The 72089-nt window shown below is 47.3% G+C and overlaps 3 protein-coding genes and 2 pseudogenes across 3 annotated transcripts; 3 read left to right on the top strand and 2 right to left on the bottom strand.

Moving 5' to 3' along the window:
• Nucleotides 1-14130: 14130 nt before the first annotated feature.
• On the bottom strand, nt 14131-19911 carry LOC146200908 (uncharacterized). Its single transcript, XM_084592472.1, has 2 exons — nt 19094-19911; nt 14131-14152 (listed from the first exon to the last, which is right to left on the bottom strand). Exons 1-2 carry the CDS (start codon nt 19909-19911, stop codon nt 14131-14133), a joined length of 840 nt encoding a protein of 279 aa, XP_084448598.1.
• Nucleotides 19912-24102: 4191 nt separating this feature from the next.
• On the bottom strand, nt 24103-29834 carry LOC146200907 (cuticle protein 10.9 pseudogene; annotated as a pseudogene).
• A 9618-nt stretch (nt 29835-39452) lies between these two features.
• On the top strand, nt 39453-44752 carry LOC146200906 (uncharacterized). The gene is given in 2 exon segments (XM_084592471.1): nt 39453-41690; nt 41693-44752. Coding segments are annotated over 2 exon segments (4338 nt in total). The 5' UTR covers nt 39453-40412.
• A 1236-nt stretch (nt 44753-45988) lies between these two features.
• LOC146200905 (uncharacterized) lies at nt 45989-58986 on the top strand. Its single transcript, XM_084592470.1, has 2 exons — nt 45989-50136; nt 58926-58986. The coding sequence occupies exons 1-2, from the start codon at nt 46094-46096 to the stop codon at nt 58984-58986; spliced, it is 4104 nt and encodes a 1367-aa protein (XP_084448596.1). The 5' UTR covers nt 45989-46093.
• Nucleotides 58987-71950: 12964 nt separating this feature from the next.
• The window catches only part of LOC146200904 (uncharacterized), a 9394-nt pseudogene continuing 9255 nt past the window's right edge, over nt 71951-72089 (top strand).

Genomic DNA, 72089 nt, shown 5'->3' with positions numbered 1-72089 from the left:
TACCCATAATATTCCGCACAAGATTACTGTGCAGTTAAAATGGCTAACATGGTGTTATACGTTTCAGTAACGTGCAAATAAAGCCACAGAGGTGTAACATAGATGCAAAAATGGTGCAGATGGAAATGCCAACATATGCACCAAAACAGTTAAATACAATAAACTAAACATCTCATACCGTAAACAGTTTATTAGCGTAACCTGACAATTCTGTACTATGTATTTAAAGTAACTAGCCAAAAAGAAGGCACATAATGCCCCGCAAAGGATTGAGCGCTAATAGTTCATTGTTATAGCAGAGCGGGGAACTAGGCCGCGCGGCCGGTTCCCAGTGGACGACGTAGGCCCCGTCCGGAGCGCGCGTTCTACTGCAGGCCCCGAATAAACGTTTTACCAATTCAACCCAATATAGCAGAAGAAAAAACAAGAAATAAGAGATTTTTTTAATGATATAATTTATGCTTGCATTTCAACAATAAAAGAAAAATTTTAAGTCAGAAAATGAAAGGATTTACGCATCATTAACATTGCAAAGGCCAATAAAAGCTGGTTTAGACAGAGCACAGTGCCCACATTGTCACCTCCTATTTAAAAATCTTAACATCCTTTTAGTACATCACAAGCTCAACCAAATAAAAAAAAAACTGCCAATGAAGGTTTAGTAAAAGCATGCACTCCCTGCTCTGTATGTGCTACTTTGAACTAACATTTAGTTTCCAGCTGGCACAAGTAGCTTTCATAATTTAACCCCTCAAGCGCTTTGGACAAGCAGCTCGTCCTCGTAAAGCTGCCCTCAAGCCATTTTGGACGAGTGTAGCTCATCCTTGCAGGATAGTTCCTCACCCTGAGGGTTTTAGGCGGCTCATGCGCCATTTGACAGATGGCACCACTGACCCGTTAAATGCTTTTTGTTCTACAGCTTGAAAGATTTTTAAGCAGCCTTAACAAGAAAAATGGTGCCTGGTAGAGGCAACGCATGCACTGTTGGCCCGTCATCACGGAAAAGCAGCTTTTCTTCGTTGCCGTCCTCGCCATCCGCAAAGATGGCTCAAACACCAATTTTTGCATTGTTATGGGAAGCGAAAAAGACACTGATGACATATGAGTAATTCTTCTGACGAAAATGATGACGGCTCATAAGATACTATTGCGAGTTCTGCTTCAGTGGATGAAAATTGACAACATTCCGATGAAACCCCAGGCTTCCATTCTTGGTCGTCCTTTGTAAGACATTTCAAGTTACCTCGCTATATGACTTACTCGACTAGATTGCTGCTTATTGGCGAGCAGTTGATTTTTCGCGTAATGAGCAATAAACGTCACTGTGATCATTTGACTTAGTTTCTGGTTCAAATATTTTTCGTCTCGGATACCTCCTTTTTATTACACTACCAATAGAAACCAGCAGTAAAAATAAAAACTAGAGGGACACTTAAGCTCCGCCTTTAAGGGTATGACGCGACAGTGTACGCTACCACCCAACATATAAAGTCCTGCTTTAACCAAGCTGTATCAACATTCCTGCGTAGCCTAGGTGTAGCATGCCTGACTCAGCATTGAAGAGCACTGGAAGGTTGATTCGTATTTCACCTTCCCACTTCAAATGAACGACCGGAGTTAGCAGCTCCTCCCAACCTTTGGATATCATGCGGTCTCGTTAAGCCACATAAATCATCGACGAATCTGTGTTCGGCCGTGCCACTTGCCAGCGCCATGCTCATGATGTTTCGCTCACAACACACACAAATATTCGTGTAATGGGGCTTTAACTATATCGTAATTTTGCGCAATTTTAGCAATCTCGAAATAATAGTGCTCAAGAGATTAAAGTGAAATGGAAGTATTGTTCGATCAGCTTAAGAAGCCACAACACCTTCTCAAAGGAGACCCTCCTGGCAATGCCATGGTGGTTAATTGCCTTAGACTTGTCAGAGTGACATTGCAGGTGGCTGTCAGGTGCAAGTGGATTATCTGCACATTAGCTTGAATACCATGATGACTGGCCCAAGTCGCTTGCTAAAATGCCTCATTATAGGAGCACCAGCCGCGTCATTCGAGTTGTAGTGCAAAAAGATGGCCTTGTGAGATCGATAACCTAACAAATTGCTGAATATTAAACAGGCTAATGGATATCTCTTCCTGATGAAAAGAGCTTTGCTATAGACCAAGCGAAGTATGCTCAACAGGAAGCGTAAACAAAAGTAACCTTGCACCTCCGATCACTACAGCTTTCACAAAAACTCTTCCAAATCAAAGTATACACGAATAAGTAAGAGTCAATAAAATGGAAGGAAGCAGTTGGGATTTTTTTTTCATGGTTGTTTTGACGAACCTAAGAAAATAGTACTGTCTGTCGTTTGTCCTTTATATTAAATTGACATTTATTTAAAATATCATTATACTACTAATTATGCAGTCTGTGAGCCCAGTCTCATATAGAGCATCCCGTCCACGGCAGCCGCTTTTCAATGGAGGCGAAACGCGAGGTGCTCGTGTGCTGTGTGTTGTCGGTGCACGTTAAAGAGCCACAGTTGGTCGAAATTTCCAGAGCCCTCCACTACAGTATCTCTCAGCCTGAGTCGTTTTGACATTAAACCCTAAGAGCCGACAAATCATAAAGAGCATTGCGTGTTGCCTATCTCTGAATTCAGTGACTGCTAAATTCATTCACACGTATAATGAGCTCCTCGTTTCCCTATCCCTGCACGCTTCTCAATGGAAGTGCATGACTGTGGCAGTGCTATCATAAAGCTAGAACCAAGTTCCTGTGTGACCCTTAAAAAATTTTCATTGAGAAGGGCAGTAATGACGACAACCATGCAGACACTAGACTAAAGGAACTAGCCTGAGCCTCGGTTGGCGGCACAACTGCTTGTTTTGAACACGCAGCATTATTAACGGATTCCGTCTGCCGACTGACCAGCTCAGCAACATCTGAAAAAAAAGGAATGCTTAAACGAAACATACTATTTCATCACTAGCAACAGCAGCCCATGTAACATTCACCACGAGAGAAAAGCCTTTTCTTTGCCCTTGACTGCATGACCATCCCCTTTCTGCCACCAAATGCGTCATTCAAAATTTAGCTGCTAGACACTGGCATCATTTACGCACTCAAGGCGCCCTATCGGTGGTACATAATCTAGGGGATGCTGGTAGCAATTGATGAAGCCAATGCTAACATCCCACTGCTGATCTCTCTGTTCACTAAGGAAATGCCTAGTTTGAAATAACTGCGGAGGACGTCGTAGCTACAGTGCAACTGACGGGAGCTGCTGTTGCTTAGAATGAATTCATGGGTGCGGATGATGATTTAGAGATAGCTGTGAGCGCTTCAACAGAAGTTAGATCACATCCCTGAAACATTTTGTCGGTAGCGAGGGCCTTGAAGAGGTCAGCATGCAGTATATGCATGTATGGCGGCTGCAATACGTCATACATTTGGACAAAGGTTGACACTCGTGTGTGTAGCTGATACTCGGTAGCCCATGCTTCACCTATCTCATGTCTGTCTTTCGTGTTGGCATTTGCTAACATGGTGTAGCGACCGAGTTAAGTTAGGCAGATTGCCGAGCCAGATATCGAGCTTGCACTATCACCCTGACACAAGCATAAATTTCCTGTTGTGAAAGCAAAAAACACCACCTGAGTGACCAAGATGGCGCAGGAAAATGAAGCGCATGCCGTAAGGACTCCAAGGTCCAAGACAGGACGAGGCCACATATGATAATTTCATACAAATTTAGATTTTTTGGTGTCCCTCCTGCGCTCATTTTAGATGCACCTCATCATTTGCAGGAGACTCCGAGGTTAAAATCTGAAGCACCATGTCTAGGTCACATATGTAGTAGAGCTGGGAATCAAGGGTTCTATTCCGATACGCCGTCCATAGTTATGCAAGAGCACCACAGACCTGTCGCAGCCATCTGGCCACGACTTATACCCCGTGAATGTGTTTGAACCTAATGCAGCTCTCCGGGTTCACTGGAGCGTTGTTGTCACCGACCACACCAGAACAGAAAGGAACCCAATCCCGCACCTGATTTTCGGCCTTGGCTTGAGCAGCACAAACCAGCATAGGTGCTCACCTTGAGTGGCATTTGTTTAGCTATCACATACGACAACAGGCTCAATCTCAGATGCATGCAGATCCCAAGCGACGACATGTGACACGCAAGCCACTGTAAGACGAACAAAGCATGCTTGCAGAACAGGAGTGGCAGCAGTTCCTCTGCTACGTGCACTGCAAGCATGGTGGTTGGTGGCGTCATGCAGCAGCGCCATGGTGTAGCTGAGCACTACTGCACACCACCTATAATGTGTTGCAAAGACAACTACAGGCAGAACACCGATCCTAATCCTCAGTGTAGGGGGAAATTTATTGCAGCAACATAATCTTACTGGTGCTTTTACTAGGACGTGCTCCAGACCAAGAGGTCTTATTCATTTAAGAGTTGGCCCTTGAATTTGTTGTGCTTTACGTAGCATCTGGTGACACAGCAAATAATTTCAATCTCATAGCAATGGAGATCAGCATTCCAATGGCTTCAGAAAAAAGCGATCACATACCAAGCATCTGACGTGCTTCATCTCTTGCGGCCTTTTATTTTTTCATTCTTTTTTTTTTGCAAACTCCAGTTAATCCTCAAGCTCCAGGACTCTCTTTTTTGCATCTGTTGGCTTAGACATTTTGTCACAGCTGTAGTTTTACTGCAAAACGACATGTGGCAAGGTCTACCCACTAAATTGTATTTGCACTCAAATGCAACAAGCAAAAATGACTCTGTATAATGCATTGTGCAGATATCTGGTTCCACGCATGAGATTAGCAAAATGGTGACCAAATGAAGACTACTCACAAGAGAAACGTAGCATGGACAGTATTTAGCGTTCAAAGCAACACTTCTTAAGGAGGAACATTAGCCCTGGAAACCTTGGCACATAAAAGGACACGGTAATGTTTAACTGCGAGCTGACACCATCGAGCATCACTACTGCTCAAGTGGGCAGAATGCCCACTTGAGCTGTAGTGCAACTGCAATTACTGTGGACAAAACAAAGGATGCATTTCCACAAAAATAGTTTGAGCTCCCACGCATATCGTAAAACATAGCCACTCTTTGCTTTATGGTAGGTACATTGTGTTTTATGTCCCAAAGTGACTTAAGCTATGAGGGATGCCGTAGTGGTGGGCTCAAATGGGGGTTTTTAATGTGCAAATTACATCATACAGTACACAGGCAACTTGCATTTCACCTCCACTGAAATGTGGCCATGAATGCTGGGATTGTACCCATGTACAGTCGTGAGCTTTATGAAAGGGAGAACGCGATCCCGTGGCAGATAACCTTATCCAGAACTAGTGGCAAAGCGCAACGGCAGCATTGAAAATGAAGTGGAGAGAGCGGCATGCTCTTCCACCTGTTGGCCGTACCCCATGCACTGGGAGCAACTTTTAGATCGGCAGCTAAAAATCATTGCAGCATTACGCTTTGAAGTAGGATGGACAGTTGGGCGAATTGGTACAATTTCATAGTGGGTAGAACAGTGCGAAAAGACGAAACACACTCTCTTCGTTCCACCCACTCAGCATTATGCTGTTGGTAACTGATATCACTGCTTGCTTTGCTCCGCTCTGACCTAGCGTAGTCTGGTAACTCAGGCAAAAGCGGCAGCCCAGGCCACTGCGGTCTTGGAATGGAGACTCCATGCACTGCCGCCCTTACACACACACACACACACACACACACACACACACACACACACACACACACACACACACACACACACACACACACACACACACACACACACACACACACACACACACACACACACACACACACACACACACACACACACACACACACACACACACACACACACACACACACACACACACACACACACACACACACACACACACACACACACACACACACACACACACACACACACACACACACACACACACACACACACACACACACACACACACACACACACACACACACACACACACACACACACACACACACACACACACACACACACACACACACACACACACACACACACACACACACACACACACACACACACACACACACACACACACACACACACACACACACACACACACACACACACACACACACACACACACACACACACACACACACACACACACACACACACACACACACACACACACACACACACACACACACACACACACACACACACACACACACACACACACACACACACACACACACACACACACACACACACACACACACACACACACACGCACACGCACACGCGCACGCACACACACACACGCGCGCGCGCGCGCACACACACACACGCGCGCGCGCGCGCGTTTTTTGTTTTCCTTTCTTTTTTCTTTTTCAAATAAAGTTTTCTCTCTCTGCGCGAAATCTGGAGAATGGCTGGTAGCGAAGGAAGGAAGCATGTTTGATGACTGAATAAAAAGAAACAAAAAATGAACATGAAATAAATGAATGCAAAAAAATGTTGGACGCTTTTATCTGCTTAAACTTCAGTCGCCTGCCGAAGAAGCAATATAGCTGCGAACGTATGGTAAAAGCGGTTGCTAAGTTATTTACCCTGCGAGGCTGCCAATGTAATCGCCCGGCTTAGCGTTCAGGATACAGGAAACTATGAAAAGTTGAAATCAGCTCTCCTACAGAAACATCGCCTTCCGGAGGAGAGTTATCGGCAGCGCTTTAGAACTCCAACGAAGCAGAGCACTGAGGATTATGCGGAGCTTGCGTACGCATTGAATAGCAACCTAATTGAGTGGGGCAAACATGTACGAAAGCGGAGACAAGGTGGTCAAGTGCATCTGCTTGGAACAATTTTTCCGTAGCATCCCGACCGCAGTAAAACTGTGGGTGCTGGATAAGGAAGAGGTTGAGTCTGTCGAGCGAACGGCTCAGCTGGCAGACGAGTTCGCGAAGCGAAGGAGGTACAGGCGGAGGAAGGACAGTAAGAAAAAGGGAATGCTTCCCGAAACTATTTTTTCCCAAAAAGGCCGCAATCAAATGCAAACGGAGTGCAGGGAGTAACGCAGAAAAAGTCCCTGAAAAAGCCACGGCGAGAGAAGGCGGTCATTCGAAGGATGAGGGGATGGAAAAGGCGCGGAAAAAGGAGTTCGAGACAAGGCAGCCTTTGAGCTGTTACACCTGTCAAGAACCAGGGCACATCGCGGCAAGGTGTACAAAACCGCGGGTTGTTTACTCGTGCATAAATAGCAGCAATGAAAACTAGGAAATTATTCGCACCTACCTTCATGAGCTTAAGTTTAACGGTAAACATTGTAGGGTGCACCGGGACCGTGCTTCTACGATGGATATAGGGCACTTATCCTGTGTTGCTGCACAGGACTTCACAGGAGAAGTAACTTGATTAAACAGGTACTTGAGGAGCAAAGTGTTTGTGTATCCATAGCAAGGATCAAGATTTCAGGCCCGTTCGGTTAACTGCTGACCGAAGCAGCAGTCTCAAAAATGTTTCCACTGGAATATCCCTATCTGTTCTCAAATCGGTCTGACAGACTGTGGCGTGAGCGAGGACAGAAGTTTGGAGAAGGAAGAGTGCAGGCACTAACGCACGCGAAAACTCGCCAGCTCGCCGTTCAGATAACAAAGGGCCTGGGGCAGGGCGAAGCGGGAAGTGACCGCTAACTTTCAGAAGTAGCTGAGGAGGAAACCCGTGACGCAGGTGTTTTGGCTGAACCATTGGTTGAGGTTGCCCCAGACTCGATGACATAAAAGAGACTGCGGCACAAGAGAAGTTTGCGGAAGGGTCGGTATTATCTTCTACTTCGCGAAGCTTTGTGCGACTTTTGCAGGTAGAAAGGGAGACGCCAAATGAGAACCCAAGTTTAAAGCATACGCAAACCACATCGAAAGAGGGCATGGCTAGGCGAAACATTGCAATTATCGCAAAGGGTGGTCTGTTGTACAGGCACTACCAATATAGAAAAGGCAAAACTTTTGTTCAGCTCGTGATTCTGGGAAAGCATGGGGCGGATCTTTTGAGCTTGTCTCATGAAAATAGTTGGCCTGGACATTTAGGGGCGAACAAAACCAAAGAAAGCCTTTTGATGAAATGCTACTGGCCAGGATGCTTCAAAGATGTTGAATCGTTAAATCGTGCGACGCATGTCCACGAGTCGAGAAGCCGGGGGACAAATGCAAAGCTCCCCTGAAATTTGTTCTAGGGATCACCCAACCTTTCCGTCGGCTAGTGATCGACACGGTAGGGCCTCTACCGCAGACAAAATTCCGATATAGGTATCTGCTCACCATGCTGTGGCTAGCAACAAAGATCCTGGAGGTCGTTCCACTAAAAGAACAAAGCTCATCATAGATAGTGCATGCTTTGCTCACCACTTTTGCACGAATCGGGCTTCCCGCAGAAATTCAGGCACACCGGAGAACCGTTTTCACCAGCGTTTTCCCAGGTTTCTTAAAAACCAGGTTTCTAAAAAATGCGGTGTTAGGCTAGTGCGCAGTTCAGTATACCACCCACAGTCTAACAGTGTTAAAAAAAATGCATTCTGTGTTGAAAAGAGTTCAAAGCGGACTGTGCTCTGAACGCAAAAGGGACTGGGGAAGTTGTTTGCCAGAGACATTGTTCGCGCTCAGAACGGTTCCTCATGAAGCGACCAGTTTCACACCGGCCGAACTTGTGTACGGTAGACCCCTACGTTCTCTTTTCCGAATCCTAAAGGAATTTCGGAAGGGGACAGGAGAAAGCCACATGGTTGAGAGTTACGTTCTAGAGTTGCTAGACCGGCTGAGTTTTACGCGTGCTCTGGTACAGAAAAACTTGAAAACGGCTCAGCAAAGTACGAAAGTCTATTATGACAGAAACGCACGCAAGCGAACATTCCTAGTGGGCGATAAGGTCATGATTTTGCGGCCATCTAGGAAGAATAAAATGGAAGTGCAATGGGGCGGCCCAGTGGGAATATACGACAGACTGTCTGAAGCCAACTATGCCTTAAAAAAGCCAGGCAAGAGGAATGAGATCGTTCTCTAACATTGCAACATGATGAAGCCTTATGTTGGTGGAGAGGAGGTTGTCAATACGTTGGTAAACGTACCGGAAGAAGTACCTGCTAATCTACCAGCCTTAGATCAAGACAACCGCAAAGAATTAAGTATTGAGGCGATCCTGTCGCACTCATCGAGAAGCCAAGTACTGACATAGAGGCAGCTAGATGAGTTTAGGGAACGTCTGAGCAAAACAGATGTGATCACTCACGAGATCGAGCTGACTTACTCCGCGTCAATCAGGTCGAAAGCATACCCTACTGAAAAATCCTGTATAAAATTCGTATAGGAAATCATATACAGGTTTACTGTACAGGATCTGGGATACAGGATTGGGGGCTATTTCAGCAAATTCCTGTACTGCCCTGGAAAGTCCGGAATGAAACCGCGCGGAGCTCTGATACCGGAATGGCTTGTATGGTTGATGGCCCTCGTTTCCGGAAAGAAACGCGTCGCCAGGGTGGAAAAAGCATGCAACAATATAAAAAAACGACTACATTTAAAATAAAAAATAAAATAAAAAAATAAAAAAATTTTACCACCGAATGTGGAATCCAACCTCGGTCCTTATGGTCTTTAGACAGGCACCTTAACCACTACTCTACGGCGGATTATGGTTACGGTGGTTATTATTCTGTATATGTAGCTACTTTTTCTCTTTCGTACTTGTATATTTTCCTTGGCAGTAGAATGTGTGGCCGTAATTCAGCGACCGCCCTTTAAAGACACTGAATATCTTTGCAGGCTATCACGAGGGTTCACAAATGTGCCGTATCTTTATAATGCGTCGCTTTATTGAAGGCAAACCTCAAGATATCATAATTTACTAGTGCTGATGTGTTTTTCTTCGTCTACGAACGCTTGTAAGTTTCCCTACATACAGAGATATCCGGTGCACTAATACTTGTAATACTGGGCGTTTTATCTTCACGTGCTACCAGCGGAGCATCGATGTCAATGAATACACTTCCGACTGAGGGGTTTCAATATGTAAACATTCGAGAACGCGTCGCCCAGTGTGCGGCTATCTGCGCATCTTTCGATGGTCAGCGATGTTTGTTTATTTTTTCTCGAACAGTTTTTTGTCATCGCTAGCGAAACGATACGTTCGTGCTTCTACTTTCATGTTGTAGGCGGCAAATCTTCAGTCGCAGATATAGAAGACGCACCGCAAGATCGTACGAGCTGCAGCGACTGTTGTACGCGCAAAAGCGACGCGACGCGCGTATATGCTTGCTAGCGCACACTTCAACGGCTTCGTATTTTCGAGGTATCTGGGAAACGAAGCGTGCCCTTTATATACAGAACAGTTGTATAACATGTTTGGTATCATGCTTATTTAGTACGCTGGCGTGTCCGGCATGGCCATTCTGGTTGAGCTTCGTCGATCGGCCCGGCTTCTGTTCAGAAGCGGAATACTCTGCCCGGTATCAGTTCCAGAAATGACGCGTTCGTCCGGTTTCTGGTTAATTGATACAGGCTGAACAGTACATAACACCACTACATTTGAAAAAAGAAAAAGAAACAAAAAGAAAATAGAAAAGGAAAAAAATTTTACATGAGATTCGAACTTCGGTCTTTTCAGCCAGCACGCACTTTAACCACTACACCACGGCAGAAGACGGCGATGGTGGTTATATATCTGCTTATGTAGTCGAGATTGCTCTTTTGTAGTTAGTCTATTTTTGTAGGGTGTAGAATTTGTGGTCGTAATTGAACGATCGCCCTTTAAACACGCTGAACCTTTTTCCTGGCTATCACGAAGGGTTATCCGTGTCCCGCATCTTTACAATGTATCGCTTTCTTGCAGACAAACCTCCTAATGCCACAATTTACTAGTGCTGATGTGTTTTGTCATCGTCTTCGAACGCATGCAATTTTTGCTACATATAGATATATGCGGTGCACCAACACTTGTAATACTGCTTGTTTTAGCTTCACCTGCTGCCAGCGGAGCCGCGACGTCAATGAATTTACTTCTGACCAAGTGTTTTGCATGCGTAAACACTCGAGGAAGCGACTCCCGATGTCCGGCTGAACTGTGCGTATTTCGATGGTCAGCGATGTTTCATTTATTCTCGAGCGTATTTTATCCGCGCTAACGAAACGCTACGTTCTTGCTAGCACTTTCGCGTTGAAGGTGGCAGATCTTCAGTCGCAGATTATGAAGATGCACCGCAAGATCGTACAAACTGCAGCGACTGTTGCACACGCAAAAACAAAACGCGATGCATGTATGTACTTGCTAGCGCACACATCCACGGCTTCATATCTTCTAGGTATGTACGAAACAATGCGTACTCCACATATACAGAAAAGTTTTAACGTATATTATGTATGGTTTCATGCTTATTTAGCGTGAAGGCATGTTCCGACGTGGTCATCCCGGCTGAGCTTCACGATCCGCCCGAGTTTTACTGAGAAGCGGAAATACTCTGTCCCGTATCAGTTTCATTAATATCGGATTTGTCCGGTTTCTGTTAAACCTGACATGACCTGTCCTGTATATGAGCTCAATACAGGACTGGTCCGCCCTGTTTCATATCCATACCGGATTGGGATGTCATGTATAAGATGCATACTGGAAATTGTCTGCCCTGTATTAACTCGATACCGGATTGGATCGTCCGGATTGAGATTCATACCGGGCATGACCTGTCCGATATAAGCCCCTGTATTCATGGCATGGATATGCTTAGGACAGTTATGTGAAACCTCCAGAAGAGGCAGTTAGCGGCCGGTATAACATGAAATACATAAATAAAATGGTGCCTTAAAGATAGCGTGGAGATGTTCCAGAGCGGTAAGCCCAACTACAGCCAATTTGGGGCCCACTGCGGCCTTTCATGAGCAGCCCCAATTGGGCTGATCTTATTTTTACCGCATGAAATACGAACATTCGTTGCATTTGCCCGCAAGTACACCAAGAAATACCCGTGTGGGCAGCGTGGGGGCATGCCTGTTTTTCAGCCCGGCCGCAAACCATGCGGTACCTATTCGATTTTTGAGTGGGCTTCCCCATTCGGACTAGCCCGTTTTCTATTTGCTTTAGGCTCCCCTTTTGCATCGGATCTGCCCTAAAGTGCCCCGCAAGAGATCGATGCGGGAAGGAGCCCTTTCCTGCCCCGCTACAGGCTATGCGGAAATTATCTAGGTTTTTGGTGGGCAGCCCCGTTCGGCTTAGCCCAGGAATTTTCTGCATGAAGCCCACATTTCCATCTGACCCTCCCTCGAGTGCCCCTCAAGGGTCCCATGTAGGCAATGAGCGGGCATACCCGTATTTAGCCCTGCCGCGGCCCATGCGGGTCCTATTGGGCTTTTGAGTGGGCAGCCCCAATTAGATTAGCCCAGGCGTTTTCTACACTAAGCCCAAATTTTATTTGCATCGGCCTTAAAATTCCCTAAACGGGACCTTTGAGGGCCAGATGTGGGAATATGTACTTAGCCCTTTCCACGTCTATATGATGCCCAGATGGAAAAAGCAGGGGAAAGCCCAAATTGGGCTTGTCCGCTTGATCCCTAAAAGTGGCCCTCATGGGTTTTATTCTCTTTGCCTAAGCCCAACTTGCCCGGGCGCCAGGTGGGCCACGTAATGTGTGCTACTTGGGTGTCCTCGGACGCGCGCGTCCGTGAAAGTGCGGGGTTCTAGTTGCTTCCCCTTCGACTGGTCGGCCTTCTTCTGGACAAAGAGTGGGACCGGAGACTACCTTAGCGGACACGGCCTCTTCAGGGGACACCAAGGAGGTGTGACCTCTTTCGAAGCATCTGTGGGCGGCGGACGAGCTATTGGGATCGAGCGCCTAGCCGCGATTCGAGCGGCTCCTCGAGCCGTTTCGCGGCCGAGCGAGTAAGGGTCTGACCACCCGCGAGGTGGCGTAGCGATGTGCGCTTCCATTTCACCTCACAAGCAGACAGCTTATCACACATACGCCGGATTGCACCTAAGCTTTCCCTTTCCTTGCCCTTTCCATATAAACGTTGATGTTGCGCCGGTCATCTGCCGCCGGGTACGCCCACCTCATTGAGCTTTTCAACCGTCGCATCGTTTTGCCGGTAACTTGTTTCCTTTTGCGTACAAAATAATTTTGGTGTTTCTTGATCAAAGAATTCTTAAAGCAGGTCTTTTGTTGCGCTGCTTGACCGTATTTTCCACATGTAACATTGAATATGAGCCATGACGCCCGTTATTGTGTAGTTACTGTCTGTTTTTAGATCGTGTTTTTCTGAACAACATGTGCTTCCTTCCATTGCGTAATTTTCCAAAGTTACCCGTAACAACTGCGGTTTAAAACACTGAATATATCGGCGCTCACATGTATCATAACATAAATGTTTAGTTGGCACTACGATAACACTGTATTCAGCATTTGATATCGTCTTGTAAATCGCCATTTGCACCATGCATGCGATTTTACCGATTCGTAAGCACAATTTTTACATGGCGAGGCTACAGCATTATCGTTGTGATCTGAAAAGCGCAGCTGCCGGTCCGTGGCCTGCATTTTTGAGGACATCTACTGCTCTCATGTCGCGCTCAGTGAGCTCCCTGTAATGCCTTTCTCATACGGGCAGAGTGCAGTTTTGAGTGCGATCAGGAGTATATGCATAGTATTGTTAAACTATTATGTACTCAGTGTGTTGTTTTTACATGTTTGAACAGCATATATTACTCAAGGCTGAAGTATAGAAATTCCGCTGTACCTGCAATTTTTCCTCCTTTGTGTCTAGCCGTTCACAACTCCTTTTGTGTTGCTCTCGCGGGTGGTGTTTTGGAGGAAAACCACGCAGTGGGTATGCTCTTTTTTATTGTCTTCGTGACACGGTGGCACTCCCGGCTGCTCCCTCGACTAAAGCGAGTGTAGAGGAAGTCACATGGCATAAAGCGTCATCTCCGCGCCATCGTTTTCTTTTTCTTTTGAGTCGGCGATGCTCAAAAGGGCGACTGCAAAACGTCGGCCCTCGGCGAGCGGAAAGCATTGCTCAGGTGCTGTATGCATGTTTGATTGGCATCGAAAGGGTCAAAGGAGGCGCCTCGAAAGGGTCAAAGGAGGCAGATCGCCGCTCTGCGAGAGCAAAGGCATACAAAACAAGCGCTTCTACACGGAGCGTTGGACTCTCCTCGGATTGCAACTGCCGCCACTGCGGGCAGGCGGAGAATTCTGGGGAGAGAAGTGCGGTCACATGGTCGTGGTCCACTGCTCTCGACACGCAGAGAGCGTTCCCATAGGAGGACAGTTACACCCTCGCTCGGCGTGGTCCTGCACTGCTCGGCGCCTCTGCTATCGTCCCCCCAACCGAATGCGCCATAAGTAACGCTATTTCTGATTTCTGCAACTTCGAAATATCAGCAGGTAAATGACCAGTATCTTAGTACTTAATTCCTTCTCATCTGTCTCTCACTTTGTTTTCTGCGTACGTAATGTGACCACCTCATTTTCCGCAGTTTGGCCACGTGCCTTGGTATGCTTACTAATTCGATGAATGGTGATGCACCTTTGCGCACGCGTTGGATCCAAGGAGTATATATTATTATATATCCTCCTTGGTTGTATCCGTAGAATTCTCGATAATGTTGCTCCACCACTTGTTATTTTCTTGTTTTTTTTAAACCAGTTCTAATCTGCATCATGATGCATGTGTGACTGCATAGTGACTGCATCCTCCTCGCATGCAAGAGGATCATGTTTTGAATACGGGAACCGCGCATATCTTCACCGAAAAAAAAAAAAACAATACGCATTTCGATGAGCCATTGTGTCATTGTGTCTGCAGCAGTTGTGAGTAATTGAGAAGTGATAGAGATTGAGTGGTGTGCATCGATAGAGCCTGATGCAAAGTTGTGTTCGAAAAAACTGAAAGGGGGTGTTTACTGTCTTTTAACAGGGATAATAGCCCTCTCTAAGCTGCACAGAGAACCACACAAGAACACAGCCAGCCTAGGCCTCCACAAGCGAGCTCGAGCAGCGCAGCGGCACTTCGTCGTTCTTCTCCTCGTCTTTGCGATATCCTCGCCTAGTTCATCCTCTTCATAGTATCTTCTCAGAGTTCACTACAATTTCCCCCAGAGCGAAGAGGAGCCATCCTGGAGACTTATGGTGAGGGCAAGAGGAGCGGATCGTAGTACGTTTTGAGGCGGCTCACGTGCACAGTTTCGCGGCCGCGATGACGCATGTTCGAAGAGGGAGTGAGTGGCCCAACGATGTAATTTACAGTGGAGGTTTGGCGGACAATGCGGTAGGGGCCGTGGTACCCGGTTCGAAATTTTGATGACAATCCCGGTGGGGTGCCAGGAACAGAGAGCCAAACAAGGGATCCTGTAGTTAAAACGTGTGGCGTCTGATCTTTGTCTTGACGATACTTTTGGCGGCCTTGCGATTCCGATGCTAAACTGCGGGCTAACTGGCGGCATTCTTCCGCATGTTTGGCAACGTCTGAAAGGAGAGTCCACTTGAAGAAGTCGGGACGATATGGTAAAATAGTCTCCATCGTGGACGATGCCTCACGCCCATAAAGCAGGAAGAAAGGGCTAAATCCAGTGGTTGACTGCGTGGCGGTATTGTATGCGTACGTCACGAAAGGGAGAACAGCGTCCCAGTTGTTCTGATCAGCGGCAACGTACATTGTGAACATATCTCCAAGAGTACGATTGAAGCGCTCAGTCAGCCCGTTAGTTTGAGGGTGGTAGGCTGTTGTGGTCCGATGTATGATGCGACATTCGGCCAGTAGAGCTTCAACGACGTTGGAAAGGAAGACGCGTTCTCGGTCACTCAGCAGCTCTCGCGGTGCGCCGTGGCGAAGAACAAAATGATGTAGCAAGAACAGGGCAACTTCACGGGCAGTAGCGGCGGGTAAAGCGGCGGTCTCGGCATACCTGGTGAGGTGGTCGATGCCGACGATAATCCACCGGTTCCCAGAGACCGTGCAGTGAAGTGGCCCGTAAAGGTCAACGCCAACGCGGTCAAAAGGGCGGGCCGGGCATGGAAGTGGTTGTAAGGGGCCAGACGCACGAGGTGTGGATGGCTTGCGGCGCTGACAGGCGATGCAGGAGCGGATGTATTTGCGAATATAACCGTACATGCGCCAATAGTAGTGTTGAGAAATTCTCTGAAACGTCTTGACTACACCAGGATGGGCACACTGAGGGTCGGCATGGAAAGAGGCGCAAATGTCTTGTCGTAAATGGCGTGGAATGACGAGAAGCCACCTTCGACCATCAGGCATATAATTGCGGCGGTAGAGAAGACCGTCGTGTAGGGCAAAGTGTGGTGCTTGACGGCGTAAAGTCCGAAAAGGCCCAGCGTTTGGAGAAGTGGACACGATGTCGATAAGAGATGCGAGCCACGGGTCTTTTCGCTGCTCCGCAGGCATATCAGCTATTGTTAGAGACTAGAAGACGGGATCAGCCGCCGAGGAGCAAGGAGGTTCGATGGATAGGGGAGAACACGACAGAGCGTCGGCGTCCATTCGTTTACGGCCAGAACGATATATAACGCGGATGTCAAATTCCTGAAGGCGGAGAGCCCATCGTGCGAGGCGGCCGGACGGGTCTTTAAGAGAGGACAGCCAACATAACGCGTGGTGGTCCGTGACGACGTCAAACTGGCGACCGTACAGGTAGGGTCAGAATTTCGTTAGTGCCCACACAATCGCCAAACACTCCTTTTCCGTAACTGAGTAGTTGCATTCAGCTTTGGAGAGGACGCGACGACGTATTCTTGAAAACCATTTTTCCGTTGAGCCAAAACCGCTCCGAGGCCAATGCCACTCGCATCAGTATGGACCTCGATAGGTGCTGTGGGGTCGTAGTGGCGAAGGATTGGTCGCGAAGTCAAAAGACGGCGCAATGCGGTGAACGCTTCGTCGCACTCGACCGACCACTCACTTAAGTCCCTGTTTCCCCCGAGTAGCTTCGTAAGAGGTGCAATTATAGAAGCGAAATTCCGCACGAAGCGCCGAAAATAGGTGCATAGACCAATGAAGCTTCGAAGTTGCTTGAGCGAGACCGGCTTAGGAAACTCCGCCACTGCGCGCAGCTTGGCCGGATCAGGGCGAACACCTTCCTTAGAGACGATGTGCCCCGAAATGGTCAACTCCCGGGCACCGAAGTGACACTTCTCGAGATTCAGTTGTAGGCCGGCGTCAGTAAGACAAATCAAAACTTGCCGCAAGCGCTCTATGTGCGTGCCGAAGTCGGTGGAAAAGACAACAATGTCGTCCAGGTAGCAGAGGCAGATGGGCCACTTGAACTTCCACAAAATGTTATCCATCATCCTCTCGAATGTGGCGGGCGCGTTGCACAAACCGAAGGGCATTACATTAAATTCATAGAGGCCATCCGGGGTCAAAAATGCGGTCTTCTTTCTGTCACAGGCGGCCATTGGTACTTGCCAGTAACCGGAACGTAAATCAAGAGACGAGAAGTACTCGGCACCTTGGAGGCAATCAAGAGCGTCGTCTATACGCGGCAGGGGTAATTGTCCTTGTGGGTAATTTTGTTCAGGCGCCGGTAATCGACACAAAAGCGAACTGAGCCATCTTTCTTCTTTACTAGCACCACTGGTGAAGACCAGGGGCTTTGAGACGGGCGGATTGCACCACGTTGTAGCATCTCCTCAACTTGTTTACTGATGACGCGACGCTCTGCCGCTGACACACGATAGGGTCGCTGTCGAAAAGGCGAGTTAGAGCCGGTCTGAATGTGATGCGCGACTGTGGAAGTGCGGCCGAGAGCTGTATGGGCGGCGTCGAAAGCGGAGCGAAACGTCTGTAAAAGGGCCACAAGCTGCGTCCGGCAGGTGGAAGGAAGAGCGTCATCTATGGCGCTTCGGAAGAAGTCATCTGGAAACGAATCAGGCGTCGAATCTGACTGCAGAGCATCGATGTAGTTACTACGGTAGGTCTCGGAAGCGTCTAGGTTAGAGAAAAGGTGGGTTGGTTGAACAGAACCGGCAGATTCCCCACGTAGCAGAGTAATCGGGCGCGGAGATGGATTGTAGATGAGTAGCATCGTGAAGCCACCGTAAACATCGAAAACAGCAGACGGCAGCGGCAGGTGCTTGCGATGGATGAAGGATACAGACGGCGTAAATAAAACACTAACGGCTGACACGGCAGGACGCGATAAAGGCACAAGGGCACAAGCCTCTGGTGCTACGTCGACATCTTCAGCGATGGTAAGCTTTTGAGGACACACTGAACTGTTGTCGTCGGGCAGTGCGTCGCACAGTGCAGAAAATTCCACATCAGCTCGGGCGCAATCGATCACGGCGTTATTTTTAGACAAGAAGTCCCATCCGAGGATCACGTCGTGGGAGCAAGAAGACAAAACTACGAACTCAACACTGTACAAAACACCTTCAATGACGACACTTGCTGTACATGCTGCTAACGGTGCAATCCTCTCTTCACTGGCAGTGCGGAGTGACAAACCATCAAATGACGTCGTACCTTTGTGTAATCGTCGGCAGAGTCGCTCATGAACCACTGACACTGCAGCACCCGTATTGACCAGCGCATATACGGACAGACCATCGATAGAGATCACTATAACGTTCGTGGGCAAAATTTGAAGCCTTGAGCTTTTCGCAGAGCACGCAGTTCTTGCCTCAGGAACCGCGGTGCTTAGTTTCCCTCGTCAGCATGTGGTGGTCGCCGGCGCCGCGGAGAAGGAGAACGACGGGTTGTATACGAACGCTGTTCTGTGGCGTACGCAGGCGGAGAGTGAGCAGAATGAAGCAGCGGCGGGAAGTAATCAGAAGACGCAGGCTCGGGAGGCGCGGCCATGCGACGACGTCATCGACGAGCCACATGTACAGCGAAACCACAGTAGTAGCAAATTGGGCGATTGTCCGAAGTACGCCAAGGGTTGTAATAGCGCGGAGTGGAAGGATGAAGCGGAGCCGTTTGAGGAAGCGGTGCAGGGCGCATGACAGGCTGCATGGGTGGTGACGGCTCAGGCGGTGGCCGCGTAGGTCAAAGGGGCTGGAACAGCACGTTGACTATACGGTGCTCCGACGTATGTCAAACGAGCGACAGAAGGAGCTTCAGGAAGCGTGGGAAGGGCTTCTGTGACTTGTTCGCGTATGACTTGTTGCAACTTCGGCAGCAAAGGAGATGGAGCGTCAGGACGTTGGTGAACGAGTGATAGTTGACGGGCAACTTCTTCTCGAACAAACTGTTTTATTTGTGGCAGCAAGGACGACTGGTCTGTGTCAGGTGTTAAAGCTGCAAGAGGTTCCTGGTGTGAGAGCGAAGACCGAGTGATGTTGCGGCGCTTGCGTAATTCATCAAAGGTTTGGCATGCATTGATAACATCGACGACGGTTACTGGATTTCTGGCCAGAAGCATCTGGAACGCGTTATCATCAATCCCTTGCATAATGTGACCAATCTTGGCATGGTCTGGCATTGAAGCGTCCAGGCGCTTGCAAAGGTCTACAACATCTTCAATATAACTGGTAAAATTTTCGCCAGGAAACTGTGCACGGCCGCGCAGGCGTTGCTCAGCACGCAGCTTGCGCACGGCAGGTCGGCCGAAGATATCAGCAAAACCGGTCTTGAAAGCAGACCACGAAGTGATGTCGGCCTCGTGGTTGCGGAACCACAGGTTGGTCACGTCCGTTAGGTAGAATATTACATTATTGAATTTTCGGCCGTCGTCCCATTGGTTGTGAGTACTAACCCGCTCATATGAAGCCAGCCAGTCTTCCACGTCATGGTAGCCGGTTCCGCTGAATATAGGAGGATCCCGCTGGCGCAAAGCTCCAGCGCAGAAGACGGCGGACGGGGGCCCGGTTGGACTAGGGGTGCTGGCGTCGGTCATGACTGTTGTCGGGAGTGTGCGGCTTCGAAGCTCCAGGACGGCAGGACATCCTCACCTCCACCAAGTGAAAGGGGGTGTTTACTGTCTTTTAACAGGGATAATAGCCCTCTCTAAGTTGCACAGAGAACCACACAAGAACACAGCCAGTCTAGGCCTCCACAAGCGAGCTCGAGCAGCGCAGCGGCACTTCGTCGTTCTTCTCCTCGTCTTTGTGATATCCTCGCCTACTACATCCTCGTCTTCATAATATCTTCGCAGAGTTCACTACAAAATATTTAGTTTAATAGGTATATAGGTATTTATTTAGAGGCACAAAGTGTGAACGTAAATGCGAAAATGGTCTCAGTAGCCAATGGCTTGCCGCCACATTTGAATGTATCAAATACTAAAATAGTTAATTAAATCAGTCAAGGTGACGTCAAGGATGTGACCACGCAACCTGAAGTCGAGCCAAAAATGGGCTAGGAAGGGAATGGCGCGCAACTTGAAATACCAAAGACTAAAGTAGTTAATCAGGGCAGTAAATTAGGGTGACGTCAAGGATGTGATGTCACCCAACCTGATTTAGAGCCGAAAAAGGGCATAGGAAGGAATAAACGCGCAATTTGAAAGTACCAAAGTTCAAAATGGGTAAACAAGAAGTGAGTTAATGTGACGTGAAAGGATGTGACGCCACGCAACTGGAAGTAGAGCCGAAAAATGGTATAGGAACGGATTGGCGCGCAATTTGAAAGTACCAAAGGCTGAAATGGGTAAACAAGAAGTTAATTAATGTGATGTAGAGGATGTGATGTCCCTTAACCGAAAGTAGAGCTAAAAAAGGGCATATGAAGGGATTGCCGCGCAATTTGAAAGTACCAAAAACTAAAATGGATAAATAAGAAGTGAATTATGCAAGTGAAAACAACCAGACGCAATCAACAGCAGCATCCGTGATTTCTCATTACTCCAATGCAGATTCTGCAGTTCTCTTATTATTACGCATCAGAGGCCCCGATTATGGGGCATTATATGAGGTATGGGCATGGCAGTTACAGGGTTATGGATTCGATTATTGTTTAATTAGATGGGGTTAGTAAACTTCACAGTTTCCGTCGAACGATCATTCCAGCTAGTCCCTAGATGATGTTACTAAAAATGATCGGAGAGGAGCGGAAGTTTTAGCAGAGAGTGGGTAGACGGTTCAGTGGTGATCGATTATGCTGGAAAGATGATGGGCTGGTGACATGATCGGTGATTCTAAAGATGAATGATAGAACTTGTGAAAAAGGCATAGTTGGAGCACTTTCTTTCGTGACTCAAGATTAGCTAAGGATGCTCGCTGTTTTAAATTAGGCATACTAGAATAATACAAGTAGCCGTAGTAAATAAAGCGTGCAGCGCGAATTTAAATTAAATTAAAGAAATGTTTGACAGATGCGGCTCTCATTCAGCAGAAGCGAATACAAACTTAGGTCGGATAAAAGTTTTGCGAGCTAATAATTTGATAAAACGGGTAGCAGAACCAATATTTCGATGTAAAAAGCAATGGCTACGGTTAGCGTCATTAGCGATCTTCCTTATATGTGACAACCATGTTAGGGTATGAGTAAGGGTAAAGCATAAGTAAACTTCTTTTTGATGGTTTCTTGAAGTTCCTTTTTTTTTTCCTTCTTCTCGTTGGTTATGGTCTCGTCTCCTTGCTTCGCCGAAATAATTGTAGTGGGCAGAATTCAATTAACAAACTGATTTAATTAAAATAATAGGTCGGATTGATGAACAAACACAGCACAATCGAAATAAAGAACAAACAAGGCACTGAGTTGGGTCGCCCTCCGGCTTAGGACAGTCCGTCGTCCCAAGCGAGAGTAAAGGAGAACGTCCGTCTTCTCCCTCGCTCGGGCCGCAACCCCCCGGGCTACCCATCGCATCTCGTCGTTTTCGCGCGGTCCCACGTTTCCGTGAAAACGTCCTTGATGTCCCCCTGTTCACACAGATTCGTGGAAAATCGTAGCCGAGGTCCAGTTCGCCGAAGCGTCCCAACCCCAGCCTTTCCACCACTGGCATTCCACTCTCGAGGACGCGCACGAGATTTATGGCTGCCTGTTACACATACCAAAGAAAAAAAACAACACCCAACGGGCACCCGACGGGGTCCGCCGACGGCGTTCGGAGCCTCGCGCGCTAACCACCAGGCCAAACACAGAACGGTCGAGCGCCTTTCAATGTGCGAGACCCCGCCGCCCCTCAAGAAGTACATAAAACAGACAACGTGCACACGCATGGACACTTCCCACTGTAAACAAAAACAAGAAAAAGGTCCCTCCTCCCTGGCTACGGGTGCCGCTCCACCCACGCGCCTCGCGGGCCGGTTCTCCGAAACGGGAGGAAACACACAAACACACACAAAAAGAAAACCCGAGCAAACATGCACTATTGACGACCTTATAGCATAAATACTCATAAGTTGAGACGGAAGACACATCGGTATCATAACGCACATGTTGACGAGGAATGTAGGAAAACCTCCGTGATAATTAATATAAAGGTCTTAGTAAAAGTAAGAAGCATTAACCAATGTTTGCACCAGGTCTCGATTTTTTATTATTGTTTTGAAGAATGAGGGCATGAGCGCTCTTTGAAATCGAGCGATAAATTACACAGTCACCAGCAAATAAGCGTATGTTAGAGGTAATTTCAGATGGCAGTGATATCATCTAAATTACAAAAAGCAAAGGTTCGAGCACTGTGCCTAGGGGAGCTCCTGAGTTTACTGGAGAACGTGGGGAAGAGTGGAGTAGTTGTTAATGTAGACGAATTGTTCTCTGTTAGTGAAAAAGTCTTCGAGCCATTCCATCAATAAATGATTAATGTTTTAGCGCGAACGTTTTTATAGTAATCGTTCGTGCGGTTTTTTGTCAAATTCCTTTGCAAAGTTTAGTAAAATGTCATCGACGCAAATGTTTTGTTCAAGGTTAGAACTGTGTTCGTTAATAAAACGAGGTAGCTGGGTATCACAACAAAGTTCTTTCAAGAAGGCATGCTGGTTAGGGTGTAAAAAATCTGTTGAAAGAAGAAATGTGATGATATGTGAGTAAATAACATGTTTCGTTAATTTCGAGCATATGCTTCAGATAGAAAAAGGGCGATATTTTTATACGAAGCTGAACTTTTTGGGGGCCTGGGACGATCTTAGGATTTTCCAATCTTTTCGAAGCACAGTTGATGATAAAGACTGTTGAAACATAATGCACAAAAAACAGCTATCAATGTTCTTAGTGTGGTGCGTTAATCATCGTCGTTAAAGCCAGCAGCATGCATCGCGTGCTGGCGCATTCGAGGACGGAGGCATTGGTAGCTGTCTTTGTATAATTTAATTTGCTACGCCTGACGCTCCACTGCAAGTTCATCCTGAGCAGCTGGATAGGAAATTATCAAGTTCCTATCATACGTTCTAGAAAGAAGAACTAGACGAATAGGCGCTCTTCTGAAAACATTTGGAGCAATGCCAATTTTAAATATGTTTGTATACACATGACGCAGTGGTATGTGGTTAGAACTCCAAAATATGTAAAGTACTCCACAATGTCAAACAAAAAGAAAGAGTAGACTTGTCGGAACGGGTGGTTGGTTCATTATTGTTTATTTATTCTGAAAATTTTGTTTTACGAGCCGTTCTACACATGGAGCTGATCAGATATTTCGTGGGCTGACTGAGCGCATGCGCTTTCGCACTCGAGCACTCCCATGCCACTTTTGCACTACAGCAATAGTGAATATCCTAATTATGTAAATATTTGTTTTGAAGTTCTGTCCAGAAAATGAGATATTCGTGGCTAGAGGTGGTGTGAAGTTCCGGATTGCGTTGAGATATTCGCAAACGCATGACGCTTAAAGGAGCTGAAATGCAGGACTATAACAAAATTTTTCTCAGTTTTCCTGCGCCATTTTAGAATAAAATGATTTTAAATTTTAGGCTCGCGTGAACAACTGTTTAGCATCTTGAATGGAGTGCTGGGGAGCAAGTCTCTTCAAAGCGGGAACTGGTGTCCTAACGCGAGCCACCATCAGCTCAAGACTATAGTTTGACTAGATGAAGCTGAGCGGTGGCAAAAAACCTTGGGTAATTTTTTTAACAGTGCTACAAAAAAAAGTTAAATTAATTCAAACGTTCCTGAAGCCTATTCATTGCCCTAAAGGCAGAAATCTCAATTATTCTTCATAATAGTCGTATTCGGACAAATGGGGGTCTTGGCTCTGATGAAAGTCTTCATGTTGATGAGGTGCTTGACTGGCCGCTGCCGCCTCGGTGTAGGCGCTAGTTCTGAAGCCATACCGACCACCGTATTCTTTCGTGAGGCCCCTGTACCAGACGTTTTGAGCAGCCAGCAAGTTCTTTGGTGCCTTAACCGGCAGAACTTTGATAGGAGCTGCGTTGAAGACGGCGTCCGCAGCGTCCATGGCAGCTGTGCCCGGTTCGTTGGTGTTCACGACGACACGGAAGCCGTACCTGTCAGCGATGTAGTTCACGTGGCGAAAAATGCCATTGATTTCGCGGTAGCCGTATGTGCCCATTTTGGTATTTTCCGCATCTCCGTGTTCTATGCGGTACTGCTGGTTGCCCTCGTAGTCGGCCGTGTTGTAGCGGAACTTGTAAGGCCTCGCCGGCTGTAGGCAATAAGGAAATAATTGCAATTATAATTCAATAACTGAGGCAAGCGGAAAGATACAGAATATTTACTTCAGACTGGCTTTCTCTGTATTATTAACAAGCAAAATGCGGAACTGCACAGAATTTCGCCAACTGAGATTTCTTCCATATGTAGCATATTTGGAAAAGGAACGGAATGGAAATGGAGCCTAGAGCTGTCCTTCTCCTTATTTCTATGAGCTGTACACTTATTTGTGGAAATCCGGTGCTTAAAATGAGAAAAAGAATGGGGGGGGGGGTGGTATTGCTTTTTTTGATGAAGGCGGAAATCACGAGCTGAGTCAGTTTGAAATAATGGCACACTTGAAGACAACAAATGGTCAGGATAAGAAAAAATGTTTAGTATGAATTAGAGCAGTTTAGGATGAGCAGCCATACGACAAAGGTTTAACACCGATATTTATCAATGCTGAATTTTCGAACCGGTGCCGAGAGGCGTTCCAGACTGATATAAAATGGGGAATAAATAAAGGGGAGAAGAAAGTTTTGTATTAAGTACTGTGAGTGTTCACGTTGAATAAACCTGTAGTGATGAAATTTAAAATGTTTTACATCGGCTTGCGATAGAATTTGTATATGGAGATACTTTTAGTTTAGTTAACGTAGCTGACATCACTTCCAGGGCGTGCACAATAACTGTAGACTCAATTATGGCACATGGTTGCCCCCTTCTCTCTAGAGTTCATTGGCAATTGCAAGAAGTTTACATGTGAAATAACGTTGGAAATTTTAATGTCAAGAACACTAGGTTGTAAAGGGTGCTTGCTAAATATTTGAAAGTGTTAAAGCATGTACTCATCTCTTACAATCGCAGAAGCACGAGGTGGTTCGAATGAGGCAGAAGAAAATCCGTGATCACTGTAGTCAGCCGATGGAGACTTAGACGAAAAATGCAGACCGAGTGACCTCGCAGCCAGGCAGATAAACATCAGCTGCAGAAGCAAATAAAGAAACAAACAGGGAAGAATTCTTGCGAACCCTGACTGGTAACGCTGGCAAGAATAAAGAGCCTCTTGCTTTGGAACACAGAATTATTTTACTCTTTTGTGCTAGAATTAGCTCTGATGTGCGTGACTCACAGTTCCTTAGTCCTTTAATAGAGAATATACATCGAGCTAGGTTTACCTGAGGGTGTTTAAACAAAAAAAAAAACGCACCAATTATTGAACAGTGCTAAATCCTTCACCAAGCTACGTTTTGATGCCCTCTCCGTTGTCCACATCCAAGCATCCTCTCTGCTGAAATTTACACGTGCCCTCATTCCGCCGTGCACATATCTCCTCCCTGATAATTTCACTAAATGGAAGTTGCATCCCTCCGAAAGGTAAGGGCTGGGTTGACCCTTACCCTGTCGGTCACGTGCCGATTGGGATCTCAAGATATAGGACCGACCAACTGCGCGAAGTGTTCTACATCGGCTGAAGAGGTGTATGTTCGCCTCCTGCTATGGACTTGTACAGTGACAAGGGTATCAACGACACAGATTCTTAAGGATGTGGGACTGTTGGCGACGAGGGAGGAGGATTTCTCCAAGCACAAACGGACAACACTTAGAGCAAAAGCCTCCTCTGCTTTCTGGAAGAAAATGCTTTACTTGATTTTCAATGGTATGCTTTATGGCAAGTTTGCGAAATGCAAAAAACAAATATCCTTGCTTTTCCTGTTTCTACATGTTAACAAAGCAAAGTCTGGTATTGTGAACACGGAAGCCCGTGGCCGTCCGCCTCAAAGCTCCAGTGCCACCGGTCCGACTGGGCTTGGAAGGAAGGAGGCAGCCAAAGCGAAGTCAGGTCTGTCTATATTTGCGCTATTTAGCTGGGTTTTACGGCAATATCACGCACTCTAGCGCTTCGAGGTGAGCGACCACCTTCCTTAAGTGATCACCCTAGCAGTGATGGACACTGTGCAAAGTTTGTTACGTACATTGTTCCTCAGTGTAGCGTCGCTTGCAAATTGCATGTGAGATAAGGCAATAGGCGAACATCAGACACCAAATGGTAGGAATGAAGAATTAAGTGTGCGTTTAAGAAAACCATTCCACGAATTTGTGTTTCAGTAATCTCAGCTAGGGCTGTACCTAATAACAGAATGTGATAGCCCAAACAAGTATCCTTTTAATGAATTACTTTTTTTTCTAGCCAATTTTGTTGTTTGTCAGCCGCCTTTTTCCCGAATTTAATAAACTTGCTAATTAAGTCGGGTTTCAATATCTTCTAAGGCAAAATTCAATTCTTGGCACAATAAACATTATTCCAACGCTGGCTCTCACATATGTCAGGTAGAATGCCCTAATTGGACATGTTTCCAAAAGGAAAGAATAAATTTATCACCCAGTTATACTTATAGAGGAGTATGCAAGGATTCTGTAAGGACTCTAAAATGCAAATATGTTTTTATCCAGCTGCTTGCAGCAAGAGATGAAGCGAAGACCTGTATAACCTTAGTGCTCGGTCAGCCTCACGGCTACCAAGCCGATTGCTGCGCTAAAAATCATGGGGAGGTGTTATCATTATGACTCATATGTTAGAGTGTAATGCCTATTGTGTTCTTTAAATTGCTTTATTCACAAATAGTGCTAGTATTATATATTCATCACAGCTGGCATTTAGTTATACGTCCTGTGACTGTTGATAGACCTAGTTTTGTGAAGGTAACTTACTTGTTACCACCATTTCACTACAAATTACCATCGAATAAAACAAAAGACAATACCTCTACATCAATATATGACCGTCACCAGTCAAATCACAAACCATACGTTAAAAAGAGTAAGCAAACAGAAAGATCTTTCGAATTCGTTAAAGAGGAAATAATGTTTTCTAATTAATGTTTTCACACTCGTAACCTATACACATGACAAACTACTAGATGCGTCGTGTTTAGTAGCTTTTTACCTCCCTGACGACTGATGTGCTGTGAAACTGCGCAGGTTTCGGTAATCAGGTTTGTGTGAAACTCGATTGGTTTCCTTACGCTCAATCTTAAAGAACAGTCTTTAAGACCACGAACGTTTCAAGAAACGTGATGCTTTTTTTATTCATTTCGTAGGGCTTGCCAACTTTAATTCTGTTCAAAAAAGTCTGAAACAGGTTTGAAACAGTTGTGCTAAAACACTTTCGGTCCAGTATAGTATAAAGTTGAGTGCAAGTAGATGCCTGAGGCAGAAAAAAGAACAGATGTATAATTCTGCGCTGTCTCCCCTTTTGTTAAAAGAACTGGTGCTTTTAATGTGTGGACGTACTTCGATGAATTCCCGTCAGATATATCCGATTTACATACAAATTATAAACTAAACAAACTTTTTCGGTCATCAGTTTTCCCTGAACGACTTAATTCCCTTTATTTTATGGTGGAATTTTCGGCATGCAGTGATTACTCTCCTTTATCACATTTCCTGCCTTCCATAGTAAATTTTTCCTGCGCTTTTCATTGATTGCAGTTGTTGTCAATAATATGGTTTTGATTAGTTCGTCCTGCTTTTACCTAATAGCTTCTGACATTTGTGACCTAAATCGTTCTGTTTGAGTCCTAGATTTACTTGCTTTTTCATATTTACCTAGTTACAGCTGTTATAAGCGTACATCATTGCACGCGACTTTTCGCTGTTTGTCAGGTGCTGCCATACAAGCCCTATGAGACTTTGGTAGGCCTGCAATTTTAAACTGTTTCGTTGCTACGAAATTAATTTATTGATAGAGTGATGCTTTATGCGAAACCGTTTGTTGTTTGTACTTAAAACAGTCTGTAAACTTACATCTATCATTCGGCAAAATGTGCGTTAAACTGTTGCTCCTAAAAAGCTTAACTCTGAACCTGATCATTACCTCTTCTAATCGATGGAATATTTGCATGTAATGTGTATTGTGATTTCCGCTAAAAGCTACTATACAGTACATGATGAGCTATTCATAGGTTCTTCCGTAAATTCATTCTTAGGAATAGTTTTATTTTAGGACTTTATATTATTATTTTATTTATTGTCTGGCGCATATAGTGTACATTTATTTGGCCATCTAATTAAGGACAAAACTATGTTTCATAATTCTTGGCTCATTACGTGAACTCTAGGAAATTTATGCGTGTTACCCGTGCTAACACCCGTGCAATCTAATTAAATTGATAGTGTTCCAAAAAGCGCTAGTTAAAATCGTCCGACTTTCATGGTATGTAATATTTTCCTTCAAATTTTATATTATTGCCGCTCCTGAACACACATGTCTGTTGGCTCATTTCGTATCTAACATTTATAGTGTACACTTTCCGTTAGCTTTATTTTATGGCGTTATTTCTACTGCTCACATTTGCCAATGTCGCGTTACGCCGGGATTTTACCTTGAAAACTTGCGCTATGAAGAAACATTTGTGAAAAATTATTCCGCAACTGGGTTTCGAACCCGCCCTAGAACAAAGAGACCAGCTTCCCTGGTTCAGGTACGAGAGCATTATTGCCGCAGCATCACACCTAGTGTGAAGACCATCGTCCTGATGTGGTCCGGTCTGAACTGAATACGACGCGAAAGGGACAAGCACACGAACGAACATAACACAACCGGACTGGCACCACTTCCAACTGAGCCGCTCCTTCAACCAACAACGCTGCCGAAAGCACCGTGAACATCGTCGTGAAAAAAGCAGTGTCTCGTCTGTGTTTCGAACCCGCGCCAGAATGAGTAGATCAGCTTTGTTAGCCCGGGCACGACAGCACTGTGCATCATTTCTAAAGAACGCGGAAAAAATATTGTGAGATTTCCTGCCTCTTCTAGTTTTTTGCATGCTTTGTGCGAAATGAGCATATTTCTTGAACTTTTGCGCAGAGAAAAGGAAAGATTCCACAACGCTAACAATACGAACTCACAAATAGATATAGACAGGAAAGGCGCTGACTTCAGCTTCTTTTTCGATCGAAGCCATGTCAAAATGAAACTTATTCGAAATGACAAAACATTATTTCGTATTGTTAGAGCTGTGAAATCTTTCCTTTTCTGTGAAATGCACCAAGTAGCCCAGCAATTGGTTTTTTGAACATACGAACCCTGAGTATACACCCACACTCGACAAAGTAGAAAGTAAATTTATTTTTTACAGACTTTTAACTACAATATTCTTCATATCAATTTTTACATTACCATTCTCATATAATTATGCATTTTTTTAGGAAGTCAGAAAAATCTGTAGGATCGATTCTTTCTCTAAACGCTTTTTAACGCTTCAATTGACTTACCTGGAAGAGCATTTTCTGCGGTTGAAATTTCAGACAACTGCCCCGAAGCAGGAAACTGAGTGCACAGACGCGCTGTGAGTTGAATGCCGCTGCAAGGTGCTCACCGCTCGCTTTTATGGGTGCGTAGGAAATGTAGGCCTGACCAGTGATTCGAAGCGTCACTGAGCGCTGAGTGGACGCCACTGCTTCACGCTTCCTTTGCTCATACTATCCGTGTCCGTGTCAGATGCTAGTCCGTGCATTTACGCCATTCGCTTGTAGGCTAATCGCGTAGCGGGACTCGCCGCGCGGCTGTGCCAGTCGCACACAACGGCCAACGACACCGCGTGGGTGCCCCACTGCCTTGGCCTACAGGGATGGCTTGCCCTGAACATGGACAGAGGGCAGTGTCGTCTCCATCAGCAGACTAACCAAATAAAAGTGGTGCGCGCCAATTTCTAATATATCCTTATGCTGGAGATCTTCAGCGATGCTACAAAAGAAACGCCCTAAGCCTTGACTACAGCCCTTTTGTTCCGCTCTCTGTTCCGCTCCCTATCGGTTCGGCTCGGCAGAAAAGGTCGCGACTCGCGAGAGACTATACGTGCTTGAAGTAAAGCATGATAGAAAAAAATCAATTTTTATTCAAGTTCTGCTTTGCCTATATATGCAGCAAAAGATTCTATTCCAACAGGGCTAATAGCTAAACTCAGCGCCGAAACCGGAGGCGCCGGCGGCATGCCGAGGAAATACTGATCGGGCGAAAAGATTTGATGTCATATATATTGTGGCACAGTTTAAACGAGGTAAAAATATCGCACAATGTATGATTACAAAGTAGAAACGTAATTCAAAAGACATTAGGAAAGAAAAGCATAAAATATAAACTAAATGAGCTGATAAAAATGGGGAATGGCGGAGATATAACTCTACTTAAAACTAGTTAGGTGCGAAACAACCCTCCGCGGTGATTCAGTAGATTGGAAGCAAGCACCTGCCATTCACGCTGTGTTAACCGGTTGCTGTCTATACATGCCTAATCAAGGAGGTGTAACATAAGCTTTGATCGAGTTTGCCTCCTGGATGTATGGAAAACCAGAATGATGTCAGAGGCGCTGAGGTGGACGCTCACTCAGCCAAAAAACAAAAAAAAAAAGAGGACGGGGGCAGGAATTTATTTGAACTTGTCACTTAAGAGCAAGCTATAATGCTCTGAGAAACCAGAATGGATGCCAGCGTTTTCCCTCCTGGCTAACCAGAAATTATTTGAAACAAAATCGAGCCTTACGCTTCGAAGCACTGTTCGTGGCGTTGTACTCTGAGAATTTGTCATTGTTGACAGGACGTAAAGCTAAAGTGGTGGCTGAGGGTAACCACTGAGCCTTTTTTTAGCACGCATTTGTAATTCCGCGCTGGATTCAAACATTCTGACACACTAACCCTTTGCCATTCAATTACAATGGCATGGCGTAAAGAAAGTACATGTATATATATATATATATATATATATATATATATATATATATATATATATATATATATATATATATATATATATATATATACATGTACTTTATATATATATATATATATATATATATATATATATATATATATATATATGATGAGGGTAGATTCCAACAATATACTAATTAGCATGCATAAGATGAGGTAAGCACAAAACAGGTGATTACCGTTTTGCAGAATGCGCGAAGGGTGACGGAAAATGGCATCCATCAACCAACCAGAATGATTGGGCTACTGTCCCAAGGTAGTGCAGGTTCATATGATATACCTGCATAGGTGCAGCAACGGTCAAGGCAGAGAACTGGGCACAATGACATCAGCCATTGAATCAATAAATAATATAGAACGGATATACTCCGATACCATAAAATTACAATCCATATTTTATGCTTGAAGACCTCCTCCGGGTTTAAGAAAGAATCTTCCTTGAACTACAGTGCAATTAACATCTCATAACTACTGATTCGTTTTTGTTGGAGATTTAACGTCCCGAAGCCACTCAGGCTATGAGAGACGCAAATGCAAATTTGGACCACCCTGGGCGCTTTAAAGTGCACTGACATCACACAGCACACGAGCACATCGGTTTTCGCCTCCATTTAAAACCAGACTCCGCGATCTGGATTTGATCCTGCAAACTTGGGTGCTGCTCTCGAGAGTCCTAACCAGTGCAACAGCACGGCGGGGCACATGGCTACTGAGGTAAACTGTGGGCTACACTAATCGAATATTGAATATATTTAGAAAACGGCAAAGCTGTCAATCCAACAATGTTGTCAATTCAGTCAAAAGCCATGTGACATTCTGCTGTAATGATGATATTATAATCTCTCATAAATGATTTTGTATTAGCCTGGGCTCTAGGTACCATTATGTACATATTTTTTCATTCCAGAGTCGTTGCGTTGACCTTATGGAGGGAGTTGCAAAGTGTCTAAAATAGTGTATATTTTGTGCCTGCTGCTTCCTTCTTTGGCGCTTATATGTTTCCTTAGTCCTGGTTAGTTACGCCGTTCTTATCAAGGAACACAATGGCTGGCAATACCCCTGATGTATTGCACAGCACATTCAGAGATTCCAAGAGAGGGCACGCACAAAAGTGGTTGCATTCAAAATTGCTGTTCCATTAATTTTATATACCCGAAACTTCTTTTTGATTATTTTACGAAGCAGTGAACAAACACTTCAGTCTTTGTGTGGAATTGGTTTATTTGCAGATCTGCTTGCAGCTCTAGAAACACGTCCGCGAACAGTGTAATATCTGTTGTAACCTCCTGAGGCCCTGCTATGGAGGTCTATTATACTGCACCTATATCATAAACCATGTCAATTACCGGATTGTAATAATACAGAGTATTGATCTTCGTGTTTTATTGCTCTAGGAATACTACAGATAATAATTTAAAAAATTATAACGTCGAACTATTTGGTAGGTATAGGGAGCACAAGCTCAAGTTTCGTCGCGCAACACTGGCGCCGCGCCTCTCCTGGCGGCAAGCCGAGGTCGCTACTAAAGAGAACCGTGAAGGGTGCTGCGAAGGGGCAGCGGTAGAACCACTGCATGTGTAGCCCGCGCGCGGACGCGCCCTTCAGTCCGAACGGGGAGTAAGAGTCAGGAACGGTCCCAGGTGCTCGTGCGCTATCAGTGGTTGTATTTGTCTGAAAAGTAAAAATAATTCATTAAGCAAGTTTTGGTTCAAGAATGCTGGTGTCAATCTGCCTGGTATCAAGGGTGAGATGAGAGGTGGAGTCTAATGGCTCAATCAAAAATGGAAGCTGCCGCTTATCCTTAAGATGAACTGTTGTTCACCGGAAACAATTTCTCGTGGGTTCAGAATTGATGCATTGAGTTTACCGAAGCTCTGAATTATACAGAATGAATAGCTTTACAATTTTCGGGCGAAGAGGTTTAAACGTTGCCTATCGTCCCACTGGTGCATAAATTTACTTCGTGATAATGTACACGAAGGCCACCGCAGCTTCGTGCTTGCAGTCAGCATATAAGTTCTAGAATTGCAAGGGAATCTTCCGTCTGAAATAAAAAGCTCTACATTTTCATAACACGATCATGCCTGCTAAGAACTGAACAAATGGGTTTTGGCATAGACATTTACCACCGTTTTAAAAGTGCTATCGACTTACCGAACATCTCCCAACAAATGGTAACCTTGTTTCCATCTCTGTCCAATAATTATTGGCAGATACAAAGCAACAAAAAAATGGTAAATCTTGTTTGCAAATTTCTTAACGTCGTTTTGCGCGTGTGCGCGCTCTTGTAATTTACGCGTGTCCATCGCCTGAACTGGTTTGGCTCCACTGCCACTGAATACTGCGCTTGCGCAGACCTGTGGTCTCTGTGGTGTGTGTGGGGGGGGGGGCTGAAACGTGGAGGCTAACAAGTTGAGGACAACGCAGAGGACTATGGAAAGAAAAACGGTAGAGATAACGTTAAGAGATAGGAAACGTGCAGAGTGGGTCAGAGAACTAACTCAAGCCACTGACAGTCTTGTGGAAATCAAGAAGACATGGGCATCGGCAGGACATGTAGCGCGAAGAAAGGATAACCGATGGTCGCTTAGGGCAACAAACTGGATTCTAAGGGAAGGAAAGCGTAGCAGGAGGCGGCAGAAAGTTAGGTGGGTGAATGAGGTTAAGAAGTTCGCAGGGGTGAAGAGGATGCAGCTAGGACAGGACCGAAATAATTGGAGGAATATGGGAGAGCTTCGCCCTGCAATGGGTATAGTCAGACTGAGGGGATATGTCGCTGCTCTTATTTTGCAGAGTTCATTCTTTATGCCTCGCTCACACTTGAGCATTCGGCGAAGCGAGCGAGCGAAATCCGCTGCCGCCGACACGCTCCTTAATTCGCTCACACTTCTGAGCCAACATATCACTGCCGTCGCCGCTTCGACTGCGAGCTTCCGGTAACCCTGACGTGACCGCTCGACTGCAGCTACAAATGCCACAAATGCCACGAAAAGCATACAGCTATGCTAAGTGCCGAAGGAAAAACGCATTATCATTCAATTCTTCAATAAATGATGGAACATTTGACCCACGTAATGTGGCAACCAGAGCTTCATCGTGTTATTTGCAGTTTTACATTTCGCCACCGACAAGAGTGACAGCTGACGCGGCCATCGCGTAGCAACAGGCAAAGCAGCGAGCGTTTCGGCCATTTCGGCACCGTCCTGTCGACCGCCCAACTCTTCCTCCCGCGAACGTGTCTCTTCCTGTCCGTGCCAAGCGCCGAGTGTGTGTGCGTGTGTGTGCAAACGCTGGCCAAGCCCGGCGCTCGAGAGAGAGAGATTCGCCCTCGCCCGTCTGCAGGAGGTGGAGGAGATTCCGTCGCGCCACAGATTATTGAGTCATCTCGTCTTGTTCGGACTTTCGGGCTCTCCTTCTCCGTCTGAACTGACAGGCCTATAAAAAGCAGCGGCAGACTCCGCTGTGACAGACTACTTGAGGCGCCGTAGAGACGATGCCAGACACCAGCTGTGTGAGAGTGTCAGTATTCTCTCTGGATCAGCTTTTCTGCCCATTCCTTCATGATATTGTATTAAACGTTTGTTTGGTTAGAAGACGCCTCATCTTTGCGGCGACCGTTGATGCCGTCCGCCGAGCCACGGAGCCGCCAGGCCAACGCTACCTATGGGGCCGCGAGCCGCATCTAACAACTGGCGTCAGCGGTGGGATGAGCCAAGCGAGCCCCAAATTTAATAACTGGTAGGCAGCGGTGAGACGAGCCAATCGTGACCGTCGTCCAACAACTCGTGATCTGCGGCGACAACGACACCGAGCCGTAACCTGTTTGGTGAGATGAGCCAGGCCTGAGCGAGGTGCAACATCTGGTAGGAAGAGCTGAGATGTCCCAGGCGTGACCCGTGCAACAAGCAGCTCAGCGGAAGGCCGGGAGCAGTGCAACGAGCCCTGTGTAATGACTGGTTGCCTGCAGCGGAACTACTACGCTGGATTTTTGACTGCGAGGTTTGGTGGGTGCGGACTTTCTTCTACTGAGTTTTGCCAGGCTTTTGTTAAGTAGAAAACGGCACTGGTAATTGTGTTGTCGCTCTGCTGGGTTAATTAGCAGCAAGGCAATAGTGGGCAGTAGAGAAGGCAGCCCTCAGAACAGCCATGGATTTGGATTTGAAGTCGTTGCGCAAACTGAAATGTCTGGAGCTCGGAAGGAGTTGGGTCTGAAATTGTCAGACAAACTCCGAAAACCAGGAGTGCTAAGGGTTATTCTTGCGTTGGAAGCGGAAGACGACGAGCTTTCGGAATGCCTTGAGATTATTGACGAACGTCAAGAGAAAGAGGAACGTGAGCGTAAGGAACGGCTAGAGAAAGAGGAGCGAGACCGTCAATTCGCCTTGGAATTGAAACATCTCGAATCGAAGGTGGGATGAGCTGGTACTACAAGTCGGGTTCACGGTGCAGGCGAACGGGAGTCGTTCAAAATGTGTGACCTCATGCGGCCGTTTAAGCTTGGAGAGGACATTGGTTTGTTCCTGCTTAACTTCGAGCGAACGTACGAGAAGTAAGGTTTTTCTTGGGAAACGTCGCCACAGCGCTTGCTCACTTTATTACTCGGTGAGGCGTCAGACGTAATCGCTCGCTTGCAAAAAGAGGAAGCTGAGGATTAAGGCAAAGTGAAATCGAGTCTGCGAAAAAAGTATAACCTGTCCGCAGAAGCGTTCCGTCGGAAGTTTCGGGAGTGTGAGAAAAACAAAAGTGAGTCGTATACAGAGTTTGCGTACAAGCTTATGTCAAACATGTATGAGTGGCTCAAAGAAGAAAAAGCGCACTGTGACCACGATAAGTTTCTGCAGTTTTTCGGGATGGAACAGTTTTACAGTCGGTTACCCGAGAACGTGCTGCACTAGGTCATGAATAGGCCAGACGTGAGTACGGTGGATAGAGCAGCCGAGCTAGCTGAAGAGTTTGTGACGCGTCGGGCTCGTGGAGCTAAGGATGGTCAACAGGGGGAAATCGGCTCTCAGTTTGACAGGCCGAAGTTTACGCTCTTTAAATCCAAGGAGAATAAACGTGGTGCGGATGCGAGTGAAAGCAGTCCGGCCGAATAAAAAGAGACGGTGGTAGTCGACGCCGAACGGAAGAAGAGGTTCGAGGCAATCGCGCGTCTGTTATACGTGCCAGAAGCCTGGTCATTTCTCGGCGCAGTGTCCAGAGACAAAACCAAATATCGTGTTTTTGTCATTATACAGAAGTGACGAGAACATGAAGCTTCTCGAACCGAACACTCGAGACCTCCTTGTGAACAGGAAACAGTGTAAGAGTGCTTCGTGATTCTGCGGCTACCATGGATGTGGTTCACCCCTCTTACGTAGAACCAGAGATGTTCACGGGTGAATGCACGTAGATCAAACAGGCCAGAAGCTCACAGCGTGCGTTTGCCAATAGCCAAAGTGCTTATTGAGGGACCTTTCGGGCCACTTGAGACAGAACTGGCGGTGTCATCTGTGCTTCCTTCTCTGTACCCGTACCTATTTTCAAACAAGTTCGATCATCTCTTGCGCGAAAAGGGGCTTGTGCTTGGAGAGAGTAGCGTTCAGGCCTTGACCAGATCTAAAGCTCGGGAGCTTGCTGCAAAGGCGGTAGTGGTGGAGAGGTTGTCAATCAATGAGAAAGGGTCGGAGGCACAGCACGCTGTGATTCAGACCACGTACGCTGTAGACACAAGTGAGGCTGAAAAGTAAAAGGTACCAGAGATTGAACTACAGCTTGGGGAAACGGCCGAACAACTTGACCGTAGTAGCGAGCCGGCCGAGCTTCGAACAGAAGAGTACCGTGTTACCTTGGTCGAGCCACTAGCTGAGACGGTTAGCGCCAGCTCCAACGGCGAGAAGTCCGAAGTGACGCCGTTAAGCCAGGTGAACTGCACGCCGGCCCACGTAGCTGTATGTGATACGGTTCCATCCAATGAGTGTGGGGAGCTATCAGTAAGTGAACCGCTTCTCGAGACAAAAGCAGAAGCTTGTGTAGAGCTGGCGGAGATGGAAACCAGCCAGGAAATGACAGAATCACTGTTTCCGAAATAGGCTGTATGGCAGAGCAGGGCACGCCGAAAAACGAAGTGTCGATCAGAGAAACTGCGCAGCCCACGAGTACTGATCAGCCAGGGTAGACCCACGACGAGTGCGCGTTTGCTCTAGAGAGCTACACTTGCGCAGTTGACAGCGAGCGACTGAAGCGGAGTCAGCATCATTCGTGTCCTGACAAGCCGGGTTGTATTTACGAAAGCAACAACCACAGTGCGAACGCGCACGCGGCACACATGGCCCTCACGCAATCCGAAGAGCCCCAGCTGTCGAAGGAGCTTGATCGTGCGCCGGTTAGCGCTGAGCGATGCGGCTCATCGCAGGACCCGGGTAACGTGAGTGGAAAGCCGCAAGAGGAAATGCCTAGGTTGGGGGCTGGCATGAGCGGTTGTTTTTCGAACTTGACTGAAAGTGAGTCATGCACAGATGGGCGCGATGCACATGCGGCGCCCCCCTTTGACGACACCGGTGCCCTACTAGCTTCGGTTACCGCTAGCTTGTCAGAGGTGGCTTCAAAAGAAAGTAGAGAGCTAGTATTCAAATGCTGCCGACGAAGAACGCGGAAAGACAGGCGCGAGAAAGAATGCTGGCATCGTAAGGAGACGAAACTCAAACGATTTCGAAAAGAAAGCAGAAAGCCTGTGTTCCAGTGCTGCATTAGAAAAAAGCGGAAAGGCAGGCGTGAGAAATAATGGAGCACGTTGAAACTATCGCGAAAATGAAAGCGAATATCCCAAAGGCACAAATGCGCCCGTGTCGAGAAAATGCGTGACTGGTGCGCCAAGCGTAAGAAGAGGGATAGGTTGTTCAGAAAAGCAAGTGATTCATGCTCAAGTGTTTCTTTGTACAGAAACAAGAAGGTAAAGTTGTTCCGTGAAAAGGACAGCCGAAGCTTTAGTGAAAAAAGGTGATCTCAACGGTAACGCCTATGGCTCAAGTCGGAGCCCCTAACGTGAGAAGAATCCTGTTTTCACTTGTTGGTGTTTTTCTTCCTGACATAGGATTTCGAACAATTTGTATTGAATATCTTTGATTGAAAGTGATGTTTTTTTTTTTTTCAAAATGCAGTTTTCAAATTTGTGGACGCATTTCAAGTGCTGCTGAGCTACCCTTTAAGGTAAATGAGTGGATAAGAGGGAAATAGCCTGGCATGACTTAGTGAAGATTGTGCCGTTCTTGCTGGCTGACCGGTTGAGTCTTTAGCGTGATTGTGATGTTGTGGGTTGTCAGAAAACTTTCCCGAAGACAAGTTGCAAAGTACCTTGGGAACCAGGACTTGCCAAGGAAGTCTTCTGGCTGGTTGGGCTCAAGAGAAGCAGAGCCGGACACCCCCGGCTTGCAGCAACATCCCAATACCTCGGGACAGCGGATGCCCTTCGAGATTTCCCTTCCCCGACAGGGCAGTCTGTTACGTTTCGCCACCGACAAATGTGACAGCTGACGCGGCCACCGCGTAGCAACAGGCAAAGCAGCGAGCGTTTCGGCCATTTCGGCGCTGTCCGGTCAACCGTCCAACGCTTCCTCCCGCGAACGTGTCTCTTCCTGTCCGTGCCACGCGCCGAGTGTGTGTGGGTGTGTGTGCAAACGCTGGCCAAGCCAGGTGCTCGAGAGAGAGAGAGAGTTTCGCCCTCGCTCGTCTGCAGGAGGTTTAGGAGATTTCGTCGCGCCACTGACGATTGAGTCATCTCGTCTTGTTCGGACATTCGGGCTCTCCCTTTCCCTCTGAACTTACAGGCCTATAAAAAGCAACGGCAGACTCCGCTGCGACAGAGACGACTTGAGGCGCGGTAGAGACGACGGCAGGCGCCAACTGTGTGAGAGTGTCAGCATTCTCTCCGGGTCAGCTTCTCTACCCGTTCCTTCATTGTCACAAAAGTGGCCGCATTTATATTTCATAATATGGCAATTAACCATATGTAGTATATTCTAGAAGAGTTTATTGATATATGTCAGTGTATTCTGTTTGCCTCTGCCTTGTCGGTAATGTCAAGAGCACGCGTACGTGCACGTTCTCCTCGCGGGGTAGTTTCCGCGCAGTTAGAGAAACCCCCTCGAAGTGCGCGAGCGGAGGTGTCCTCCCAGCTTGTTTTGCAATGTGACCCCTAGCAGGGCCGAAGTTGTTGGCGTACGTGCATCCTTTTTTGGTTGTTTTGTTTGTGACTTACGTTTTTTCATCCGCAACATGGCGGCCATGCAGTGTGGAAGTTGCGGGGCCTACGTGCCCCTTCCTGCGTGTGCACTTGTGCGTGTTTGTTCTACGGACCCTGACTTGGGGAGGGAACTGTTGTGTGGGCGTGTCTTACACATTGTCAACCGAAGGCTAGAAAAGAAGCCGACTCGGACCCAACGGCAGTGCGCCTCTCGCCTCCAAGCACTCCGGGCTCCCCGAACCGCCGCCGCATCGCACCACGAAGACTTCGCCCCAGGGCTCCGGAAGGACCATCGCCTTCGAGAGCTCCCCATCTGCGTCGTCTTTGTGAGTGGAGTGCCGCCGCGCTCGTCGGACAATATGCCCGTTTCCTAGTTTCTTCTGAACTTTTTTCTACGCTCGTCTTACCTTGTTTTAAACATCTGTGTTCAATTTGCATGTATCCTGATAGTGAGAATTTTGACTGATGTATTTCTAATTGCTAGTTTTCTCATGTACGCTACCTTAACTGTGTTGTTTTAAATGCCTGTAAATGCTTGCGTCGTATCATCCTGTGTATAATACTAAGAATATATAGTTGTTTTTCCATCATTGACTTCGTGGCTCTGTTCTCATTCACAACGCTGAACGTAACCGGCTAACGCTGGGCGTCAAAGTTCCAACTACCTTTGCCTCGGTTCGAGAAGGCGTCTCGCACCCCTTCCGGAGCCGTGACAAATTCTGGCGTCCGCGACAGGTACTTTGACGTAACAAGTAAGCGTTGTGGAAGGAGACCGAGCCTCGAACCATGAAGTGATCTCGAAGGGTGACATTTGAGAAGTGTGCATTGCTGATAGATAGTTTTCGGTTTTTTGGTAGTTTTTATGCACTTGTGACATGGATCTAGAGAAATTAGTATCCATAGGTGGACAGTTAGGTCTCTCAGGAGTGGAACTGAGAAAATGGATAGAGGATGAGCAAGCTAGGCAGAGGGAGGAAAGGTCTCTCGCTAGACAAACCGCGGAACAGGAACGCGCGGCAGCAAAAGAGGCTGGTGAACTCGAAGCCAGGCTTCTTCAGCTAAGATTAGAGCTTCGCCAGGCGGGAGATGATTCCGTAGTAAGGGCTGATGGTCGCGACGTAGTAGCGGAACCCAGTTTCCGCCTTAACCCCAGCAGGTTGCTTGTTTCATTTGACGAGAAGAAGGACGACCTAGATGCTTACATCAGGCGGTTTGAGGGCATAGCCCGTAGCCAGAAGTGGCCTGAAGATCAATGGGCGACGGCATTAAGCACATGCCTAAGCGGTGAGGCGTTGAACGTTTTCGGGCGACTCACGCCGGAAGACGCCTCCGATTATAAGAAGGTGAAGGCGGCGCTCTTAAAGCGTTTCAGATTTACGATCGAGGGCTTCCGTGAGAAATTCCGGGGTGGCAAACCAGCCGACGGCGAGACAGCCGCACAATATGCAGCGCGTCTAAGCCATTACTTAGACCGCTGGGTGGAGCTGTCCGAAATCCCCCTAGAGTACAAGTCGCTGCGTGAGCTGTTTATTAAGGAGCAATTTCTGAGCAGTTGTCACGCCAGCATGTCGTTGTACTTAAAAGAACGGAACGCAGAAAAATTGCAAGACATGATCAACCTCGCTGATCAATTCCTGGACGCGCAAGGCGGTGTCAATTTAGCGAGGGGAAGGAAAGAAAGCCGGGAGGAAGCGAACAAAGCAGGAGGCGCCGAAAAGAAGGCCGTCGAGAGGGGAGCGTTGAGATGTTATCTGTGCGGCCGGGCGGGACACAATGCCGCGCACTGCCGGAGCAGCGACTCCGCCAACCATGTCCCCCACTGCTTCAGATGTGGCCGAAGAGGGCATAGAGCGAATGTGTGTCGGCAAGGGGCGCCTGACAAAACCCAGGCAGCCTGTTTGTATTCCCCTCCGAGGGAAGTAGAAGAAAACATTTGCGAGGGATACGTTCAACTGAAGAATGGTAGCCGTATTCCCGTTGTCAGCGCGGTGCGAACGGCGCGGCGGAAGTTTTTAGTAGAAGGGTTGCCCGTGGTTGCGGGAAGTTTGGACGGGAAAACAATCACTGTGTTGCGTGACACCGGTTGCAACACCGTGATTATCCGGAGAGATTTGGTAGCTGAGGACCAGCTAACGGGGACGAGTAATCCCGTATACCGAGTAATCCCGTATACCTCGTCGACGGAACAGTGAAGATGCTCCCCGAAGCGCAGGTGCAGGTCCAGACCCCTTATTACAGCGGAAATCTTGTAGCACTGTGCATGCAGGATCCAATATATGACCTGATCCTGGGTAATATAGAGGGTGCCAGGGCTCCTGATGATCCCGTTGAAATAGTCGAAAATACTACTATTGAAACGGATCTGGTCGTTGAAACCACCGCTGCCGTAGTGACTCGTGCTCAGGCCGCAAAGAGGCCTCAGAAGTTCCAGAAACTTTGCACTCCGGACGCGGAAAGGCAATTAGGGGATGGAGAAAGCTATGCGGCCGATCAAGAGAAGGATCAATCATTGCGCTCATGCTTCACACAAATTGGCAAGAATTTAAAGTGTCGAGATGGGGAGAGCGGCATCTTGTTCAAGAAGGAAGGCGGCCTTTTGTACCGATGCTACACAGAGAAGGACGGACGGCAGGTGCGACAGCTAGTCGTTCCCGAACTACACCGAGAAACGGTACTGAAGATGGCGCATGACAGCATAATGGCAGGACATCTGGGTGCTCAGAAAACAAAAGAGCGGATTTTAGAAGAGTTTTTCTGGCCTGGCATCACGGCGGATGTTAAGAGATTTGTGGCATCATGCGATATCTGTCAGCGTACCACGCCGAAGGGGAGAGTGCCACGCGTGCCCCTTGGGAAGACACCAGTCATTGACACCCCCTTCAAACGGGTGGCCATTGATATCGTCGGGCCAATCTACCCCCCGTCTAAACAGGGCAACAGGTACATCTTGACACTGATTGACTATGCCACACGTTACCCGGATGCAGTAGCCTTGCCAAGCATAGAATCTGAGCGTGTTGCCGAAGCTCTGGTGGCGATGTTTTCGCGATTCGGTGTCCCTCACGAGGTACTCAGCGATCGTGGCACAAACTTCACCTCAGAATTGATGAAGGAAGTGGCACGATTGCTCTCCATTCGTCAGCTGCACACCACTCCATACCATCCCATGGCTAACGGGCTGGTGGAGAAATTCAACGGCACGTTGAAGCTAATGCTGAAGCGAATGTGCGCTGAGAAGCCGAAAGACTGGGATCGGTACCTAGCCCCTCTTCTTTTTGCCTACCGGGAGGTTCCCCAATCCAGCCTCGGTTTTTCGCCGTTTGAGCTCCTGTACGGTCGACACGTGCGTGGGCCATTGGCCATCCTAAAGGAGGTGTGGACGAACGAGAGCTTAGATGAAGAGGCAAAGACCACTTACGAGCACGTACTCGATCTCAGAAACAGATTGGAAGAAACATGTCGTTTGGCGCATGAAGAACTTGAAAAGGCAGGAACCCGTTACAGGAAGTTCTATGACCGCAAGGCGAAGGACCGAAACTTCGAAGCTGGTCACAAGGTGTTAGTTCTGCTGCCAACTGATAGCAACAAGCTGTTGCTGCAATGGAAGGGCCCATTCGAGGTCACCGCCAGGAAAGGGGACGCCGATTACGTCATCGACACGGCAAGCGGGTCAAAGATTTTTCACGCAAACATGCTGAAAAGATACGAAGAGAGGGGAGACGCACCCGCCAACAGACAGTGCCTGGTGATCAGCAGCATGACTGAAACTGAGGAGGACAGTAAGCTGCCTGTTCCAGAGTTTGAAAAAACGGAGGGAGTAGCAGATGTGAAGCTATCGCCGTACCTCGATGCCGCGAAGAAACAGCTCCTTTTATCCACGATGGAGAGGCACGCAGCTATTTTTTCCAATGTCCCTGGCAAAACAGAATGGATGGAATGCAGGCTACCGCTCACGGCAACCGCACCCGTTCACGTTAAACAGTATCCTCTACCTTTCGCAACAAGGCAAGGTATCGAGAGCGAAGTGCAAGAAATGGAGAGGCTGGGAATTGTTGAAAAGTCAGTCTCCCCATATAACTCTCCCGTACTTCTGGTGAAAAAGCCGGATGGAAGTAATCGCCTTTGTATCGACTTTCGGAGGCTGAATGATGTTCTGATCGGAGACTCGGAGCCCATGCCCAGAGCCGATGCTGTTTTTGCCACAGCGGGAGACAAGAGATATTTTTCAAAGGTGGACTTCGTGAAGGGATATTGGCAGATCCCGCTGTCTCACGACGACAAGGCTAAAACGGCTTTTTCCACTACGTCCGGACTCTACCAGTTCCGCTTCATGCCGTTCGGCATCAAGACAGCGCCCGCAGTTTTCGCCAAACTGATGCGCAAGGTGGTAGGCGGCATTCACGGAGTAGAGCACTACTACGACGACGTACTCGTCGCCAGCGCAACCTGGGAGGAACACGTTGCTACACTGCAACAGCTATTTGCAAGAATCGAAGCGGCCGGGCTTACAGTGCGACCCAGCAAGTGTGAACTCGGGATGACGGAAATTGATTTCCTCGGTCACCGAATCGGAGCAGGCAAGCTGGCACCCCTGGGAAAAACTCTGGATAAAATACAAGCGGCCGAGCCACCAAGGACCAAGCGCCAGGTGCGAGCTTTCTTGGGATTGACCGGCTATTACAGAGAGTTTATACCCAACTATGCGGAGATAAGCGCACCCCTCACCCAGCTGACCCGGAAGGGCGGAAGTAATGCAGTGAAGTGGGACCCCATACATGAGGAAGCCTTCCGCAAGCTCAAGCATTGTGTATCCAATCCCCCTATTTTGCGGCTGCCGAACTTCAACGAGTCCTTCGTTCTGCGCACCGACGCTTCCGACACTAGCTTGGGTGCTGTGCTCCTGCAGCCATACGAGGGAACGCTGCACCCTGTCGCGTATGCGAGCCAAAAGTTGCTCGCTAGGGAGGTCGCCTACAGCACGATTGAACGAGAGTGTCTCGCTTTGGTCTGGGGCGTCCAAAAGTTCTCGACTTATCTATATGGTGTCGAATTTCTTGTTCAGACCGATCATCAGCCGCTAGCATATATACAGAAGAGTAGGCAACTGAACAGCCGAGTTCTGCGCTGGAGCTTGCTCCTCCAGGAGTATAGTTTCCGCGTGCAACACATTAAGGGTAGTCAGAACGTCGGGGCGGACTACCTTAGCCGACTGTAGTGTTCATAGGATTTTGCATGCATTATGGATTAATGGTTATGTTCCTCTATGTTACCTGAACTTCCTTCTTGTTATGTGTTACTTATTGTATAGTGCATGTCCATGAGTTGTATCGGCCTGCGTGCCACGTTTTGTTTGTTTTTAGAATATTATTCTATAATATTCTGAAAGTGGGGGGCCGTGTCACAAAAGTGGCCGCATTTATATTTCATAATATGGCAATTAACCATATGTAGTATATTCTAGAAGAGTTTATTGATATATGTCAGTGTATTCTGTTTGCCTCTGCCTTGTCGGTAATGTCAAGAGCACGCGTACGTGCACGTTCTCCTCGCGGGGTAGTTTCCGCGCAGTTAGAGAAACCCCCTCGAAGTGCGCGAGCGGAGGTGTCCTCCCAGCTTGTTTTGCAATGTGACCCCTAGCAGGGCCGAAGTTGTTGGCGTACGTGCATCCTTTTTTGGTTGTTTTGTTTGTGACTTACGTTTTTTCATCCGCAACATGGCGGCCATGCAGTGTGGAAGTTGCGGGGCCTACGTGCCCCTTCCTGCGTGTGCACTTGTGCGTGTTTGTTCTACGGACCCTGACTTGGGGAGGGAACTGTTGTGTGGGCGTGTCTTACACATTGTCAACCGAAGGCTAGAAAAGAAGCCGACTCGGACCCAACGGCAGTGCGCCTCTCGCCTCCAAGCACTCCGGGCTCCCCGAACCGCCGCCGCATCGCACCACGAAGACTTCGCCCCAGGGCTCCGGAAGGACCATCGCCTTCGAGAGCTCCCCATCTGCGTCGTCTTTGTGAGTGGAGTGCCGCCGCGCTCGTCGGACAATATGCCCGTTTCCTAGTTTCTTCTGAACTTTTTTCTACGCTCGTCTTACCTTGTTTTAAACATCTGTGTTCAATTTGCATGTATCCTGATAGTGAGAATTTTGACTGATGTATTTCTAATTGCTAGTTTTCTCATGTACGCTACCTTAACTGTGTTGTTTTAAATGCCTGTAAATGCTTGCGTCGTATCATCCTGTGTATAATACTAAGAATATATAGTTGTTTTTCCATCATTGACTTCGTGGCTCTGTTCTCATTCACAACGCTGAACGTAACCGGCTAACGCTGGGCGTCAAAGTTCCAACTACCTTTGCCTCGGTTCGAGAAGGCGTCTCGCACCCCTTCCGGAGCCGTGACAAATTCTGGCGTCCGCGACAGGTACTTTGACGTAACTAGTAAGCGTTGTGGAAGGAGACCGAGCCTCGAACCATGAAGTGATCTCGAAGGGTGACATTTGAGAAGTGTGCATTGCTGATAGATAGTTTTCGGTTTTTTGGTAGTTTTTATGCACTTGTGACATGGATCTAGAGAAATTAGTATCCATAGGTGGACAGTTAGGTCTCTCAGGAGTGGAACTGAGAAAATGGATAGAGGATGAGCAAGCTAGGCAGAGGGAGGAAAGGTCTCTCGCTAGACAAACCGCGGAACAGGAACGCGCGGCAGCAAAAGAGGCTGGTGAACTCGAAGCCAGGCTTCTTCAGCTAAGATTAGAGCTTCGCCAGGCGGGAGATGATTCCGTAGTAAGGGCTGATGGTCGCGACGTAGTAGCGGAACCCAGTTTCCGCCTTAACCCCAGCAGGTTGCTTGTTTCATTTGACGAGAAGAAGGACGACCTAGATGCTTACATCAGGCGGTTTGAGGGCATAGCCCGTAGCCAGAAGTGGCCTGAAGATCAATGGGCGACGGCATTAAGCACATGCCTAAGCGGTGAGGCGTTGAACGTTTTCGGGCGACTCACGCCGGAAGACGCCTCCGATTATAAGAAGGTGAAGGCGGCGCTCTTAAAGCGTTTCAGATTTACGATCGAGGGCTTCCGTGAGAAATTCCGGGGTGGCAAACCAGCCGACGGCGAGACAGCCGCACAATATGCAGCGCGTCTAAGCCATTACTTAGACCGCTGGGTGGAGCTGTCCGAAATCCCCCTAGAGTACAAGTCGCTGCGTGAGCTGTTTATTAAGGAGCAATTTCTGAGCAGTTGTCACGCCAGCATGTCGTTGTACTTAAAAGAACGGAACGCAGAAAAATTGCAAGACATGATCAACCTCGCTGATCAATTCCTGGACGCGCAAGGCGGTGTCAATTTAGCGAGGGGAAGGAAAGAAAGCCGGGAGGAAGCGAACAAAGCAGGAGGCGCCGAAAAGAAGGCCGTCGAGAGGGGAGCGTTGAGATGTTATCTGTGCGGCCGGGCGGGACACAATGCCGCGCACTGCCGGAGCAGCGACTCCGCCAACCATGTCCCCCACTGCTTCAAATGTGGCCGAAGAGGGCATAGAGCGAATGTGTGTCGGCAAGGGGCGCCTGACAAAACCCAGGCAGCCTGTTTGTATTCCCCTCCGAGGGAAGTAGAAGAAAACATTTGCGAGGGATACGTTCAACTGAAGAATGGTAGCCGTATTCCCGTTGTCAGCGCGGTGCGAACGGCGCGGCGGAAGTTTTTAGTAGAAGGGTTGCCCGTGGTTGCGGGAAGTTTGGACGGGAAAACAATCACTGTGTTGCGTGACACCGGTTGCAACACCGTGATTATCCGGAGAGATTTGGTAGCTGAGGACCAGCTAACGGGGACGAGTAATCCCGTATACCTCGTCGACGGAACAGTGAAGATGCTCCCCGAAGCGCAGGTGCAGGTCCAGACCCCTTATTACAGCGGAAATCTTGTAGCACTGTGCATGCAGGATCCAATATATGACCTGATCCTGGGTAATATAGAGGGTGCCAGGGCTCCTGATGATCCCGTTGAAATAGTCGAAAATACTACTATTGAAACGGATCTGGTCGTTGAAACCACCGCTGCCGTAGTGACTCGTGCTCAGGCCGCAAAGAGGCCTCAGAAGTTCCAGAAACTTTGCACTCCGGACGCGGAAAGGCAATTAGGGGATGGAGAAAGCTATGCGGCCGATCAAGAGAAGGATCAATCATTGCGCTCATGCTTCACACAAATTGGCAAGAATTTAAAGTGTCGAGATGGGGAGAGCGGCATCTTGTTCAAGAAGGAAGGCGGCCTTTTGTACCGATGCTACACAGAGAAGGACGGACGGCAGGTGCGACAGCTAGTCGTTCCCGAACTACACCGAGAAACGGTACTGAAGATGGCGCATGACAGCATAATGGCAGGACATCTGGGTGCTCAGAAAACAAAAGAGCGGATTTTAGAAGAGTTTTTCTGGCCTGGCATCACGGCGGATGTTAAGAGATTTGTGGCATCATGCGATATCTGTCAGCGTACCACGCCGAAGGGGAGAGTGCCACGCGTGCCCCTTGGGAAGACACCAGTCATTGACACCCCCTTCAAACGGGTGGCCATTGATATCGTCGGGCCAATCTACCCCCCGTCTAAACAGGGCAACAGGTACATCTTGACACTGATTGACTATGCCACACGTTACCCGGATGCAGTAGCCTTGCCAAGCATAGAATCTGAGCGTGTTGCCGAAGCTCTGGTGGCGATGTTTTCGCGACTCGGTGTCCCTCACGAGGTACTCAGCGATCGTGGCACAAACTTCACCTCAGAATTGATGAAGGAAGTGGCACGATTGCTCTCCATTCGTCAGCTGCACACCACTCCATACCATCCCATGGCTAACGGGCTGGTGGAGAAATTCAACGGCACGTTGAAGCTAATGCTGAAGCGAATGTGCGCTGAGAAGCCGAAAGACTGGGATCGGTACCTAGCCCCTCTTCTTTTTGCCTACCGGGAGGTTCCCCAATCCAGCCTCGGTTTTTCGCCGTTTGAGCTCCTGTACGGTCGACACGTGCGTGGGCCATTGGCCATCCTAAAGGAGGTGTGGACGAACGAGAGCTTAGATGAAGAGGCAAAGACCACTTACGAGCACGTACTCGATCTCAGAAACAGATTGGAAGAAACATGTCGTTTGGCGCATGAAGAACTTGAAAAGGCAGGAACCCGTTACAGGAAGTTCTATGACCGCAAGGCGAAGGACCGAAACTTCGAAGCTGGTCACAAGGTGTTAGTTCTGCTGCCAACTGATAGCAACAAGCTGTTGCTGCAATGGAAGGGCCCATTCGAGGTCACCGCCAGGAAAGGGGACGCCGATTACGTCATCGACACGGCAAGCGGGTCAAAGATTTTTCACGCAAACATGCTGAAAAGATACGAAGAGAGGGGAGACGCACCCGCCAACAGACAGTGCCTGGTGATCAGCAGCATGACTGAAACTGAGGAGGACAGTAAGCTGCCTGTTCCAGAGTTTGAAAAAACGGAGGGAGTAGCAGATGTGAAGCTATCGCCGTACCTCGATGCCGCGAAGAAACAGCTCCTTTTATCCACGATGGAGAGGCACGCAGCTATTTTTTCCAATGTCCCTGGCAAAACAGAATGGATGGAATGCAGGCTACCGCTCACGGCAACCGCACCCGTTCACGTTAAACAGTATCCTCTACCTTTCGCAACAAGGCAAGGTATCGAGAGCGAAGTGCAAGAAATGGAGAGGCTGGGAATTGTTGAAAAGTCAGTCTCCCCATATAACTCTCCCGTACTTCTGGTGAAAAAGCCGGATGGAAGTAATCGCCTTTGTATCGACTTTCGGAGGCTGAATGATGTTCTGATCGGAGACTCGGAGCCCATGCCCAGAGCCGATGCTGTTTTTGCCACAGCGGGAGACAAGAGATATTTTTCAAAGGTGGACTTCGTGAAGGGATATTGGCAGATCCCGCTGTCTCACGACGACAAGGCTAAAACGGCTTTTTCCACTACGTCCGGACTCTACCAGTTCCGCTTCATGCCGTTCGGCATCAAGACAGCGCCCGCAGTTTTCGCCAAACTGATGCGCAAGGTGGTAGGCGGCATTCACGGAGTAGAGCACTACTACGACGACGTACTCGTCGCCAGCGCAACCTGGGAGGAACACGTTGCTACACTGCAACAGCTATTTGCAAGAATCGAAGCGGCCGGGCTTACAGTGCGACTCAGCAAGTGTGAACTCGGGATGACGGAAATTGATTTCCTCGGTCACCGAATCGGAGCAGGCAAGCTGGCACCCCTGGGAAAAACTCTGGATAAAATACAAGCGGCCGAGCCACCAAGGACCAAGCGCCAGGTGCGAGCTTTCTTGGGATTGACCGGCTATTACAGAGAGTTTATACCCAACTATGCGGAGATAAGCGCACCCCTCACCCAGCTGACCCGGAAGGGCGGAAGTAATGCAGTGAAGTGGGACCCCATACATGAGGAAGCCTTCCGCAAGCTCAAGCATTGTGTATCCAATCCCCCTATTTTGCGGCTGCCGAACTTCAACGAGTCCTTCGTTCTGCGCACCGACGCTTCCGACACTAGCTTGGGTGCTGTGCTCCTGCAGCCATACGAGGGAACGCTGCACCCTGTCGCGTATGCGAGCCAAAAGTTGCTCGCTAGGGAGGTCGCCTACAGCACGATTGAACGAGAGTGTCTCGCTTTGGTCTGGGGCGTCCAAAAGTTCTCGACTTATCTATATGGTGTCGAATTTCTTGTTCAGACCGATCATCAGCCGCTAGCATATATACAGAAGAGTAGGCAACTGAACAGCCGAGTTCTGCGCTGGAGCTTGCTCCTCCAGGAGTATAGTTTCCGCGTGCAACACATTAAGGGTAGTCAGAACGTCGGGGCGGACTACCTTAGCCGACTGTAGTGTTCATAGGATTTTTCATGCATTATGGATTAATGGTTATGTTCCTCTATGTTACCTGAACTTCCTTCTTGTTATGTGTTACTTATTGTATAGTGCATGTCCATGAGTTGTATCGGCCTGCGTGCCACGTTTTGTTTGTTTTTAGAATATTATTCTATAATATTCTGAAAGTGGGGGGCCGTGTCACAAAAGTGGCCGCATTTATATTTCATAATATGGCAATTAACCATATGTAGTATATTCTAGAAGAGTTTATTGATATATGTCAGTGTATTCTGTTTGCCTCTGCCTTGTCGGTAATGTCAAGAGCACGCGTACGTGCACGTTCTCCTCGCGGGGTAGTTTCCGCGCAGTTAGAGAAACCCCCTCGAAGTGCGCGAGCGGAGGTGTCCTCCCAGCTTGTTTTGCAATGTGACCCCTAGCAGGGCCGAAGTTGTTGGCGTACGTGCATCCTTTTTTGGTTGTTTTGTTTGTGACTTACGTTTTTTCATCCGCAACATGGCGGCCATGCAGTGTGGAAGTTGCGGGGCCTACGTGCCCCTTCCTGCGTGTGCACTTGTGCGTGTTTGTTCTACGGACCCTGACTTGGGGAGGGAACTGTTGTGTGGGCGTGTCTTACACATTGTCAACCGAAGGCTAGAAAAGAAGCCGACTCGGACCCAACGGCAGTGCGCCTCTCGCCTCCAAGCACTCCGGGCTCCCCGAACCGCCGCCGCATCGCACCACGAAGACTTCGCCCCAGGGCTCCGGAAGGACCATCGCCTTCGAGAGCTCCCCATCTGCGTCGTCTTTGTGAGTGGAGTGCCGCCGCGCTCGTCGGACAATATGCCCGTTTCCTAGTTTCTTCTGAACTTTTTTCTACGCTCGTCTTACCTTGTTTTAAACATCTGTGTTCAATTTGCATGTATCCTGATAGTGAGAATTTTGACTGATGTATTTCTAATTGCTAGTTTTCTCATGTACGCTACCTTAACTGTGTTGTTTTAAATGCCTGTAAATGCTTGCGTCGTATCATCCTGTGTATAATACTAAGAATATATAGTTGTTTTTCCATCATTGACTTCGTGGCTCTGTTCTCATTCACAACGCTGAACGTAACCGGCTAACGCTGGGCGTCAAAGTTCCAACTACCTTTGCCTCGGTTCGAGAAGGCGTCTCGCACCCCTTCCGGAGCCGTGACATTCATGATGTTGTATTAAACGTTTGTTTGGTTAAAAGACGCCTCGTCTTTGCTGGGACCGTTGATGCCATCCGCCGAGCCACAGAGCCGCGAGCCGCATCTAACTACTGGCGTCAGCGGGGGGATGAGCCACGCGAGCCCCAATATTAATAGCAGGCATCGTAAACAAAAGGGGCATATTTGCCGCCCATACCAAGGACAGCGTCGATGTCATTCCAAATGTCATTCTTCCCCTATTGTATCCTTCCCTATTGCGCCTGTCGCCCGGTGAAAAGGACCTCGAATAAAAAGCAAAAACTAAAAGGTAACGAAGCACCTCAAATACATTAAAAAAACTAAAAAAATCAATTTGTATAAAAAAAAAACAAGAAAACGGCAGCGCAAGCGTGATTTGAAATCATTATCTCTTGCTCCATAGCGTCCTGCACTAACCACACGGCCACGCCGAGATATGGTAGCATACTAAATATTTTTGCATTTTTTGTCATGGCCGCATTTATAATGGCACTTTTCGTGGTGTACAGGCCATTGCTGCCGCTCAAAAATTACAACTTCTTGACCATCGGAGCTGGCTGCCTGCTCTCAGGACTTGCAACTAATGTTCTGGATAGCTATGCGCACAATATTGTGCACTGGAAGCATTTTAACATTTTAACATTTGGAGTTTCACAGCGCTGTCAAATTTAGGAGCGCCGGCTTTTCGGTCATGTTCTGCTACCGTGGACGTAATTTTCGCTGAACACGGAGCTGTAGCACTAACAGTCAAGGAAAAAGGCTCGACGAAGCTTCAAAACCGGCAAGCGCAGAAGCGAGGACACTAGTTTGCTTATAACTAAATCTTATTTTTATGTAAACGTGTCAGAAAGCTTTGCGATGACCGGGGGATCATCGATTTGTTCATATGCAGTGCAAGAAGGAGCGAAAAGCTTGCAAATCACGTAAGGTATTGTGCATTGCAAGGGCTCTATGTTGTGTTTTCTTTCATGGGGCCATTGCTCGGTAAATTACTCTCTTCCTCGTTTTATCTTTTTTTTTTTCTGCTTTTTATACTGGTCCACGGTGCGGGCTACGCTTTCTGATGCGTAGGTCCTGCTTTGAGCCTGCATTGAACATTTTGGCAGTACTCGTCGCGTTATAGTGGCCTCAAGAACAGCTGTGAAGATTGTTATGCATGTAGACCACATTATTCAATTCCAGATTTAGTTGTACGTTAATCGCCAGTGGTTTATGAGACAGAGCCGCGTCGGTCATCGTCTCTCTCGAAACGCTCGAAATGACGTAACGAAACGTGTTAACTCTCGAAATAACATGCCGCCGAAAATAGATACACAATATAGCTTCACCGCGTAACGCCATCGAAAGCATTTCGGCTGTGGCCGTCACAATTATCGTGAGCCGACGGTCGATTGCGAGTACGCTGTTGCCATGTTGGCCCCTGAGCGATGCTAAGTGGTGGGCGCCGCGGTCCGCGCCAGCTCAACTTCCTCGCCATCCTATTGGCTGATGAATTCGGCGGAAAAAAATCCAGCGGAGAGAATTGGTCCCAGACCAATTTGGCTTTCCGCCGAGACCTCCGGCGGATTCTCTCCCACGGCGGCGGAATTCGCTCGCTCTCGCCACCGAATGCTCAAGTGTGAACGAGCCATTACATTTCAAGGAGGTATTCTGCGCGCAAGAAGAGAAGCACCGCCAGGTTTTGATAGAGACGTGCATGAAGCAGGCCAGAACCTAAATGATTCAAGTAACAATTCGGGGATCACACTTGAAACAGTTCACGATTGCAATCGCAACTAAATCTAATTAAAACTTTATTTCAGGACATTTGTGGTTGTGACACAGGTATTCTGTGAATAAATTCTTCGATTTTTGCATTACAAGCTTTCATACGGCCCTTAAAAAATCAAAACCATGCATGCTTAGGTTAATATCCAAGGGAACAAATTAAGAGTAAAAACTACGCAACGAACGAGTTACTCTGAATATATTGTAAGCATTCAGTGTCAGATGCCCTGATCTGTGGGAAGCAATATATTGGACAGACCACGAGAGGAGTTAACGATAGGATCCGAGAGTACGCCGAAGCAATATAGAAAAGGCTGGCACCAAGATTGTGTGAGTAGTCCTACTCAGAAAGAAATGGACCTCCTACGCATAGCGTAGGACAAAGAAAGAAGTTAGCAGCAGGTATATCTGAAGTGACCCTAGTGAAAAATCCCGTATCGCGCCAAATGGGTTTGATCCGGTCCTGTATTATCCCGTATAAATTTCATACCGCTGTGACCCGTCCTGTATGAAGCTTAGATAGGTTTATACCGATCAGGTCATGTCCGGTATGAATCTTAATGCGGACGGTCCGGTCTGGTATGGAGTTATTGCAGGACTGACCATTTCCACAATGCATCTCAAACAGGACATCCCAGACCGGTATGGATATAAAACAGGGCGGACCAGTGTTGTATTGAGCTCAATACAGGGCAGGTCTTGTTCGGTTTAACTTAAACCAGACAAACCAATCATGAATAGAACTGATACGGGACAGAGTATTTCCCCTTCTCAACACAATTCGGGCGGATCGGAAAACTCAACCAGAATTACCACATCGGAACATGTCTGTACGCTAAATGACCATAAAACAATACATATTATGCGTTACAACCTTTCTGTACATGTGCAGTACGCGTTGTTTCACAAATACTTAGAAGATATGAAGCTGTGGATATGTGCGTTAGCAAGTGCATACGCGCATCGCGTTGCTTTTGCGCGTGCAACAGTCGCCGCAGCTTGTATGATCTTGCGATGCATCTTCATATCGCTCCGACTGGAGAACTGACACCTTCAATGCAAAAGTGTAAGCAAGAACGTAGCGTTCCGTCAGCGAGGATAAAAATGCGCTCGAGAATAAATGAAACACGTCGCTGACCATCGAAATATCCACAGGTTAGCCGGACATCGGGAGTCGCTTCCTCGAGTGTTTACGTATGCAAAACACTTGGTCGGAAGTAAATTCACTGACGTCGCTCCTCCGCTGACAGCAGGTGAAGCTAAAACAAGCCGTATTACAAGTGTTGGTGCACGGCATATTTTTGTATGTAGCAAAAATTACATAATTTTGAAGGCGATGACAAAACACATAAGCACTAGTAAATTGCGACATTCTGAGGTTTGCCTGCAATAAAGCGATGGATTGTAAAGATGCGGGACACGGATAACCATTCGTGATAGCCAAGAAAAAGATTTAGAGTGTTTAAAGGGCGATCGGTCAATTACGGCTACACATTCTACACCGTACAAAAATACACAAAGTACAAAAGAGCAATATCGACTACATAAACAGAAATATAACCGCCGTAACTGTATCCCGCCGTGGTGTAGCGGTTAGAGTGCCAGGGCCTCCCCTGTATATGTCCTTATAGAATGGCTCCGGAAGAACAACGTCGCACAAATCTGTACAGCTTTTTCTTTTTCACAGTTGATAAACATTCTTTTGAAAATCTTGCAAAAAGAAATCGCACACTTTAAACAACTTCTCTAAAGTAAATAAAAATACCTCCCGTGTAACATCGGTTGGCACAACAAAATCTGGCAGTGCACGTCCAAGCGTGATTTGGCAGACAGTGAACAAAAATGGATCATGAACGTCACACAGGAACAGAAATCTACTGACAATCTGCCGCAAAAAAAGATGCCCTAAGCCCACGCCGCCATCCTTGACACTTAAATAAATTCATGCGACTGCATCTTTCCCATTTTGAAGCCTACACAAAAACCGCGAATATCCTATGCAGCTTCTGCACACTCAATCTTGCACAGTGTAAAACTTGCAACACATACCACAGCCTAGAAATGATGAAGTGGTTGCACACTGTGGCTCTGGCAAAAATTGAAAAGCCAGTTAATTTCACTTATCTGCCCTTTCCCGTATTTCATCTGTCCATGGTCTCCAATATGTCTCGCTATCACAATAGCATTCTAGTGGCACGCCAAGTTACTTTGGCGGAGTCGTCACCCAGGACACGTTTGCAAAATTATCAGGAGCACTTTGCCATCTACCATGCCAGAGTCCCAGGGACTTGGACCAGTTTACTGAAGAGGGTAAAGAGAATAAAAGGGGGGGGGGGGGGCAGCGGCTAAAAGTTTCTTTTGTAAGTTGCACAAAGGAACTTTGTCAATAAAAGTGTTTTTGCAAGAAAAAAGTTTATTTCTTCCGTGGGGTGCACATTGCTTAATTTGTAAGCAGCCAGAAACGGTAGATTAGGTATTTCTTCACTGTTGGGCAGGGGTTGTTTTTGGGACGTACTTCAAAGAACTATAAATATTTACCTATTAATCGTTACGGAATACGGTACTTACCCACGAAAAATGAGGAGGGGGTTCCATATGATTCAATCATGTTATAAGGCCTCCACCGTATATGGCGTTCACGCATGGCAGGATATCACTGTGATCCTGATGCGCGTCTTGCACGAGTTTTTTTTTTTTTTGTTTATCGGTTTATCGAGATTGTGAAGTTCGTCGATGATAATCCTGAGTGGTTGCCAAATGTAGAACCTTTGATGGGTTTAAAGGAATTCTAGGACGACGAAGCCAGCCCCTGGCAGGCTTATTATATCAATGTCTTGTTCGTGTTTGTGTTGTCTTGCAAAAGTCAGGTAATAAAGAAAAAAAAGTGTAGCGGTTAGAGGGTGTGCTTGTTAGCCGTGAAGACCGAAGTTCGAATCACGACGTATGAATTGTTATTTTTTGGCCAGTTTTTTTTTTTCGTTTTAAAATGTAGTCGTGTTTTTTTATAGCTCTGCATGCTTTTTCCAGCCCGGCGTGTAGTTTTTTTTTTTCTTAAACAAGGGCCACAGAACATAACGGAATTTCCGCGATGAGAGCTCCACGGGGTTTCATTTCGGTTCAGCCTGTATTAAGTAACCAGAAACCGGGCGAACCCGTCATCTTTGGACAGGAATTTATACCGGGCAGAGTATTTCCGCTTCTGAACAGAAGCCGGGCCGATCGATGAAGATCAACCAGAATGACCATGCCCGACACGCCAGCACACTAAATAAGCATGATACCAAACATATTATACAACTATTCTGTGCAGAAAGAGCACGATTCGTTTCAAACATACCTCGAAAATACAAAGCCGTTGAAGTTTGCGCTTTGCTCTGCATATAGGCGCATCGCGTCGCTTTTGCGCTCGTACGATCGTACAACCATACGATCTTGCGGAGTGTCTTCATATCTGCGACCGAAGATCTGCAGCCTTCAACGCGAAAGTGGAAGCACAAACGTTTCGCTACCGATGACAAAAATATGCTCGAGAAAAATAAACATCGCTGACCAATGAAAGTTGCACAGATCGCAGCACACCGCGCGACTCTTTCTAGGATGTTTACATATTGAAACCACTCAGTCGGAAGTGCATTTATTGACGTCGCTGCTCCGCTGGTAGCACGTGAAGCTAAAATGCCCAGTATTACAAGTATTAGTGCACCGGATATCTCTGTATGCAGGAAAACTTACAAGCGTTTGTAGAAAATAAAAAAAAATTACCACTAGTAAATTATGATATCTTGAAGTTCGCTTGCGATAAAGCGACGCATTATAAAGATACGGGACATTTGTGAACCCTTGTGATAGTCTGAAAAAGATTCAGCGTGTTTAAAGGCGATCGGTGAATTACGGCCACAAATTCTACAGCCAAAGAAAATATACAAATGTAAGGAAAGGTTTAATCTATACGTCGAGGACGGCGTCGAGGTCGGCAAGGAAGCGCACGATGATCAAACCAGCACGATGATCTGCGCGATCACAATTCCACTGACTGCTTCCTCTTCATCAGCGGCCAGTAAAAAGGTCTCATCTTCTTCTTCACAATGCCCCCCAGAGAAAAAGGAGCCATCCTGGCGACTTAAGGGGACGAAGGTACAATGGGGCGTAGAACGGCTTAATACGCTGAACATGTACAGTCTCGCGGTCACGGCGTCGCAAATCAGAAGACGGCGTAAGCGGCTCAACAATATAGTTCACTGGTGAAGTGCACTCGACGACACGGTAGGGCCCGTGATACTTTGAGATCAGCTTTGCGGAGAGACCGGGGCTACCGGATGGAACCCATAGCCACACAAGGGAGCCGGGCTCGAAGTGTGGTGCATTCTGCTGATCGGTGTCATGGCGATATTTTTGGCGCCACTGAGAATCGGTCGTAAACGTGCGGGCAATCTGGCGGCATTCTTCGGCATACTTGGCAGCTTCTGTCACTGTAGTGTATTCTGATGGATCAGGGTTGTATGGGAGGGCAGTATCAAGGGGGGCAGATGGATGCCGACCGTAAAGCAAAAAGAACGGAGAGAAACCCGTGCTAGATTGCGTAGCAGTATTGTACGCATAGGTGATATAAGGAAGGACAATGTCCCAGTTCGTGTGGTTGGATACGACGTACTTCGCGAGCATGTCGCCGAGGGTGCGATTAAATCGTTCAACAAGGCCGTTCGTTTGCGGGTGGTAAGCGGTGCAAGTCCGATGAATCATTTTGCACTGATCGAGCAGGGCTTGAACGACTTCGGATAAGAAAGCACGGCCTCTGTCGCTGAGCAATTCACGAGGAGCACCGTGACGGAGAATAAAGTTCTTCAATAAGAACCGGCCACATCTCTGGCTGTTGCAGCTGGGAGCGCGGCGGTTTCGGCATATCGCGTCAGGTGGTCGACGGCGACAATGACCCAGCGATTTCCATCGGGTGTGTACGGAAGAGGGCCATATAGGTCAATTACAATGCGGTCGAAGGGTCTAAGCGCGCATAGGCCTTAACTCACCAGCCGAGCGGGGACAGGCAGGTTTGCGGCGTTGGCACGTCAGGCACGATCGAACGTGCCCGAGAACAGAGTTGTACATACCGCGCCAATAATAAAGAAGACGGATTCGTGTGTACGTCTTGAAAACTCCGGCGTGTCCGCTCTGTGGATCGGCATGAAAGGCTGTACATATTTGAGTCAGTAAATGGCGCGGAATCACGAGGAGCCATTTCCGTCCACTTGAGCTGTAGTTGCGCCGGTAAAGAAGGTTATCCCGAATCTCATAGTGAGGAGCTTGGCGGCGAAGGGCGCGTGAAGGGGTAAGCGCTGATTGGTTTGAAAGGTAGTCAATAAGAGAGGCGATCCGTGGATCCTTCCGTTGTTCGGCAGGCATGTCACTGACGTCGATCGAAGATGCCACGGAGTCTAAGACGCAGAGGCTGGCAAGGTCGGCTGGAAGCGGTGAGCGAGATAAAGCGTCGGCGTCTTTATGTTTGCGACCAGATCGGTAAATTAAGCAGATATCGTATTCTTGCAAACGCAGAGCCCACCGTGCCAAGCGGCTGGATGGCTCCTTGAGGGATGAAAGCCAGCATAGGGCATGATGGTCCGTGACTGCGTCAAAAGAACGGCCGTAAAGGTAAGGGCGACATTTTGTGATTGCCCAGACAATGGCCAAGCACTCCTTTTCCGTTACAGAGTAGTTCGCTTCGGCTTTGGTGAGAGTACGGCTGGCGTAAGCGACTACGTACTCACCGAAGCCAGAGGGGCGCTGAGCAAGCAGAGCTCCGAGGCCGACACCACTCGCGTCTGCGTGCACTTCGGTTGGCGCCTAAGGGTCAAAATGGCGCAGGATAGGCGGGGCTGTGAAGAGGCGGCGCAAGGTGTTGTAGGCGTCGTCGCATGCTGATGACCACAGCGAAATGTCTGAGTTATTGCCGAAGAGCTCAGTCAGCGGGGCGACAATGGAAGCAAAGGTCCGTTATAAAACGCCGAAAGTATGAGCACAAACCCAAAAAATTCCTCAGTTGCTTGATGGTAGTTGATTTCGGAAATGCAGTCACAGCTCGAACTTTGGCGGGATCAGGACGGATACCATCTTTGGACACAACGTGGCCCAAAATGGTCAGCTCACGAGCAGCGAAACGACACTTGTTCAAGTTGAGCTGCAGACCGGCGTTCGCAAGACATCTCAAAACCTGCTTCAGTCGAGAGAGATGGACAGGATAGTTAAGCGGACGAGTTGGTGATACATCATCCAAAAAAACAGCGCGAACAAACGGGGACGACAGGAAGAAACAACAGGAACAGGCGCTGACTCTCAACTAAAATTTAATCGCAGAAAACACATTTATATAAGGTACAGAAAACAATTAAACACCAAAACCAGACCGCACTTGTTACTATGTGATGTTCAGATATGCAACTTCGCAGTCACACAGGAGCAGGGAAGGTGGCCAAGAAAGAAAGATTGCGTGTCAGCAAACCTTCCCTGCTCCTGCATGACTGCGAAGTTGCATATCTGGACATCACATAGTAACACGTGCGGTCTGGTTTTGGTGTTTTATTGTTTTCTGTACCTTATATAAATGTGTTTTCTGCGATTAAATTTTAGTTGAGAGTCAGCGCCTGTTCCTGTTGTTTCTTCCTGTCGTCCCCGTTTGTTCGCACTGTTTTTTTTTGAACGAGAAAGATGGGTTGCAAAGTCCGGCGAGAACACCACGATGTCGTCAAGGAAACAGAGGCACGTCTTCCATTTTAGGCCACGCAGATTTGTATCCATCATACGCTCGAATGTAGCAGGAGCATTACAGAGACCGAACGGCATGACGGTGAATTCAAAGAGGCCATCGGGGGTGACAAACGCGGTTTTAGGGCGATCTTCCGCAACCATGGGCACCTGCCAGTAACCGAATCGTAGATGAAGCGAAGAAAAAAGTTCAGCACCTTGTAAGCAGTCCAATGCATCATCTATACGCGGAAGAGGGTAGACGTCTTTCCTCGTAATTTGGTTTAGGCGACGGTACTCAACGCAGAAGCGAATAGAACCGTCTTTCTTCCGCACTAGGACAACAGGAGAGGACCAGGGACTATTAGAAGGCTCAATCACTCCATTCTGTAACATTGTTTGAACTTGGCCTTCAATAACTCGGCGCTCAGTGGCCGACACTCGATAGGGGCGCTGACGCAGAGGAGCATGGGAACCGGTGTCAATGTGGTGGGCAACAGTTGATGTGCGGCTCAAAGTAGGCTGGTGAGAGTCGAATGAAGAACGGAGCTGACGAAGCAGCGCGAGAAGTTCAGAGCGTTGAGGTTCAGGAAGACTGGCATCGATGGAGCGGAGGAAAACGTCGGCAGAAGACTGGTCCAGCGCAAGAACAGGCGGTGTAAGTGCAGCCAAGTCAGCGGGCTGTGAAGCGGGTGTTGCGTCACCAGGGAGAATAGAATCAATGAGCTGGATGGTGCCGCGGCATTCACCGCGACGCAGGGATACGGGAAATGAGAACGGATTACAAATCCAGAGCGCGGTGAGGCCAGCTGACACAGAAAGTACGGCGTACGGCAAGAGAAGATTTTTGCGGCTTAGAAAGATAGGCGATGGGATGAAAAGTACATCAGTACGGCAGGAGAAAAGCACTAGCGGTGGGCACAAGAACGAAAGAACACGCAGGGAGATCAGTATCTTCGGCAACGAGGACTTTGGGAAAAGGAACGTCCGGCGAATAGTTCGTCTAGCGCAAAAAACTCCAGTTCAGCACGTGCACAGTTGATCACCGCATTATGACGCGACAGAAAATCCCAACCCAAGATAAGGTCATGAGAGCCGGAAGGCAAAACAACGAACACTGTTGCGTACAAAACTTCTTGAATGATGACTCGAGCGGTGCACACCGCTATAGGCTCTACAGGCTAGGCACTTGTCGTGCATAGCGAGAATTCTGAAATACGTTTCGTCTCTTTGCGCAAGGAACGGCAAAGGCTTGCAATCATGGCAGAAACAGCAGCGCCGGTGTCGACCAGAGCCAGTACTATAACCCCCTCAAAAGAAACTTCAAGCAGATTTGCAGGAGATACGTGAGGCCTTTTACAGTTCGCTCGTTGCGCAGTTCTCGCCTCAGGAACTGCGGCATTCAGTTTTCCTCTTGCGCAAGATTCGTACGCCGGCGCAGAGGAGATAGGGAGTGGCGACGCGGCGAGGTTGAGCGGCGAGTAGAAAAAGATAGTACGGTCATTCGCAACGGAACCTGCGCATGAATCGGCGGCTGCGTACTGATCTCGGGTTGGCTGCCAGGAAGGTGATGTTCGGCGCTATAGAAACTCATCGGGAGTGCGACTTCGGCAGTACCGGGCAATATGGCCAGCACATCCACAAGAATAACAAATGGGACGGTTATCACTTGTTCGCCATGGATTGCGGCGCTGAGGTCGAGGCGGGACGAAAGGCTGTGGCGCTTGAAGATATTGCTGTACAGGCGCTGGAGGCGTAGCGTACATCACAGGGTAGCTAGGTGGCCGTGGTCGGGCAGCGACCGCAGCGTACGTTAGCGGTGCGACAGGAACGGGGGCGCATGTCATTGCTGGAGCGACAGGTGGAGAGACGTCGGCGTATGCGAGGGTCTCAATGGCTTGTGCGGGCTGAGGAATGGGCGCTGGCGGATGGACAGGGGGAAGGGTGTCCGCCACGCAGTCGGCGATGACCTGTCGCAGGGGCACCAAATTGCGGGAAAGCTCGCAGTTTGTTGGCAATAGTGATATTTGGCGAGCAACTTCCTCTCGGATGAAATCTTTGAGCTGCTGCAGCAGCGATGAGGTCTCAGATGTAGCGGAGAGGCCAGAAAGTGATTCCACAGGCGCGGAAGGCTGTCGAGGGAGGAGTCGCTACTTGCGCAACTCATCGTAGCTCTGACAAAGGTTGACAACTTGTGCAACAGTTGTCAAGTCCCAGGATGTCAACATGAGGAAGGTGTCATATTCGATGCCCTTCAGGACGTGCTTGATCTTTTGTGCCTCGGGCATCTGGGCGTTTACGCGACTGCATAGGTGGAGCACATCTTCAATGTAGCTGGTAAACGTATCGCCGAGCCGCTGCGTTCGATCGTGCAAGCGTTGCTCGGCGCGGAGCTTGCGTACAGTAGGACGACCAAACACGGTGGTAAGGTTCGCCTTAAATGAGTCCCAATTCGTGATTTCGGCTTCGTGGCTACGATGCCACAGGTTGGCGACTCCGGTCAAATAAAAGATAACGTTTGTTAACTTTGTTGCATCGTCCCACTTATTCTACGAACTCACTCGCTCGTATGACGCCAGCCAGTCGTCACAGTCGGTGTCGTCTGTCCCAGTGTAGAGCGCAGGATCTCGCTGGCGCAAGGAGCCAGAGCAGACGACCGGCGGGGTCATCGGGGCAGTGGGTGGGTGTTCCTCTTCGGCCATGTGAATTTCCGGTAGCGTAAGGGTGCGAAGCTCCAGCGTGAGGCAAGGGTATCAGGCCGCACCTCCACCAAGTGTAAGAGAAGGTTTAATCTATACGTCGAGGACGGCGTCGAGGTCGGCAAGGAAGCGCACGATGATCAAACCAGCACGATGCTCTGCGCGATCACAATTCCACCGACTGCTTCCTCTTCATCTGCGTCCAGTAAAAAGGGCTCATCTTCTTCTTCACACAAAGTTCGAAAGAGAAAAATTAGCTACATATACTGAATGACAACCGCTGAAACCGTAACCCGCTGTGGAGTAGTGGTTAAGATGCAAAATAAAAGAGGGCTGAGGGGACAGCCCTGGCGTACGGAACGCTGTACACTGATGGGGTTAACAATCAATCTCGTCGTGCAGCTCCGGTACGCCAAAGCCACGTCTTCACGGAAGACAAAAACGACATTCACATGGTCTACAATGGCAAACTATTGCACTTTCCACGGTTAAGTACTCAGAAGCTGCACAGGAATTAGCAGGAAAAAGATGGGGGGCTAGGATTGGGCCACCTGTTTTTGCGACAACCGGTCAGTCGTTTCTTGTTTTTTAAAGATACGACCGACCCTTTCTTACGCACCGTATGCCAAGTCGGACCGAGGCGGCTGCTACCGGAGTAAGTTGTTTCAACGAAAGATTTTTCCGCTGGGATTAACGGTTTTTTATAGAGAAGTCATAGCAAGTGTACGGTTACTTTCAGCGCGGTTTTCAAGTAATTATTTGTCTACAGTAAAACGAAAGAACTTGTATCATGCATTATGTGACATTATGTTCCCTATGTCTTTGTTAGGGGCCTTATACAATGAAGGCCCAGGTGCAGATGTTTTAAAAAGGGTAAAAAGAATGTAGGTGACGCCAGGAGCAAAAACCTTCTTTTTTAAACTGCACACCGGAACCTTGCCGGGGAAAACATTTTTGGAGAAAAAGGGACTACTCATGCACTGGTTATCACACTGTTTAATATGTAGGAAGCCAGAAACCATAGACCATGTTTTTTTTACATTTCGGAAGGAGTATATTTTTGGGACGTATTGCAAAGAACGCTAATGAAAGATTTTCCGCTAGACCCGCATCGCATTCGATATTTATGCGTAGATAGTGAGGATGGGGTACCATTTCATTTAATTATGCTCATGGGCCTCCACTATATATCGCACTCAAGAATGGCGGGTTACCATTGCGATAAAGATGCACGACCTGCCAGAATTTATTTTCAAGAAAGCGTGGACAGGCTTTTGGCAATCAAGAAAGTTGCAGCAGAACCTCCCGAGTGGCTATCAAGGCTACAGCCTTTGTTTTGTATGCGTGAATTATAGTGTGTCATATGTAAATAGCGTATGTAAATAGCATTTCAGTGATTGTTGTGGATTTTGTTCTCGTTTCAAGACCAGGCAATAAAAAAAGGAGTAGTGGTTAAGGTGCCCGTCTCATGACCATGGAGATCAAAGTTCGATTGCAGACTTGCCGGAAATTTTTTTTTATTTTTCTTATTTTTAAATCTAGTCGTGTTATTTTATATTGTTGCATGCTTTTTCCAGCCTGACGACGCGCTTTTTTCCGGAAACTAGAGCCATCAATCATAAAGGACATTCCGGTATGAGAGCTCCATACGGGTTAATTCCGGACTTTCCAGGGCAGTACAGGAATTTGCTTAAATATCCTACAATCCTCTATGCCAGATCCTGTACAGTAAACCTGTTACGACTTCCTGTAAAAAGTTTATACAGGAGTTTTCAGTTGGGGAAGAGAGAAGTGGACGCGCGAAGAAAGAATAATTCAGTTCATTTTGACTTCTTAAAAAACGGCACATACCTACCTGGCAAGAATTACCAATCAGTACAGCATCGTAATTTCTATGTGTGTGTTTCTTTGGGGTCGGCGTCTACTAAACTGCGTTTTTTTTTTAATTTCTGCAAACTTCCATCTGAGTCAACTAAAGGGAAACGAATAAATCTACACAATGAATGTCCAAGGATATTATACTAGTCATCGGAATGTAAATCCATTGAGAAAGGTATCGCTACCTACGTTATCATCGCAGCTCGCCTCGCTTTATCAAGGGCAAATAATCGGGACAATCATTTCGACTTAACCATCGCCCTTTTTATGAGTATCAAATATGACTCTCAAGAATTACAGAACTACAGGAGGGAAAACAGCAAATGTCAGTCGAATTACTAAAAAAAACTGCGCATAAACTGCTGAAACGAAATGGCGCGCCATTTATTCTCGCTTTCAAAGTGCGTTTTCTCCGGTTGGGCGCCCTAGTGATTCAGTTCAGTTGAGTCGTTCAGTCGTGTCCGACTCTTCATGACCCTATGGACCATATCTCGCCACGCTTTCTGGTCTCTCACTATCTTCCTAACATCACATAACTTCATCTGCAGCGCCTCGAGGATGCCATCTAACCATCGCGTTGGCTGCCTACCCCTTCTCCGGTGACCCTCAACCTTTCCCAACATAAAATCTTTCTACAGCGACTCCTCTCTTCTCATCAGATGACCAAAGTAGCTGAGCTTTAACTTTAGAATTTGACCCTCCAATGAGCATTCAGGGTTTATGGTCGACAATATCGACTGATTAGATTTTCTGGCAGTCCAAGGAACTTCTCAAGAGTTCCTTGGACTGCCAGCACCACAATTCAAACGCGTAAATTCTTCGGCGGTCAGCCTTCACAGTCCAACTCTCGCATCCATACATCACAACTGGAAAGGCCATAGCACGAGTTATACGGATCTTGGTTGGCAGTGTAATGCCTCTGCTCTTTACTAGGCGGTCAAGGCTAGCCATGGCTCTCTTTCCTAGAAGCACGCGTCTCCTAATTTCATGGCTGCAGCCTCCTTCCGGGGTTATCTTGGAGCACAAGAAGAGAAAATCTGTCACAACTTCCACTTCTTTTCCCTTGATGCTCACCCTTACGGAAATCCCATATCTGCTTCAGATATGGAACATATGCTGCCAGATACAAATATATATAGCAGCAAATAAGTCCTTATCTGGGCCAGATAAGGTCATATATGTGCAAAATGTTGCCCCTATATGGCTCAGATTTGGCATATCATGCAACATATAATCCATATCTGAACGGCTAACGGGACCTTATAGGGCTTGATCAGGGGCATATATGGTATCCTCGCGACCTTATGTGGCCTGATAAAGGGCATATATGGCATCGTCATGACCTTATATAGACAGACCAGGGCCATATGCCTGGCATCAACAGGACTTTATATAACCTCATCGGGACCCTAATTATGTAGGTGCCATAGTTATTGTATATTATCAATATATGACCTTCGTCTACTTTCTGCAAATATCCAATATTGCTATCATGTAGTCGAGCTTCAATTTTTCTACACTCAGCATGGCCTGCGTGTTAATTGTATCCAATTTAGAAAATAGCTACGACTCATATTTCAAATATTCTGCAGATTTCGCTCCACTATAATTATTACACTATGTGTTTCTTAATCCAGGAGGGCACTGGGTTATAGCTACATGCTCCTCTTTTCGCCTACTAACTCGCATTTTCATTTAAAATGCGGCCGCAGTCCGGTGCACAAAAGCATGGTCGGTTAAGTTGAGCGATTCAAAATATCAAGAAAATGATGGCAGTTCAGCATACGGCCCCCTCCGCGCTGTCAGACGGTGACTCGCCCTCAGAGACAGCTGGCGGTTGCTTCGTCGAGAGCCGCAGTGGCTAGACTGTGACTCCTCCTCTCCCGCGTTCCCCTCTTCCCTCTCAGACAGCGGCGGCCCCTGCGTCGCTGGCTCGCATTTCATCTCTCCTCCTCGCTGCCACGCTCTATACCGCGTAGGCTTCGCGCTCTCCGTTTTGTGTGTGCTTGCTTCTTTCCCCTCCCCCTTTCAACTCCGTGCGCCTAAGCACTTGGTATCTCGTTCCTTTTCGGTGGCAGACATCGGAGTTCGGTGCGGCTGGCGATCGTGCTGCATGTTGTGTATGCTGGTGTGTGTGCGTGTGCCAGCGCCTGTTCGCTATTAGCTGTGTGCATGTAACAAAAATGCGACAGCAAACCTACAAGAGCTTCAGTCTGACCGTCGGCACAGAGGAAATTACTGTGTCCCACTGCGGGTGGAAGCTGCCTCCCCAGCCTTGGCAGCGAACCGGATGGTCGATTGAGCTTTTCGGGGATTCTGCGCTGGGTGGCCCGGCCAAATCTTCACCATTGTGTCGGATCGCACCCTTATCGTGCCGCCTCATCTTCACGCCCGATCACCAAAACCGTGAGCGTGAGACTTCTTGTCGGGAACTAGCACTTGCCAGCCTCAGGATATTGTTCACTTTATTATTTTGATGGAAAATTAATTTTCCAATCAGTAAATTGGATGGTAATTGCCAGTATGTGATATTTTTTCGTACATTTCGTTGCTAATTTTTCTTTCGCTCTAGCAATTTTGACAAATTTCAGTGAGTGGATAGGGTCCTTCATTGTTTATTATTATTATTATTATTATTATTATTATTATTATTATTATTATTATTATTATTATTAATATTATTATTATTATTATTATTATTATTATTATTATTATTATTATTATTTGCACTACCTAAGTAGCTTCATGCTTGATTTGGTTTAGGGGCAGAGTTGTCGCTGTCATGACGAATGCCATCGGACATGTTTTTTTCTCCTAATTTGAAAAGCAACCACGAGGCGCCTTCGCTCATTTTTCACTGCAGTCTCTGCTTAAGGTAACACCAGTGCTTCCTGACAGCCTATATGTACTTTGCTAAGGTTTAGGTATTATCAGCAGTCCCAGCAGTGTGTGTTTTATCGCCCTACGGCCTAGCGCTACCTTTGCCGGGTGTCGACAAACCTTTAAATTTCATTTTAATAGTCTAGTTCGATTAATAGCCGTTTATTTTATTTAGCTTCGCAAGTAAACCAGCTCAAACTAAAAGCATTTACTGGTTAAAGCTCTGTGTGTAAAAGAGCAGAATAAAAATGTAATATCTAATTTAATAGGTTAATGTATTTCACTTTAGCTTCTCGTGTAGATTTTATTCTGTTCAGATATCTCATTAGTTTTTTATAGTATCGCGCCTAAATGAGTAGAATCTCAATATTTACTAATGGATGAGCATGTCTTTGACCCTCGGTATACACACGTAATTCAGGGCCGTCTTTGAGCGATTCCATATAGGCAGGGAAAAAAGAAAACCAGTGGTTTCAAAGCTATCTTCCTGTAAGGTTTGAAATAAAAGGGGAAATTCAGGTTTCCCTTGGCAAACTTGATTGAGCGTGCGTTTAGCTGGAATACTGAAAATGTTTTGTGTGTGTTGTAATAAAGTGTTATGTTGATATGCAGATATATAGATCTATAGTTCAAAACATACCTGCCATGCGGGCTAGATCTTTAAATCAGGAATTGGGTAGATAAGGCATATCTGACAAGATATCCCTTATCTGGTACTCGAAATAAGGAATTGGGCAGATCAGGCATATACAACCAGATATGCCTTATCTGGTACTTGAAATCAGGAATTGGGCAGATATGCCTTATCTGGCCCAGATCTGTCCTAATATACCATATCTGCCCAATTCCTGATATACCTGATCTGGATTTTTTTTATAAGTCCAGATATAGCATTTCCGTAAGGGCAAGGACCTGATGGGGCAAGACGCCATGATTTTTGCTTTTTAATGTTCAGATTAGGCCCAAACTTCTCACTCTCTTGTACGCACATTAGAAGTCTCTTGAGTTCCACTTCACTTTCTGCCATTAAAGTGGAATCATCCGCATATCTAAGGTTGTTGATACGTTTCCCAGATCTTCACTCCAGCTGAAGACTCGTCCAGACCGGCCTTCTTCTTGATGCACTCAGCATATAGGTTAAATAGGCAGGGCGACACTATGCAGCCTTGTCTCACTCCTTTCTCAATCGGAAACCAATCAGTAAGACCATGCTCAGTTCTGACTGTAGCCTCTTGCCATTCATACAGGTTCCTGAGGACACAGATGAGGTGATATGGAACTCCCATCTCTTGGAGAGCTTGCCACAATCTGCTGTGATCTACGCAGTCAAACGCTTCCGCATAATCGATAAAGCAGAAGTAGATGGGTTTCTGGAACTCTCTTGCTTTTGCCATGCATGATTCAGCGAAGGTTGGCAATCTAGTCTCTAGTTCCTCTGCCCTTGCGAAACCCAGCTTGCACGTCCGGAAGCTCCCGATCCACATACTGCTGCAACCTACCTTGGAGAATGTTCAACATCACCTTGCTAGCATGCGAAATAAGCGCGATCGTGTGGTAGTTGGAATAATTCCTGGCACAACTTTTTTTGAATGGGGATGTAAACTGCCCTCCTCCAATCCTGTGGCCACTGCAGGGTTGTCGAAATTTGCGGATGTAATGTATACACAACGTTAACAGCATCGTCACGGTTAAGGTTTTGAAGCAACTCAGCTGGAATGCCATCCATTCCTCTAGCTCTGTTCTAAGCAACGCTGGCTAAGGCTCATTCAACTTCACTCTTCAGGATGCTCGAAATCAGTAATCACAACCGTCTTATGTTGGGTTTGCACATCCGGGTTCTTCTTGTGCAGTTCTTCTGTGTATTCCTGCCACCTCTTTATCTCTGAGGCTTCAGTGAGGTCCTTGCCTCGTTTGCCATGTATCACGCCCAGGTTAGCACAGAAGCTTCCTTTGATATCTTATATTGTCTTATACAGAGCTGTTGTGTTCCTCAATTGGCTGTTGTCCTCAACTGCTTGGCACTGTATGTTGAGGAAGGCATTCTTATCTCTTCTTGCTATTGTCTGAAAATCCGCATTGGAGAACTTTGCATCTTTCTCTTTCCCCCATAACTTTTGCACTCCTCCTTTCCTCAGCTATTTGCAAAGCCTCTTCAGGTAACCAGATTGCTTTCTTGCATTTCTTGTGCTTTGGAACTACCTTAGTAGCAACTTCTTGTATTATATCTCGAAAATCAGTCCACATCTCTTCAGGCTCTCTGTCTTCTAATACAATTCTTGAAAACGATTCCTCACTTCCACAGCATATTCTGATGTAATTTTATCCAAATCATACCCGAAAAGCCATCTAGTGTTCTGCGTTTTCCTCAATCGAAGCCTAAATTTGGCAACAAGAAGCTGATGATCGGTGCTACAATCGGCCCCAGGCCTTGTTTTTACTTTTTGTATAGCGCCTTTCTATCTCTGCCTGCAAAGAATATAATCAATCTGATTCCTGTACATACCGTCCGGTGAAGTCTATGTGTACAGGCGCCTCTTGTGCTGTTGAAAATGAGTATTCGCTATGGTCAGGTTGTTTTCTTGACAAAACTCGACTAGCCTCTGCCCAGCTTCATTTCGCTCACCAAGACCGAACTTGCCTATATTTCAGGATATTTCTTCACTCCCCACCTTAGCATTCCAGTCTCCAATGAGAAAAAGAACGTCTGATGATAGAGTGCGGTCTAAAAGGCATTGCAGGTCAGCATAAAATCGCTCAAAGTCAGCTTCTTCAATAGTAGTGGTTGGTGCATGGACTTGGATAAATGTTATGTTGAAAGGGTGTCCTTGGATCCGAAGTGAAATCATTCGGTCGTTATTGGGGTTGTACCCTAGCACTGCTTTGCACATTCTTCTGTTTACTATGAGAGCAACCCCATTCCTTTTCCTGGATCCGTGCCCACATTAAAAGACATAATGGTCGGTGGAATTAAATTCTCCCATTCCGGTCCACTTGAGCTCGCTGATACCCAAGTTTCCTATGTTCATTCTGTCCATTTCTCGCTTGACGACATCCAGTTTACCTTGCGTCATAGATCTTACATTCCATGTTGCTATGTGATATATCTCCTTGCAACATAGGACTTTCCGGTCGCTTCCCGACACAACCACTACTGAGCGTCCTTTTGATTTAGCCCAACAGCTTCATTCCTCCTGGAGCTACTAGGAATCGGCCTTTGTTAATCTCCAATAACATGTGGGACGCCTTCCAACCTGGGGGGTTCATCTCCCGGCGCCATATCATTAATGGTATTGTGAGTGGCCATAGGGTTTTCTTGGCAGGAAATACTGGAGTGGGTTGCCATTACCTTCTCCAGTAAATCACATTCTGTCAGAACTCTGTGCCGTGAAATGTCTATCTTGGGTGGCCTTACACAGCAGAGCTCACGACTTCATCGAGTTTCGCAAGCCCCTCCGCAACGACGAGGCAGTGATTTATGAAGGGGCCCTTGTGCATGCAAAGGACGTAATCAAAAGGGCTATCAATAGCCACTCAATCGAAGGAAGGGATATGGAATTGTTCATCAATTACATAAATGTGGAATAGTAATGCAATAGTAGTTCCATAAAACCCCAGCCCTCAGTCGCCAGCGGCTGCGGAACAACTGACCACGGCGGCAGTCAGACCTGTGAAGCAGCAGGGGGTGCTGAGAATTCCTGGCTCCGCTGGACAGGCCGCCATTTAAAACTGACCATGGCTAAGTTTACCGCAAGAACCCTAGCTAGTGAAGCTAGTTTAGCACTGCAGTTAGAGGAACTAGAGGACATAAAATATTATGTCATAGGGCTTAGTGAGGTTAGGAGGCCGAAAGAGGCATATATACTGTACTGAAGGGTGGGCATGTACTGTGTTATCGAGGTTTACCAGAGAGGCGACAACTAGGAGTAGGTTTCCTTGTCAATAAGTACATAGCGGGTAATATAGATGAATTCTATAGTATTAGTGAGAAGGTGTCGGGCATCGTAATTAGGCTTAATAAGCGGTATAAATTGAAGGTTGTACAGGCCGATGTACCTACATGTAGTTATGATGACCAGGCAGTTGAAAGCTTCTACGAAGATGTAGAATCGGAAATGCGAAAAGTAAAAAGGCAGTATACTGTACTAATGGGCGACTTCAATACCAAGGTAGGGAAAAAGCAGACAGGAGAACAGGCAGTAGGTGACTATTGCACTGGCTCTAGGAATAGCAGGAGGGAGTTACTAGTTGAGTTTGCAGAGCACAATAACTTAAGAATCATGAATATCTTCTTCAGGAAACGGAAGAACCGGAAATGGGCATGGAAAAGTCCTAACGGGGACACAAAATAAAATTGACTTCATGCTGAGTTCAACCCCCGTGATTATGCAAGATCTAGAGGTAATCGGGAAAGTGCGATACAGTGACCACAGGATGGTGAGGTCCCGAATAAGTCTAAATCTGAAGAAGGAACGCAACAGATTAGCAAGAAAGAAACCCATCAACGAATTTGCGGTGAGGGGGA

The sequence above is a fragment of the Amblyomma maculatum genome, chromosome 2, assembly GCF_055883805.1.
Source record: "Amblyomma maculatum isolate TAMU_Amacu chromosome 2, ASM5588380v1, whole genome shotgun sequence".
In the NCBI taxonomy this organism is placed as follows: domain Eukaryota; kingdom Metazoa; phylum Arthropoda; class Arachnida; order Ixodida; family Ixodidae; genus Amblyomma; species Amblyomma maculatum.
Note: the sequence above shows the minus strand (reverse complement) of the source record. Positions and strands in the feature narration are given on the sequence as shown.

Excerpts from the sequence above, each read along its gene's own strand:
- LOC146200908 (XM_084592472.1), bottom strand. The coding sequence starts at position 19,911 with ATGACCGACGCCAGCACCCCTAGTCCAACCGGGCCCCCGTCCGCCGTC. Across the intron at positions 14,153-19,093 it reads TTGACATACGTCGGAGCACC|AGCGGCGATCTGCCTCCTTT; the intron begins GTATAGTCAACG and ends TTGCTCTCGCAG.
- LOC146200905 (XM_084592470.1), top strand. The coding sequence starts at position 46,094 with ATGGATCTAGAGAAATTAGTATCCATAGGTGGACAGTTAGGTCTCTCA. Across the intron at positions 50,137-58,925 it reads GGAACGCTGCACCCTGTCGC|AGCCCACCGTGCCAAGCGGC; the intron begins GTATGCGAGCCA and ends TTGCAAACGCAG.